Source organism: Saccostrea echinata, unplaced genomic scaffold, assembly GCF_033153115.1.
Source record: "Saccostrea echinata isolate AGI-Se365-2 ecotype Australia unplaced genomic scaffold, CSIRO_AGI_Sech_v1 ptg000030l, whole genome shotgun sequence".
Taxonomy (NCBI): domain Eukaryota; kingdom Metazoa; phylum Mollusca; class Bivalvia; order Ostreida; family Ostreidae; genus Saccostrea; species Saccostrea echinata.
In genome coordinates, this window is record NW_026889779.1 from 20,756,503 (window position 1) to 20,819,869 (window position 63,367).

Below are 63,367 nucleotides of genomic sequence, written 5' to 3' on the forward strand. Positions count from 1 at the left end.
TGTTGGGGGTATCAGTCCTATTTAGGCAGTTTTAGTTGTAAGGCACTTTATAAAATATAAATTATAATTTTTTTTTAATTATTAATTAAACCTTTGAAAATATGAATTTTGTATTTAATCTTTGTTTGCATTATTATACAGTTGTTTTTGAGATAAAGACATTTAAATTTTAAACCTGACTGTCCTTTTGCATATTTGATTCTTATTGTGTTGATGTACATGTATATATGTTTACTTGGTTAGGATTTCCTTTGTAAAAATTAAATAATTTCTTCTTCTTTTTCTTTTTTTTTTTTTGCTATTATACAAGTTGTACTGAATTTTTAATGTAGATTTTAATTAAAATGATAAGGACATAATCATACAATAATTACATTTTCACCAATTACCAGTAGGTCTACTGTTGAAGTCTCGGCTTATTCTCAAGATTTGTAAAAACAGCTCTTTGTAGTTCATTTTATAGGATATATCTTATCCATTCTGAGTACATGTATTACGATTTATAGGGTTAGTGTCTTACAAAAAGTATTGATGTTTCAGATATCTTATCCTTTTTGAGTACATGTATTACGATTTATAGGGTTAGTGTCTTACAAAAAGTGTTGATGTTTCAGAAGGCATGCTACATCTGTCCCTTGTGACATTTGGATTATATTTTATACTGAAAACTGAACTGTACTGTTGGAAGCTTTTTATTGTGATACCTAATGTGATCTTTCTGCAATGGAAGGATATTCTTTTAATATAGACTACAGTGATTATGACTATAGACCATGCCATTAGCTGTGATTCTGACTCTTAAGTTACTGTATGTGAGTTTGACACTCCCAGCAGTAATTGCCAGATATAATGTATTACAGAAATGAATATTTGGCACCTTATATAGAATGTGGAAACCACAAAGTTGGAGCTCTTCATTGACAGACTTGTAACTTTTGCTCAAATATTTTGAACATTTGTTTGCATGGATACGTGCCAGTTAATCTTGTAACTTGCTTGCTAGAAAAGTATGATAAAACTGGTCATATAATATAGTAATTATAGTTAAATTTCATCTTATTTGTATTGTGAACTTCTTTTTAAAACATGCTTCTTGAAAATAACCTTCGTAAATAACATACAATGCTTACAGTTTAATAATTACATTACACAGTAGGTTTTTGATTGTGAAACCTCGGATTTCTTGATTCAAATGAATTCCACCTACCATAGATCATGTAGATTTTTGTGATTATCAAGTAATTAATGATAACTGCAACTTTATTATGTACAAAATGTATAATTTACAGGTAAGTATGGAAAGGGGGGGGGGTCAATGGCCAGCCCGTAAAGGGAGGTAAACCTACCTCTTTCAGAAAAATATTGGAAAAAATGCTCTCAAAAATGATAGCACATGATATTACTACAATTGGAATTAAAAACTGAAGAAAAAAAAGAGATACCTTAATTTTTCAATAAGATTATTTGAGTCTGAGGTTCTGGTATTGCTATTATCTATCCAAAATCAACATCTTTATTGTCATTTAATATTAAACAATTTAAGGCAAATTTTTATGTATATAGTAAAAACCTGAAAAGCTTCTTTCTTTTTTCTTTCTCATTCACTTATACATAATCTTTCCCTTTTTCGTTTTTCGTCGGGAAAGGTTATCTATATTGAGTGATTATATTTTTTGAAGTGACCAACGTAAGATGCACATGCATATTATTATTGAATTTTCATGTGAACAGTACTGAAATTTTTCCATGCTGTTTACTTTTCATTTATTATTTATTGTCATTTGCAATTTTTAAATTCAGATTTAATTATACTGATTACTAAATATATGTTTTTGACCTATTACTTTACATGTATATACATGAAAGTAGTTTAGCAACAAATGAGTAATATATTTCAAATTATAATGCTAGTCTCAAATGTGTCAACATAATTTGATTTGTACCAGCTTGTCTAACATTTTTTTCTGAAAAAGCTGCATAGTGTTACCTGCAGATTATCCTAAGACTTACTTAAATTTCTTGTAAATGAATAAAGTTTTTTAACACAATCATAATTATGTGTTTTCCTTATTGACTAAAGGGAGTTAAATAACTGATTGTACTTCTTCATGCAAAATATATCTTATAGAGTCTTGAGGTCATGAAAGAAATTATTGTATATGCATGTCCAAAGCCTTAAAACTTCTAAGTATAAAGTACAGATTTTGTCACTGAAAATTATAATTCAAGCATCCCCATATTGTGTGGATTTAATTTACTTATATCAGGACACATTTGGTCTAAATTTCGATAAAGCCAGAATATTGGGTCATAATAATTCAGTTTTTTTAAAATTTGAAGAGCTGGGCCAAGATGACTCAGGTGAGCGATGTGGCCCATGGGCCTCTTGTTATAATTATCAGTCATATATGTTAAATGCAAACTTATATAGTATCATCAGCTCATTTATATTTTTTTTTCCTTACTTATTTTGTCTTCTTTTTGTATGTATATATATATATATATATATATATATATATATATATATATATATATATATATAAATCTCTTTAGAATATACACATGTATATATTTTTTCAATGTTATGTAATTAATATTTACTTGTAACATGTATGACTTGACCTGTATTGTGGAGAGGACTTATATAGGCAGTGCCTGCTGTCCAATCCAGTTATGTTTAATCATAATAAAATATTGTTTAAATTAATTACCGGTACTTTTTTCTTAAGTTACATGTATTTAATTTAAATAAATTTAACTTTGTATGAAAATTGTAAGTAGTCTTATAAAATTGCAAGTTCACTTTCTTGGTACTTGCAATTATTTGCGAGTTGTAATTTTAGGGAGTTTCTAAACCTGGAGTCAAATACAGTTAAAGTATATCATTGAGGGAGTCAGCAAGATTCCAGTTCCCCAAGAGCAAGTCTATTTCCTGAGGTGCAGCTGAGGGAAATAAGCTTGCTCGAGGGGAACTGGAATCTTGCTGACTCCCTCAATGATATACTTTAACTGTTTTATTATAAAGTATCTATCATATTTATGTAAAAATAAAGTACTTACGAATAAAAAAGTAATTTACATTATGCATATGTATTATATCAAGTAATTTTTACTTCCTGACATATATTGAAATTGTTTGCATTTTTATAATACATTATATATATCCTTAGTACCAAACTAAACAAGCATTCTGAGAGTATTGCATGAGCAATACTAGTCCCCTACCGGCAAGTGTAATCTGGTTCTGTTCCCGTTAAGAATTGAAAATGCCATAATTCCGTCAAAAATTAATGAAGCGGAACAAAATGCAAACTTGATCTATAACTAATCAAGGTAAAGCCACATACCAAAAATCAGCTCAATATCTGAAAGCGTTTAGAAGAAAATTGCGGAAAACCCGTAAAAATTGAAAAGGCCGTAATTCCGTCAAAAATCAATGAAGCGGAACGAAATGCAAACTTGATCTGTAACTCATCAAGATACACTCACATACCAAAAATCAGCTCAATATCTGCAAGCGTTTAGGAAAAAAGTGCGGAAAACCAAGTGGGACAGACTGACAGACAGACAGAGGGACAGACAGACAGACAGACGGACAGACAGACAGACAGACAGACAGACGGACGGACAGACGGACGGACAGACTCAGAGGAAACCTATAGTCCCCTCCGGTTTCACCGGTAGGGGACTAATAATTCCAATTGGCATGTATTTTAGGAGTTAAAACCTTTGAATAGGACTCTAATGTGAATTAAATTACTTTGTGTACTTGTTTTTTAATAAAGTGACATTAATTTGGGGACATTAAGTTACATGTATAATGTATGTAGCACTTTAATTGTCTGTCTGTTTGTTACAAACCTTGACTTTCGGAAATGTATGTAAGTATGAAGCGGAGATATATTATATACTCTTCCTATTTACAAAGATTGCTAAGGTCTCAATGGTCTGTCAGTGTTTCCTGGTTATTTTGAAGAATTCAAGGTTAGTTTTTATGTGAGTTAATTAAAACTATATGACAGAGAAAAAAAAACATTAGTAGTCCATTGTCAAAGAGAAGAGAATATGAAGTTTTTAGGTTTCGCTGAAAAGCTATGCTAGAGCAACATGAAGCTCGTGTATGTGACTTATTGATAGCTGAAAGTATGTGGAAATACTGGTGATACTCAAGTGACCATCTAGACATGGGCCTCATGTTTTGTTTGTTTGTTTGTTTTGTTTTTTAATACCTTTATTCTTGATGGATTTTAATGTATTGTTTTGTTTGGGTTTTTTTAAAAAATAATTTTTATTGATATATTTTTTAAAACTAATTTACGGTTGTATAGGTGTACATTTTAAAAATGTACTTATATGACTAAATTTGAAAATTAAAATTAATATTACCGTGCTACATGTACATGTACATGTATATGGAATTTACTTTTTTATGAACAATTTTTATTCTGAATCTTAATACAAGTATCTTTGAAAATTAATTTCTTAATGGTTTTTATTTACCCTGGCTATATCAAAATTTAAACTTGGTCCTGTTCGAGATAATGTGGTTTGGCTGTATTTTGAGAATTCATTATTTCTTTGAAAACTTTACTCTTACCTGATCATATAGCAGACAAACTACTTGAAAGGTTATTATAAGGTAAATTCTCTGCCTAAAGTTAAAATTTTGTATCCCCAGGATACAAAATGGGAAAGGGGGGGGGGTCATTTACTGAGAATGTATTGTATCTTTCAAAAACATTTTCCCAATTTGTTGAAAATAATCATATTTTGGTGAGATATTTTAAAGAAGTTGCAAAAATCTAAACAGGGGTCATTTTAGCACTCCTGGAAAATAGATTGCATTTGTTGGAGAAATTGGGATTGTAATTTATCTTGGTAATGAATATTTTTGAAAGGGAAAAATAATCTTCGCCTTGGTTTTAAGTCGAAGTTTTAGTTTGAAAATAGCGCCACAATTTAAAGTTTTATCAGAAGATAGCAAACCATCAATACATTCTTAGGTATCGTCACACAATGAAGAAGTATCATCATACATGCAATGACAAGGTATCCGTTTGTAATGTATCGGTTTTTACTGTCAAAGTATTAGCTTGTAACGTTAAAGTATCAGCCTGTTATGTAAAATTATTAGCTTGTAATGTCAAAGTATCGGTTTCTTTTGTCATCGGTTTGAAAATCAAAGTATCGGTTTGATATGTGGCTTGTTGTGTTAAAGAATCGGCGTGGAATATCAAAGTATATGACTCAACGTCTTGGTTTGTAATATCAAAGAATCAGCTTGTATATAATGGCAATGTATCAGCTAGTAATATAACAGTATCAGCATGTAATAAAAAAATATCAGCTTGTAATGTCAAAGTATCAGCTTGTAATGTCAAAGTATCGGCTTGTAAAGTCAAAGTATCGGATTGTAATTTAATATCAAAGTATCTGCTTGCAATGTCAAAGTATCGGCTTGTTATTTCAAAGTATCGGATTGAAATTTAATGTCGAAATATCGGCTTGTAATTTCATATCAAAATATCGGCTTGTTATGTCAAAGTATCGGCTTGTTATATCAAAGTATCGGCATGTAACACAGGCGCGGATCCAGGAATTTTTTTCCAGGGGGGGGGGGGGTGTCCATCCCAGTAAAAAAAAAATCTTACCCAAAAATTTCTTGACAAGCAAAAAAAAAAGGTAAAATCCACTTTCCAAACGTGAAAAACACCTATTTCGTGATGGTGGGGTCCACGTTTTCTAGGGGGGGGGGGGGGGGTCCAAAGTCATTTTCTATTTGCTTTAAAATTATCGGGTTGTTCTGTCAAAGTATCTTCTTGTAATGTCAAAGTATTGGTTTATAATATTAAAGTTCGTCTTGTTATTTCAAAGTTTCGGCTTGTTATGTCAAAGTCTCGGTTATAACTCATCCTTTCTGTTTGTAATGTCAGAGTAACAAAGTACTCGTATTAGGAAGAATATTAAATAAATTTATGGACAAATATTACAAATTTATTCCGATGAACACTATAAATTATTTCAATATTACTGTTAAAAGTCGACACAGTTCCCAAAAACTACAATTTAAAAAAATCGGTGAATTTTAAATTCAAAGAAAAATGTGTTCACTCCTCAAAATTTTGGGGATAGAAATAACAATTTCTTCATATGAGATATTTAACTGCCTTTCCTACAATTTTGTCGCATACGCTTTCGTTGATGGCGCACAGACTGGAGTGTGATCAAATTAATATTCTGAACTTGATTCACTTCCGGAGAAAAGTCACATATGTGTGGTACAGAAATTTTTACCTGTTTTTAGTAAATGACAGATTCTGAAGCAGATTTTCTTTTGTGTATTTGAAGAAACAAAATTAATAAAGAAAGAAGGCGGTCGAACTACTAGTAATTAAACAGACGAACGATCGAAGTGCCACTGTGCAACTTAATTCGGTAAGACTGAAAAAAGTTAAAAGAAATATACGAGATTTTTTAATTATTATTACTGAATTTCCTGATTATAACTGGATAAATGTAGTTGTACGTACATTGTACTTTGTGAATTAAAGAACTGATATTTCTTCCAAAAAGGACAGGTGACGTTTAACTTTGATTCTCCGGGTGATAGGAAACGGTAACAATACAAATATAATTGATGTTTCTTAAATTAACTAATATTGATTTCAATCTGGATTTAAGAAATGTGTGTTCAGGGGATAAATCAAGTAAACCTCAAAGTTAAAGCTTAAAAATTAGAATCTTGTGTGCAAATCCTAAAGAAAAGGGAATTATATGTACATGTGTACGTGTATTTATGAATTTTGTTTCAATTTATCTGTGATTTTATGTGTTTGTTTGTTTTTGTTTTCTTTTGTTTTTTAATTTTGTTATTATTTTATTTTTGTTTTGAGCTCATCTGGTCAAAGATCAGACAGCTTACGCATTCATAATTCTTGATTTTGGCTAATAGTGTGCTTACTTCAGTGAAATTCTTTTTTATTTTGTCAAGGAAATTTTTTCGATCCCCCCCCCAACTGTCTCTTTCTCTCTCATTGGATTCCTGGCCATAATTTTAGCTAGTACGAAATGTCCTCGAACGAGCTATTTTATATCTCATTAACCGGATGTAAACAGTATAATCCATCAAACTCTCGTTATTGCTGTTTTGCTAGTTGCTTATTAATTATTAACTTCCTTTGACGTTTCATTACGTGAAGTTTTACCAATGGCGCATTTGCGATTGGAATTAATAACACTTTACTCAGTCGTATGCGTGGTATTTGCAGTACCCCCAAAGTGTGAGTACAGCTCTGATCTGAGATCAGAATAACTGAAAGTCGGAAAAATATTGGGTGACACGAAACGCCGAAATGTCGGGTTTCTGCCGAAATGTAAGTAGAATGCGCCGAAATGACTAATGAAATACTGCAATGTCTGTGGATATCAATTGATACGGATACTAATACCCCAAAAACATAAACTTTTTGAGGTCAATCCTTACCCCTAGGGTTTTAGAGCCCATTTTATCGTAAATATTGGAGGAAGTCAGCCGCCATTGACGGGTTTCATAGTATACCGTATACCACGCCCGATTGTTTTTTTAAAATCCGCTTTGTAATATGTCAGTCTCGTATTACGTTTTTATTTAAATTTTGCACTATATATTATATACCTTATTTCTTTTTTAAAAAAAATAATAATTAACGAGGATGTTGGTCATCAGGATAATTTAAATATTAGAATATTAGCTAAGGAAAAAAACAACAACATATAATTAAGTATTAAAACTAATAATAATAGAAAAATTTATAACATAAGTTTCTTATTAAAAAATTTTGACTTAATATTAGAAAAAAAATTTACTTTTAGATTATCAAATACTTTTAGATTATCAAACATTGGGATAGTTAGCCGTTTTAAATAGACTTTAAAAAGAAAAGTCTGATTACGTTGCCCAGTTCTTGCCACGTGGAGGCCACCCCAAATAAGAGTCATAATTTTGAATTTGAAAAATAAATTTAAAAAAAAGAAAGAAAGAAAGAAAATGGAAAATTAACCTCTAAAGAAAAGCCAAACAAACATATTTTGGATATCATATGGGGGAAAATAAAAATATTGTTATTTTCCACTTAAACATTTAATCTTTTTAGAAATGAATGAGAAAAATAAAGAAAATTTGTTAAAATGAGTTGGAATAGATGGAATTAGAGCTTTAAAAAAATATGGAAGTTATAAAGAAATACATACACAAAGAACACCAAAACTTAGCAAAATGCATAAAGCTAGGTTATTTGGTCAATAGCATTTTAAAAAAGAATGAACTAAACAATAGCACATAATATGTACATTAAAACTTAATTAAAAGCAAAGAAAACCACAGGAATTACTAATAATACCAAGGATGAGATTGTATTTGGAGAACTGTTCTTAATTATTGTCTCAAACACAATACTTTTTTATTTTTATTTTTCCAAAATGTTTTAAATTATGGCTCTAGATAAAGGAGGCCTCCACGTGGCTAGAGCTGGACATATGGAAACTGTGAATAATTCATTGCCAAAAAATTCTTATTTTCCTTATGACTGACGTCCTTACTAAATTAGTATATAACTTTGTTTTATAATGCTATTATTCAGTATTTAATTCAAATTAAATGATTTTCATTTACTCAATTTGTATGCTTCTTTAATATTTAATTAAAACTGGGATAAATTTGATAAACATGCAATCTTCTTGTTGCATGTATAACATAACTGTAAAATAACTCAATTTATTTGTTTTGACATTCATATTTTATTCATTGTTTGTAAAATGAGGAAAGGATCTATTAAGTTGAAAGATTTACTTGTATCCAATCCTTTGAAGTGAATTTCAATAATTCATTGATGTTCAAATCAATTTATAATGATAATTCCAATTAATTTATTTTTAAATCACTTTCTTTTATTCTTGCATAATTGTGATATAAGGAAGTGAAAATAATTAATGAGAATTTAGGAATTAGTTTATTTACTAGATGTAGAAATACTGTAAGTTAAACAATGTAAGATCAGTGAATTGGAATTCAGATTCAAATTACTAGGTCAGGTGTATATCACATCTACATGATCTATACAAATTATACCATGTGTGAACCAAACAGGTGTTTAAACAATAGGTCTGGAGTTGATTATACCACCATGCCCAGGTGTCAGCAAGTGTATACACAAGATGCTTCCCTGTGTGTAATTGAAGATGCCTGCATGTGACTTGTATCAGGTTCACTAATGATGTTTAATGAAAGAGGCACAACATATACAATAAAGGCAAATGGCAGAAGATTTATAAGATTAAACTAAATTCAATATGTAAACATATGTATTTATATAGTTAAAAGCATTTTTAAGAAACCAAAACATGAATCAGATGACATTTACTATATTACAGTGTTTCCCTTTGTTTTGTTAAATTAATTAATTCACATCATTAATATATTATTATTATTTATTTATTGCTTAAGACATACATCTTATCGCATTTCAACATATAATACAAAATATTACAAAATGTTAAGTTCAATTGCTACCAGCATGAAACATGAATAACTTATTGCACAAATTGTGTCTAACAAATTAATGTACACACCATATGAGAGACAATTTTATTTTATTACTTAAGGTGATTGAAACTGTGATAAATTTCCAAATTCTCAAAAAATTCATTAAGTACTTGATCCATCTGCATGAAGTTGATAAACATGCAATCTTCTTGTTCAAATTAATATATATTGCTTGTATGATATAACTGTTATGACAATCATATTTTATACACTGCTTGTATAATGAGGAAAGGATCTTTTAAGTTTAAATAACTTGCATTCTATCCTTTTCAAGATTTATTTAATTAAATAAATACAATTAAATTATGATCTTTATAAAAGAAACATTATTGAGAGTCCTATAAATTAGTCATGTGGTACACCAGAAGACCCATATATCGATCATTTCTTCTTTGTATGTAATAAATATCAACATGCTAGAGAGGAACTATTTAGAAACCTACTGTGTCTTATTAAACCAAACACTAAATTGAATATTATTGATTGTCACCTACTTCTGTGGGGAGATGAGTCACAAAATGTTGAAATCAATAAATATATTTTTCAATCTGAACAAAAATTTTTAAGAGATTCTGGCAGATTTAATTAATTATTACAGCCTTACACTAAAACTCTAGTTAGTTATATATTTATCATGTAATTAATGTATATAGATCTTGACAGTTGTAGACATTTATGGTGAGAACCTCGTAAGTTGTTAGAACTTGTGTTCAAACCATTTGTATATTATTTATACAATAAAATATGTTCAAACCATTAATACAAAGAAAAAAATTAAATAAAAAACACAAACAAACAGAAAACAAAATCCCCAGTTTCCAAACATTGTTTACGATATAAATTTATCAATTGTACATCAATAATATTCCATTGATATTCACCCCTTATCAAAATGAAATCCATTTAATTACCATTTAAAAGACATTTCTTTTCTGACCATTTTAAAACCATTCGGGAGCCATTTTATATCATCAACAGTTTCAAGAATTCTCAACAGAAAGGATTATCATTTAAAAACCATTTTTCATTTTATTTCCATTCAAACCTCATTTAACATCCATTCAAACTCCATTTTTTTGGGCCTTATAACATGCAAATTAACCATTCCAAAACCATTTATGCAAATGAGAAGAAAAATGAAAAATAAATGGTTTTTGTTTTAACCATTTAATATCCATTTTAAAAACATTTTTACAATAATTGAAAAATGAAAAAAGCTGGGTTCTCAATATCCACAGAATAAGCGCTTTGAAAATCCATCTTCTTGGTAGTAGAGTCAGTCATGAAACAAAGGTCAAATGTTTTATTTTTTCACAAACTTTGTTTTGCATTCCTAGAAATTTTGATGGATTAATCTCCTAATTCGATTTGAATAATGGTAGTCTGCATCTTTGACAATTTACAGTTTCCATGTTCATTTTGGTGTTCCATATGCAAGCAGTACATATTCTAAAAATAAACAAAATGCATAATGAGAAAAGAACAGAAAACTGTTTTGTCAAATTTTTTTCACTACTGCAGCTGATCGTTACTCCTGTAGCATAAATCTAATAACTTTTACGAGGTCTGTATTCATGAACAATATAAGTATACATGTACAAGTACTGCCCTGCCTGTATATTCACTATTTCATCAGAAACAAATGATTTAATAGGTTGAACAGATTGCAGAAGAAATTTAACCATTTACCTGAGAAAAGTGAGCAAGAAAATAGTTAATAATTGAAGTTTATAAGAATTTACAATAGTGTCCCTCGATCAGTCTAAGTTTTAACTAGATTGGTTTATAAATTAATTATTGCATCAATATGATCAGTGGACACTCCTAATGTACATGTTTTCTTTAGAAAAAGCATTTTTGTGTTGTTGACATTAATAAAAATATGTGAATATATATACTTACTTCTCAAAAAGAATACCCTTTCAGTGATGGTAAATGTGTTGTTTTTCTTCTCCACCACTCCCCAAATATTAGAAACATTAAAACTGTCAGATAATCATTCTCCAAGAAGTTACGTTATCTTATAATTCTGCTTTGATCATCAATGTACAGTTTTTTCAGCATCAAAAATACTAAAAACCCCAATCTTCCTTGAAGAATAATTCAGCCATCTAAGCTCCATCACTACCAGCTAGGTCGAAGTGCTTTTGTCCAATGTTTAAAATAACTGAGAAAGGCGGTCACCACAGAGCTGGGGAGGAAATCTGATAGCCTCTGGCCCATTATACAAACTTGGCACCTGGCATCAATTAACTGCTGACAAATCTTAAGGGTTAAGAATATGCCTAAAACTAACCATTTCTTCATTTTTCCATTTCTCAGAAAATAAATGGAAGAAAAATGGCAAGCTCAAGCAAGTTAGATCACCAAACTGGCATTTCTTTACCATTTACTCAAGTAAATGGAGAAAAAATGGTGAAGGTTTACCATTTAAAAAGCATTTTCTAACAAAAATGGTTTTGAAATGGTTCTGAAAAAATGGTTTTGGAAAATTGAAAGATAGAGAAATGTAGGAAAAATGTTTTTAAAATGAAAAATGGCTAGAAAATGCTGAATGAATGGAGATAAAATGGAAAAATGCCATTTCTTTTTGCTATGGGACAATAATTTATAATTGATAATTATGTTTTTAAATCATTTATTCTTTTATTCTTGAAAAAATAAATGTTTTTCCTCATAAATAATGATAATTGTATAATGACTGAAACATTTATAACATATCTGTAATTTATAAGACAAAAAAAACAAAAAAACAAAAAAAAAAAAAAAAAAAAAAAAAAAAAATCGGGCGTGGTATACGGTATACTATGAAACCCGTCAATGGCGGCTGACTTCCTCCAATATTTACGATAAATGGGCTCTAAAACCTTAGGGGTAAGGATTGACCTCAAAAAGTTTATGTTTTTGGGGTATTAGTATCCGTATCAATTGATATCCACAGTCATTGCAGTATTTCATTAGTCATTTCGGCGCATTCTACTTACATTTCGGCAGAAACCCGACATTTCGGCGTTTCGATGCACCGCTGAAAGTCGTCATTTTTTCTCAATTTAAAAAAAAACGGGACTGGGAAATGTGGGAGGGTGATCTAAAACTTTTCTGTACATTTCATAATATATGCAGTGCATATATTTATTTTTTTTTTAAGATATGATATTAAGGTCAAGATCTAGTAAATGAAGAGTGCCTACAGATTTCTCAAATTTTAATCCGAGATTCCTCTGACTCTAACCCCTGCTTTTTTATTTTGACATGTGCAGATGTGCACATGTCAAAATAAAAAAGCAGGGGTTAGAGTCAGAGGAATCTCGGATTACTCAAATTTGAGAAACGAATTCCTTTAATAATCTTTTACAATCATAGCTTAATAAATTAAGGTGTATCGGAACATATTTTTTAGATAAACTCAATGGACAAACATATTTTAAACTGCCCTTTTCAATGAAAAATGAAGAAAATCGGGTGTAAAAATAAGAGTTTTCTCCATCTCAGACATAGGAAATATATCTATATTGCCTGCAGACTCTCAGATAACAATTATTCATATCTTCTTGACCTCTACTTTAAAATAATATTAAACTGAATATAGGTATCGGGGTTCCTTTTTACATGGTTTCAAATTGAATTCCATGAAATGCGTCATTTTCTACATAATCCTGTTATAGCTGTAAAGTACGGGAAAAAATTAAGTTTAAATCAATTATGACGTCATAATGGATATAGTACCAAAAACACAGTCAAACTCATTTACTAGATCTTGACCTTAAATAAAGCGCAGGGGTTCACAATTTTATCAATAAAGTCAATAGAAATCACTCGATTGACAGGCCTGTAGCAACGGTTTCAAAAGTTATCTGACAAGCAAAAACAATTGCTATTGACCAGGTCCAGTACAATCAGTACATTTAGCTATGTAGCTATAATTAACTACCATAGCTTTATTTACCTATCTCAGGAGCTTTATTTAGCTATTTCCATAGGCGCTTGGGTCAAGGATAATGTAAATGGATAATGTAATCCAACTGTATGCTAGAAAGAAACACAGTTGGGATATGTCATTCTTAAAACGTGCATAATATCAAATTTCTGTGACAGTCTAGAGTATATCAAGCAGAAAGATTTACAAAAAACTCAAAATTACCACTGTGCACTTAAAAAAATGTTACGAATATAGTTCGAATTTCCTCGACAATACATTATGTAGAAAATATACATTATCCTTGACCCAAGCGCCTATGGCTATTTCAAGGCAACTTTTCACAATTTTGCTTTTTAGGTCACCTGAGTCACTCAGGTGACCTATTGCTATCCGTTTTTGTCCGTCAGTGTGTGTTTTGCGTTGTGTGTTAACATTTGAACATTTTTAGCTTCTTCTCTGAAACCACTGAACCAGTTTCAATCAAATTTGGCACATAGCATCTATGGGTGAAGGGGAACAAAAATTATGAATTTCATGGTCCCTGCCCCCCTTGGGCCTGAGGGATGGGGCTAAAACCACCAAAATAATGCAATCTTTAAAAATCTTCTTCTTTACTCCTGGACATCAAGCAGTCAAACTGTTGGCATGATTGTAATAAGCATTGAGCCCTCTACCAAAATTTATGGCCCCAGGGTCAGGGGTTCTGGTGCTAAGGTGGGGCTATATAGATCATATGGTGAAAGTGCATTATTTCTTTGAAAATCTTCTTCTCTGCACCTGGGTATTAAATAAAGTAACTAAGTACATAGTTATGAAGAGCAAGAGTGCCCCTTCCAAAATTATGAAATTCATGGCCCCAGGATCAGGGGTTCTGGTGTTAGGGTGGGGCTCTATTGATTATATAGAGAAAATGCATGAATTCTTTGAAAATCTTTTTCTCTGCTCCTGGGTATTAAATAAAGTAACTAAGTACATAGTTATGATGAGCAAGAGCACCTCTTCCAAATTTGTGAATTTCATGGCCCCAGGGTCAGGGGTTCAGGTGTTAGTGCGGGGCTCTATTGATTATATAGTGAAAATGCATTAATTCTTTGAAAATCTTCTTCTCTGCTCCTGGATATTAGATAAACTTACTAAGTACATAGTTTATAATTATGATGAGCAAGAGTGCCTTATCCAAAATTGAGAATTTCATGGCCCAAGGGTCAGGGTTCAGGTGTTAGGGTGGGACTCTATTGACTATATAGTAAAAATGCATTAATTCTTTGAAAATCTTCTTCTCTGCTCCTGGATATTAGATAAACTTACTAAGTACATAGTTTAAATGATGAGCAAGAGTGTCTTCCAAAATTGAGAATTTCATGGCCCAAGGGTCAGGGTTCAGGTGTTAGGGTGGGGCTCTATTGACTATATAGTGAAAATGCATTAATTCTTTGAAAATCTTCTTCTCTGCTCCTGGATATTAGATAAACTTACTAAGTACAAAGTTATGATGAGCATGAGTGCCTCTTCCAAAATTGTGAATTTCATGGCCCCAGGGTCAGGGATTCAGGTGTTAGGGCGAGGCTCTATTGATTATATAGTGAAAATGCATTAATTCTTTGAAAATCTTCTTCTCTGTTCCTGGATATTAGATAAACTTACTAAGTACAAAGTTATGATGAGCAAGAGTGCCTTATCCAAAATTATGAATTTTATGGCCCCAGGGTTCAGGTGTTAGGGCGGGACTCTATTGATTATATAGTAAAATTGCATTAATTCTTCTTTGAAAATCTTCTTCTGTGCTCCTGGATATTAAATAAACTAAGTACATAGTGATGATGAGTTATGATGAGAATGGTTGCATCTTCCAAAATTGGGAATTTCATGGCCCCTGGGTCAAGAGTTCTGGTGCTAGGGCAGGGCTCTATTGAGTCTATGTATAGGGAAAATGCATAAATTCTTTCAAAATTTTCTTCTCTGCTCCTGGGCATTATTCAAACAAAGGAAGTGCATGGTTATGATAAGGAAGAATGCCTCTTCCAAAATTGTGAAATTCCTGGCCCCTGGGTCAGGGGTTCTGGTGAAGAAGAGAGGGGGGGGGGGGTGAAAATCTTCTTTGATTATATAGTGAAAATGTATAATTTCTTTCAAAATATTTTTTCTACTACTGGTTATAAAACAAAGAAACAAGTGTATAGTTATGATGAGCAAGGGCGTTTCTTTCAGAATTGTGAGTTCATGGCCCCTGGGTCAGATGTTCTGGTGTAAGGGTGGGGCTTTATTTATTTAATATTAAATATAGTGAAAATGCATTTCTTCGAAAATCTTCTATGCTTCTGGGCATATTTGATGCAAACAGAGTAGAAGTTTTAATATGCAAATGTATTTTTACCAGAATTTTGAACACCTGGACCATTTAGTCAAGTGTTCTGGTCCTGGCCAGGGCTCTATTAAATTGTATTCTGCTGAGCAAAGTTATTCCTCTTTGCCATTCACCTTTGATAATTAATCACTGTAAACAATGTATTTGAAAGGTTAATAGAATATATGAGTATTATGCAAGAATATTTATTGTATAATACAAAAAGTACTTTCATAGTTTTAATGATCAGGTAGACTTGGAAGTAATAGATGAATAAAAATGAGACAAAAATAACTTATCTTTTTAAGTTTCTTCAAAGGCCAAGAGAGGCCAATGTGAGAAGTAATAATATGGGGTTATAAAATAGACATTTTGTTAAGTAGTCTGCATGGTAGTAGTGATAAATGGGGGACAGATACTAGACCAATTATTTTGTTGATGCTAATCATACTATTTTTCTTGCTTTTGGGCAACAAAGCTACATTTACCAGTTTATGGATCCTCTTAGTTGTTGTATTGTACTCAGGTGACTGTTCAGGCGCTTAGGCCTTTTATTATTTTAAAAAGACAAAAAGTCGCAAGTAAATGTCTACTAAAGCAGAGATAGTTTAAACATTGCTGTGTTTGAACAATTTTGAGGAAAATATGTATTTCCATTGTTTGAGTAGCTAACCAGCTGTACACCACCTTGTATGCGATGAGGCATCGATAAGTATCACACTTGTGCTCATGTTAACCAAAACTGGTTTTCTTTGTTATTTTACTCAAGAAGTAACTGTTAGCAGGGACCTATATACTGTAAGTATATCTGCTGTTAGGTCACAAATTAACTGTTGTATATAATCCCCAAAACATTTAGAACTTTGATCGCAATTGCGCAGAAAAAGACATCTCCAAGAGGGATTTTTTCATGAATTGTTTTCAGTTGAGTTCAAAGTTGAAAATTATCACTGCATCAAAGTGCAATTTTCTGTACTATCTGGGAAAAATGCTAATTTAAGAAATAAGCTTGATTTAGTAGCTAAATAAAGCTAGTTTAGGTAGGTATAAATAAAGCTATTTAGGTAATTCAAGCTACATAGCTTAATCTAGTGATTGTACCAGACCTGCTGACTTATTGAGAAAATTGTGAACTCCTGTGAATAAAGTTAGAATATTAATATTTGGGAGGGAAAAATACAATAACAAGATCCAGTACTTACATTCACAACATTTAGCTATGTAGCTTGAATTACCTTCATAAATTTATTAACCTACTTGAAGTAGCTTTATAAAGCTATTAATTCATACTTATGTCTTAAATTAGCATTTTTCAGAAGAAGAAGAAAAATCACACTCTGATCGATGCAGTAATAATTTTCAAATTTGAACTGATCTGAACACAATTCATGGAAAAAATCATTCTTTCAGCACAATTTTAATAAAAATTCTAAAAGTGTTAGGGGTATAACAACATGCAGTTGGTTTTTGACTAATCAGTCACCTCTTGAATGAAGCACATATGTAAATAAGATGACCAGATAACTGAAACCTGATATAACTATAACTGAGACCTGTGATTGATTGGTGATATTTCAGCCCAAACCATTACTTACAGATAAACAATGGAAAGGCATCTTATGAAAGCAGCAATATATAGGTTTATGTGTGCTCTGGGTTGCATGTTGCTTTTTAAAACTTGATTGTACAAATATAAGTAGTGACATACTTAATTGTTATTTGTTGTCTATTTTGAATAATATGCAAACTTAAAAAAAATTGCATTGAAATAGCCTAATTAAGCTTCTTCAGGTATCTGAATAAAGCTACATAGGTAATTCAAGATATGTAGCTATATGTAGTGATTGTACGGGGCCTGAACAATTTCCAGTGGCTCAGTAGATCAAGATGGAGGTTTGTGTAAATCAATAAACATGTTCTTCAATTTATTTTCTATGGATCTTTCTGTAATAAAAATATTTTGATACTGATTTATTCAATTTCGATAAACCTTGATTAATAACTACCAAATTGGAGGGTATTTTATTTTATTAAATATGTATGTTTATCAGCCATTAGACATGCATGTATACTCAACAGTAAAGATAGTTAACATCAACATGGTACTATTCTCATTTCTTTTCCATATTAGTTAAGTTTCTGGAAGATACAAAAATGTCAATGCAAATGAAGTGCTTGTTATAAAGGTTAAAATTTGCAATGTATTTATATGACAGTCCAGTCTTGACTGATAGACGTACGTTTGATATGTAATCATGGCATGGTAATGTGAATAGCTGTCCAGACTGATAAAAGTGCAATGAAAATTTGTAAATACTACTAATATATAAGGATGGGTATCGCCAAAAATTTTAATTTTGTATCATGATATTATCATACATCACAATTTTTTCCCAAAAATATCACGATAATATCATGATATTTTTACATATAATTTTTACCATGATTTTAAATGAATTTCCATGTTTTTTCCTAACAAATATAGTCTGAAAACATAACTTCACTTTTTTCATTTTTATTTATATACAAATAAAGCATGTTTGTATGCTGGGATGCCGTTGTTTTACAACATTTTTTACAATTCTTGTAATTCAAGAGTGAGAACAAAAAAAATTATTATTTCTGGAATTTATAATTACATAATGAATACCTGTATTTCAGTCTCTGTATCACGATACATATCGTGGAATTAAAAATCATGATATACTGGTATACCAGGGACCTCATACTAATGGGATTGGCAACTCTCGCAAGTCTCGCGATATCTCGTAAGTTGCGGGATTTCGTAAGTCAATTTTAATTAAATATATCTCTTTTGCTACCAAATATTTCAGAATAAAATCTTAATTTATCTATCAAAAAATTATTCAAGATTTGTTATTAGCACTGTTTTTACTCCTTATCTTAGAAGTAATTACGTTTATTTAAAAATCAGCGTGTGCCCCTGATCGGCTGTATTTCCGAGAAATCAACGATTTTTGGGGCTGTTTACTTAATATCATACATGCTTTAAAATTTATTAAATATCCATACCGATACACAAAGAGAACAGATTGCATTAATCAGAAAATAAGCCTTTTACTGGGAAAAAACGTAGTTTGAAAAAACTTGCAGTGTTGTGTGTGCCGTTTTGGGTGAATAAACATGGTGCTGAAGGAGTTGCCTATCCCATTAGTATATAGGTCCCTGGGTATACTGATAAATTCGCACATCCCTACTAATATATGAAACAATAATTATGGAAGTGTGTATAGCAGTTTTCAAGATTTCTGTACTTTTTCTTACTGTAGCCAAGAAATGTTCATGTTTTGAATTATAATTGACACTTGCACTAAAGGGAGATGCAAATAATTAGCATTTTTGAAACTGGGTCACATGACATTGATATTCCAGTTGCATTTCCCCAAAATATAAAATGGCTGAACTTGAAAAACTGGTGTGGGAAAAACTGATAGTGAAACTGGACAAAAGAAACCAAGGTGGCACAAATTGACCCTACTCCACCTGCCCCTGCCAGGCTTTGCCAAACTAAAAAAAATGTTATGAAACTATGTTGAATGTTTTAAAAAATATGGTCTAAAAAGTTACCATTAACTGTTGATTATAAAAATGTGATGTCGGTCTTATCATTTTGACTCTTAAAAAAAAAATTTTAAGTGCATCATTGAAAAATGTATTATGTGTAATATACTATCATGTTAAATATTGTAAATTTAATTAGATTTAATCATTGGTCTTGCTTGATTACAAATTACTGAAAGCTTTGTTAACTTACAGATTACATGGATATAAGATGTGGGGATACACTTACAATCAGCGGCCTTCCATCCATTCGTCTAGATCTGACCCGGTACAGCAAGTATAAAAATAATATGGACTGTACCCTCACAGTGAAAGCTGCTCCCACCTCCAGGACAAACACTACCACCAATAAACGGCTCATGCTTGTATTCAGAAAGTTAGATATCAAGGGCTCAAACCTTTTTGGTTGCAGTGATCAATTGTACATATATGATGGACCCTCTACTTCTTCATCTAAAGTCCCAGGTATAAGTGATTTCTATATGTACAATGTATATGATTGTGTTTTGCATTTAATATTTTTCATTCTGTTTTTTTAGGTCACCTGAGTAACAAGGGCTGTGTATTGAGCAAAAAAATTTGATGCAATATTTTATAATGCGATATCCAATATATTGGATTCTTTAACAAGTCTTAAAGTCTTAAAAAAATGTCTTATAAATCATTTAATGCATGAATTTTATAAAAACTAATTGTTTTATGACCCATTCCAAAAGTCTTGTCTCGATCACTATCTCCTTAATGTCAATGATTATATCATTATTGATCAATTTTAATTCAAAACAGTGAAAATATAACCTTTGGTGATTGAAATTCCCAACTTTTTCACAGCATTTATGAGAAAATCTGCCCGTCCTTTATGTATTGGAAGTTTTTTTTTCAATACGATACATTCTTAAATATCGATAAGTATCAATTTATCGATATATTGATACAGCCCTATGAGTCACTCAAGTGACCTTTTGCTATCTGTTTTCGTCTGTCGTCGTTTGTCGTCAATCGGTCGTAAACTTTTGAACATTTTTAGCTTCTTCTCTGGAACCACAGAACCAATTTTAGCATATAGCATCTATGGATGAAGGGGAGAAAAATTATGAAATTCATTATATAGTGAAAATGCATTAATTCTTTGAAAATCTTCACTGCTTCTGGGTATTAAGCCAATGAACTAAGTACATAGTTATGATGAGGAAGAGTGCCTCTTCCAAATTTGTCAATTTCATGGCCCCTGGGTCAGGAGTTCTGGTGTTAGGACGGAGCTCTTATGATAACATAGTGAAAATGCATTAATTCTTTGAAAATCTTCTCCTCTGTCTTGGGTATTAAGCCAATGAACGAAGTACATAGTTATGAGTGCCTCTTCCAAAATTCTGAATTTCATGGCCCCTGAGTCAGGGGTTCTGTGGGGGAGGGGGACTTATTTATTATATACTGAAAACAAATTAATGCTTTGAAAATCTTCTCCCCTGTCCCTTGGTATTAAGCAAACAATCTAAATACATAGTTATGATGAGAAAGGGTGCCTCTTCCAAAGTTGTGAATTTCATAGCCCCTTGGTCAGGGGTTCTTGTGCTTGGGTTGGGCTCTATTGATTAATTAGCAAAAATGCATTAATGCTTTGAAAATCTTCTCCTCTGCCCCTGCGTATTAAGCAAACAAACAAACTAAATGCAATAATATAAATTATAAGTAAATCAGGGTTTGACACTAAGGCACATCCGACCGACCCAATCTAGTAAATGAGTGGTCCGGTTGTGTAAAATGTTCGTGAACTAGACCGACTGGTCATGTGTATGAAATAAATGATAACCTTCATTTCAGTCCTTCAAATAAATATTCTAAAAAGTCTTTTTATTTTTTTTTTTTTTTAAATTGTTATTTGTCTGATAGTAAACATCACCCATCGCTCTGTAAAAGAAAGCTTCCCCTCATGACACAATTGCTATTTTTAGCCCGGCTGTAATAGACAAGTTGCAATGGGAACTAGCTTCGTTCAGTATTTAAAATTAGTATGAATTTATTGAATAATGTATTTTTTAATTCACAATATATTTATACTTAGGGTAATTATTTTTATGCTACGTTCATTGATTGTTCCTTAATTAAGGCTTATAATATTTGTGTGTCACGCTTAACCCAACTTTATGGCTAGCTACCTATGGAAGAGTCTGTCAAAATATATCTTAACAGGTGCAAGAAACGGTATCTTTATTGAAGTATGGTTTCGAAACTTTTTGTCCATTATAATTAGCAGTTTATAAAAAGTGAATTTTCAAGTTTGGTCAGGGCTAGTGATTTTATGGTCAGGGCTTGTAAAAATTATTGGAAGTAGCCCAACTGGTCTAGTACTCATAAAAGTTCATGTCAAACCCTGTGAATGTGCTTTTTCTTTGCTCATTGGTATCTAGGAGGCAAACAGAGTACACAAGCAAATGAGAGTTACTCTCATAGTTACTCCCCTTTGTTAGATGATCCTTGTATATAATTTAATTAACAGGTTATTTGATTCAGTGAGAATACAAGAAAGAATGTAATATATATAGAAAATTTAGATAAAAATGAATGTTTGGTTTAAATGAGCAAAGCATGCTCAAAGTCAGATTCTTGCCTGGAAGGCAATATAAAAGGTTGACATAAAGATTATTTATATACTTAGCAAAAGTTTCATCTCTATACAGTATGTTTACACCATGGTGATCTTGTGTGATGAGTTCTTGTCACTGGTAGTCATGGTTGACAGTTGTTTTATACTTTATCGAAGTGAACAAAGAATTCACAGAGTGCCAGGGTGACTTATTGTAATGAGTGACAAATGGCAAATAGACAAGTTGTATACCCAAGTCTGTGTTTACTGAATTGTAGCACTAGGCAAGCGACAAAAACATATCTGTATATATTTAATGCCTTGCACAATAGGCAAGTGTCAATTGTATTTGTATATTTTGCATTCATTATCATCCCTGTAAGACATGGGAAAACCAAGTATGATCCCAAGGAGATCACTTGGCTCTAGCACGTTACAATAAGCAAGGGTATTTTTACCAGATTTTTGAAATTCTTGGGCAACATTGCTTCGTCTATCAGTTAATTTTGTTTTATACTTATATGGATCCTCTTCAATGTTGTATTATACTCAGGTGACCATTAAGGCCCTTGGGCCTCTTGTTTTATTTTATTTTGTTTTTAGTTTGAATTTTCATTTACTCTCATACTATTTTAAAATTCATCATCAATTAAGCCAAAATAAATTAATCAATAGTTTCTCGGGCACTGTCGCATCAGGTCAAACACTGCCGCATTGATCAATTTTATTAACATATTGAAAAGGGAAATAACTCAATTTTCTATTTTTCCAAGTTGAAAAAGAAAATTGAGTTATTCCTCTTTTCATAAATGCTAATAGATGTTTTTATTAGATAAACACACTGTTCACTGTACCTCAGTCGGTAGAGCGCTCGCTTTGTGATCGGGAGGTCGTGAGTTTGAATCTCGGCCGTGACTGACCTAAGTCGTTAAAAAATGGGTAGCAACTGTTCCTTCACCATGCGCCCGGCACTTTGAAGTGAAAGTTGCAGGTCCTTCTGAGGAGACCTTTAAAACTGAGGCCCCGTGTCACGGCAGGCGTTGGCACGATAAAGATCCCTCATCGCCCTGTGTGCCGAGTAAAGGTCAAAATTTGAAGCCCTTCACCGGTATATGGTGACTTCTCCATATGAGTGAAAAATTCTCGAATGGGACGTAAAACAACATTCAATCAATCAATCAATATTAGATAAACAATAGAATTCTTGTTAAATGTAAGAGAACCAAAAAAAACAAGAATCAGTTGATATCATTTTTTGAATGACTGACGTCTAAAAAAAGGTATAATACCTGCTTCCAAAAAAAAAAAAAAGAACCTGTCTGCCGCATTGAATTTTGAAATTTCTTGGGCCTTTATATGAAGATTTATTAGGTATTATTTACATGTATTTATTGGATGTCAATATTTTCCTCAAGAAAAGTACCTATGTGTTTTCCTTGCATAAGACTTAAAAGATTACGGTATTTAGAAACTTGATATGTTATAGAATTTATACCCTTTTACAGGCCTGGCTAGAAGCTACTGCGGGGAGAACGAGCCTAGAGGAGCGTACATGTCCAGTGGGGATTCACTGACATTCAGATTTGTATCTGACTTCTGGAATACTGATGATGGGTTCAAACTGCTTTTAACACCATTCCACACAGGTATATAATTGACATTTACAGCATACTTGTATGACCATTTTCACGTAGTACATGATTTCAAGTTCAAGGAAAAAAGTAAATAAAGCTATTTTAAATATTTGACTACATTCCAAATAGATTAGGAATGCATGGGTATTGCCAAAAATTTCCCATTGCAATATATCAAAAAATTTTTATCAATAAAATCATGATGATATATGATATTTTTTCTATTTTTATTAAAATTGAAACAAATCTTCATGTTAAGGTTTTCCTACAAATATAACGATATAGTAGATTTGATCACATATCAACTTAGGGCATCATTCAAGCATTGATCAGCTTCTGTTCAATGTGACGCGAATTTTGATTTTCTCTTATGGTGTTGCACTTGCATGGTGCTCAACTTCTGTATTGTCAAAATAAAACGTATACTTTAACCTTTTGACCCCCTGTCTGTGTTATGGTGTTTTGAATGCCGCAGCTTTCCACACACTTTCTAAGCGAAATACATGTGGAAATTGTAAATACATATATAATAGATTTGATCACATACCAACTTCATGTCATATCCCAAGACTAAAATTTAAAATATGTTTGTTTGCCCTTTTCTGACTCAGATTTTTAACAATTGGTAGGTAGGTAGGAAAAATATTTTATTTTTTCTTCTGAAAATTATACAAAGAAGCATAATGGCCAAAATGCTCATTTGAGCCACTTTCGATATTGCTGCTCTTCAAAAGGTTGTTTTTGAAAGAATTTTCTACATTCCCATGAAAAATTGTGGGTCCACCCTAGGCTTAAGGACTCATGACATAACCGAATTTAATCTAACCTAAATGAGGATTCTGAATATTAGTATCATTAATGTGGCCTTGATTTTATAAAGGAAAAATGTTCGACAATGATTTTTTCCCCCTACATGCATGATTGTACATGGGCAGAAAGGCACTTTATGCTGTGATAAGAAAAGGGAATAGACATGTTTTCTGTTACATGCTTAAAATTTATAAGGCCTTAAGATGGTTTATTTTCTTTTTGTCAGCTTGTATTAATTTGTGGAAAAAACAAAACAAAAAAAATTAAAAAAGGGGGGGGGGTTAGAAATTAGAAAAATTGTAAAGGACTTTTTTTATGGAAAATGATATATCAAGTGAAAACTCATCAAAAATTTTAAAAATTTATATTAGAAGAAACATTGAACCTGCGGGTATCAACTTTAAAGTTTGAACAACATCAGTTAAGGCCATCATTAAAAATATCTTTGTTTCCCCTAACTCGACCCTAAAGTCTCAAGATGGGTAGGTAGGTAGGCAAATAATTTTTTTTTTTGACAGCAGCTTTGAAAATACATTCTTAAAATTTAATGGAATGATATCTTTATAAATAAGTTAAGTACAAAAGAAAGTGATTTGTAAACAGCTAGAATACCATACAAATGCAGTTTAAACTCAACATTTAAGGTAAATTAATTCACAACTATTATATTCAATCGAATCATCTCATACCAGAGTAAATTTGTTAAAAATCGAATACATCTGTTGAAAAGATTCTCGGGTACGCAAAGACTGGACACCAGAGTATTTTTTTATACCTACTATCAGCTTCCATTGCTTTGTACTTTTTCAAGGGCTTCGAACTGTGCAGTGGTTCTAGAGCATTTTGTTTTAGAGTCTCGAAGTAAGAAGCTATTTCTAAGTTGCAGGTTCAAATCCCAATGCGGGACGTACGTTGAGACCAGTTCTTCGAATGGCACAGTAAAAACTTAGGTCCAGTTACGCATTAGATACTGGCACAGGAAAAACAATTCTCACTGCTCATGGCCTTAAGGTATGTCACTCGTGAAATTTGTTATATCAAGGATTTTTTGAGAAGTATATTTTGGATAAGTACTCATATAGTATGACTCAAAATCGCAGAGAAAATGGGGGGTCAGTGTGCATCTAACTGAACTACGGTACAATTAAGTTGACCTTTTTGCACTTAAATTGTAACTCTTTGGTTAATCACTTTAACCGTTATCATATTTTATAAGATGTAACCATGGCAATAAACATAATCTTATTTTACGTAAAATAGTTTGAATAATATTTATCATTGAACAAATCATGCAAATTAATGCGCGTAAATTATTGTGTGACCTTTTTGCACTAAAAAAGTCTCATATTTGGGGTATTAAAAATCTAAATAGGCAATAGAATATTTTCTTGTATCAAACTTTTTACGACTAAAGTGCTGATCGGTCAAAAGTATCGAGTAGTTTAAATTAATGAAAGAAAAAGTTGGGATCAGTGATGTAAATTTTGAAATATTGGTCAAAATATGCGATTTTCAGGCAAAAAAATGTGTAAATTTTATCTCAACTTCCTTAATATATCTTCATTTCTTGGCAAAGTTTGTTGAGAGGAGGTGTAAATTTTGTTATAAAAATATAAATTGAGACCTATATTTAATATTCCAGGCATATCATAACGGAAAATATTCTCTAAGTAAAAGTATGTGAGGCTTAAGTTCCAAGATATTAAATTTAATAAATGTGTAGATTTGCAGAATTTTCTGCTAAATATCCTTCCACCACAAGAAATAGTCCCTTATAAATCTTGCTTCTTTATGAATTTTTGAGCAGTTTTTAAATTGAATGTTGAACATTTTACATTGTTTAATTTAAATATGTTATAAAAATTGAATTGTAATAAATAGTTTTTAAGTAAGAGGTTCTGACTGAAATTTTCTGAAAGGCTGACGAGTGACATACCTTAAGTGCCGAGTACACGTCTAAATTTGGAGTGGAGTCCTTCACCAGACAAATGTTTAAATAAATGTTGTTTTCCCAACAATTAATTATCAAAGAGATTCAAATAAAGAAACAACCAATCTTCCAGGTCCTTATTAAATAAAAATACACGGACGTCTCAGGAAGCTTGTATCATAATTTCAAATCTTTTGGAAAAAGCATGTTAACAATATTTAATTGAGGCAAACAATATCTAAAAATGATAAGATGTCATACACAATGTCAAAGTTACGAAGTTTAATCCATGATTAAAAGGCAGGAATAAAGGACATATGAATTCTATTCATTAGGATGAAATATGCAGACATTTACAACTCCTATGGTCCCATATAGCAAAACATTGGAATATTGATGAACTGTGTATAAGATCAAAACTCAAATTAAATAAAATGCAACGAAACTGATTGGTGTTTTCACAAGGTGGGCCCCTTGTCTGCTCATGAGGGGTATCATGAGGAGGGCCTATGGGCCTAAGCATGCTCTCTACGTACCTTAATTTTAAGACAGGCTAGTAAATACAACCCAAACACTTTCAATTAGTCATTGGATATTATATTTTATAAACAAAGTGTTTCAAGAGTGCAGGATTCTAATATGCTAAAGGCATAAGGTTGATGCATTGCCTTTCTTTTAAAACATGCACTAACCCTCCGTGAACATATGTTGTAGGCGCTATTTTGTTTCCAATAAACGCTTGAAAATCAGAGAAGAAAATCATTCGATCTGATTAAAAACAGATTTGATGGAATTTTGTATTATAGAAGTTGATAAACATAAAAAAAAGTATTTGAATAATCTTAGGGAAAAAAACTTTCCAGTCGGCACGTTTTAATTGGGTCGGTCGCGTTAGGGGAAACAAAGGTATTTTTTATTTTGGCCTAATGTATTTGACTTTAGACTTGATACTCTGTGTTAATTTCAAGCCCATTTCTCATCCAACTTTTAGTACATTTATGTAAGTTGACTTAATGTATCTGAAGGTAAAATCAGCAGCCTTGTTTGCCACTTTTCCTCATCAACGATGTTTTTTTTTTCTACTTTCGGTTTTAAAAAGCACCTCCAATTCTGATAATGATTTGATTTATATTTATTTGATAATAATTTATGTTTGATATCTTTTACAAATTATACTCAAATTCTCACTCATTATTTTCTATCCCCTATTACTACTTTTGTTAGCTGTGTGTGTTCAATATCTAAGGCGATTGCTGCATGCACTGAATAAACAAAATAGCTATTCTACACTTAACACAGATTTTGCCAATTACATTTTATTTTTAATGCTACATGTACTAATCAAAGCATCTAGATGACTTTAAAGAAGTTTTTAACAAGGTTAAAACAAACTGGTTTGAAATTATTTAAATAAAAAAAAGGATGACTGCACTTAATGCCTGTTTTTGGGTCTTTTTCGGTTGCTTCTGTAACGTGTTTTGGGTCCGATGATTTGGACCTGTCTGGGAGGATGTATAAAAATGATCAAAATTACAAAAATTATGTACAAAAGCTAATATAAGAACGAGTCAATATATACATATACATATATCTAGGGTTATCTATCCCTTTAATATAAAAACTAATAACAGGTAATTTCTTAAGGACAGGGCTCTGTCCTGTGTATCTGTCCGTGGGACGTGTCTCTGGGATGTGTTCTGTAGGCTGTGTCCCAAGACGGCTGTGTCCTTTTGATCTTATACAGGCTGCAGCCAGGTACTAGATATATATCCACCGCTCGTATATACAGTTAAATGCCACTGTATTTTCCGTAACAAGCTAGAAAACACAATACAACACTGGGCAGTTGTATTTAACACTATAATTCTTTTTATTAACTCTAACCACCGTACCTGTTAGCAACCTTCTCCTTCGACAGCCAAACACAGAATGACAATTTTACCTCGGATGCGCTCTTATATATACACCAGCGACACCCGGACTAACCTCGGCTTCCATCATACCCCTAATGATAAAGCCCGTCTATAATTGAATCCCGAGCCCGATCGTCACATTACCCACGCCTCAATGTATCATGTGTCCCCACATGACAAAATAATAACATAAACAATTTTTTTTCTCTCTCTTTTTTTTTTTTTTCATCTAACAGATGAATGATCAAACATGAGATGTATGATGAGTGATGAGTATTTATCACCTTCCTGGTGATTATGTATCATTATCTAGCAAACATGAAATTATACAGAATGTCTACAAATGTTCTCTGATGACTATTCACCATTTACATATCAAAAAGTTCTTCACTTTCTCTAATACGCTTGATTCTCTGTCCGTTCTCATTGTACTTAGTTACAGTCACCTCTTTCACCCGTCGATGATATCCCTCTGTCTGAGTACCCTGATCTACAAGTTTGGTCTGCCTTATTACTGGGTCAGGCATGGTAGAAAGTGTCTGGACACCTACTTCTACACACTTCCTCTGTACCAATTCCTTCTCTTGATGGGTAACTTTTCTGGAAGTTTGGACTGGACTTGGAGCTGTTCTCTTGCGGACAATGCGACCTGTGATTAACTCCTCACTATGGACAGAAGATGGTCCAGCCCCCGTTTCCTTCTCTACGGTTTCGATCCTATCCTCCCCAATCTGTACTTCGGGATCCACATCCCAGTCACTAAACCTCGCTTTCTGCTACTTCCTTTGATGATTGGGAGGGAGCATCGGGATGTTTTGTCCGCATATGCTTCTGCAAGTACTCCTTTTTCTTAAAGGATACCTGGCATGCTTTACATACTAACATGCTGCTTGCACAACTAACCACGTGCTCTGTCCAAGCTTCTTTACTGTCCAATTCTAAAAAACATACTGGGCATATCTCCTTTGCCTTTCTAGGTGTTAGCTTGGTGTTTACCATCTTTCTTCTGTAAAATTAAATATTCTATTTTATAACAAGGTATATACATGTATAACTTTTCCAACAAATATATAAGACTCTGACATTAAACTACTACTATATAGAAACAACTACTATATAAAGCATTGGGTTTGGTGCCTATCAGTAAATCAAACAGTTATATACATATGATTTATTTTCACTGCTTTATTTAGCAAATTATTCTGGGACATAGTCCTTCATCCATGCTGGAGCACGTCTATCTCGCTTTGGCTTAACATTTTCAGCCAACTCCTCCGTGATCTCTATTTTTGACTGACTGTCATCGATAATCTCAGTCTCATATGGACCATCTGATGACAGTTCTGTACTGACTTCTGTATCAGGATCAGGACGAATCCGTTCGTCGTCCTCACCTCTCAAGACCTGCGATTTGCAAGCTTTGAGGCGATCACAATGTACAATTTGCTCTTTTCCGTTGCAACCACAGTCAGCTTTATACAGAACTTCTGATATTTTAGCCAATATCTTGAACGGTCCTCGCCAGTAAAATGTGAATTTTGGCGAGCATCCAGCTTTTCGTTGAGGGAAGTACACATAAACTAAATCCCCTTCTTTGAACTTTTCATATGACATTTTCATGTCATAGTAATGTTTCTGTCTAAACATTGCACCTTCTGCATAACGTCTGACCAAAGAATGTGCTCTCTCCATCCGGTCTTTCATGATCCATACCCATTCATTTCTAGGAACCTCTTTCCAAGATGCAGGCATCTCATACATAATATCTAGAGGTGTCGTCACCTCTCTACCTAGCATGAGCATGTTAGGGCTGTAGCCCGTGGATTCATGCTGAGATGATCTATATGCCATCATCACATAGGGAATGCTTTCATCCCAGTCCCGGTGGTTTTCATCCACATAGGCACTTAGCATTATGGCTAGCGTTTTGTTGAAACGTTCCACCATACCATCAGATTGCGGATGGTATGGTGTGGTTCTTGTCTTCCGGATCTGGAGAAGGCCACATACCTCGGTAAAAAGGAGACTCTCATACTGTCTTCCCTGGTCGGAATGTATGGTATTTGGGCATCCAAATCTACAGATTACTTCGTTGGTGATAATCTTAGCAACCGTTTTTGCTTCCATATTGTGCATTGGAAAGGCCTCGGTCCATTTGGTAAAGTAATCCGAGATGACTAAGATGTATCTGTTTCCGTTTTCTGTCTCGGGAAACTCACCTAGGATATCTGTAGCTATCCTTTCAAACGGAAATCCAACCTGTAAAGGTTGCATAGGGGCTCTTTTCGTTTTCTGAGGAGCTTTTCTTCTGGAACATATGTCGCAACCTGACACGTAGCTTCTCACATCACTCTGTAGACCTGGCCAATAATAATTTTGCCTTATTCTATTGAGTGTCTTCGTGACCCCTAAGTGAGCTGAAGTCTTTGCATCATGCATCTGCTCTAAAATAAGTCTTCTGTGGGATAGAGGAACCACTATCTGATATGTGGTCATATTACTGTCTTCAATCTCCCACATCCGACAAAGCAGATTATCTTTTACTGTGAGTCTACTCCACTGAGCCCAAAGTGACTTCACAAAATAGCTTTCCGAGGATATATCACTAAACTCTGGACGCTTCTCGTTTTGTAACCAAGACTTTACAAGTCTTATATCCTTGCAAACATTTTGCAAAGTAATCCAGTCAGATGATTCATTATTTGCTTGAGCCTCGTCCTCTATCACTCTTGTATGATCTGCAGACATATCCGTCTTGTCCCAGTCATCAAAGTATCCACACTGGCTACAAGGTGCTCTACTGAGTCCATCTGCATTTCCATGCAGTTTACCAGCCCGATGCTCTATCTCCATGTCATAAGTTGATATGACCTCGAGCCAACGAGCCAACTGTCCCTCTGGATCTTTAAATCTAAGCAACCACTTGAGCGAGCTGTGATCAGTCCTTACTAAGAACTTATGTCCATACAAGAATGGTCGAAAATGCTTAATGAAGGTAACAACAGCCAGAAGCTCTTTCCGAGTAACGCAATATTTCCTTTCTGACTTACTGAGTACTTTACTTGCGTATGCCACAACCCTCTCTTGACCATTTTGAATCTGTGACAGAGCAGCGCCCATGGCATACTGACTTGCGTCCGTGTCTAGTATAAAAGGATTAGTAAAGTCTGGGTGCGTAAGAATGGGGGCAGAAGTCAACCGACTTTTAAGGAGATCAAACGCAGTTTGGCACTCATCAGTCCATTTAAATGGAACACATGCCTCTGTGAGTTTATGTAACGGTTGGGCAATTTGAGCATAATTGGCTATAAACTTTCTATAGTAGCTAGAAAGACCAATAAAAGATCGAACTTGGGTCTTGTTCACTGGTACAGGCCACTGCTTTACAATCTCAATCTTTTCCGGATCTGTCTGGATCCCCTGTTCAGAGATTATATGTCCCAAGTACTTAACCTTTTGGGCAAACAAAGTACACTTCCTAGCCTTCAGCTTCAGTCCAGCTGCTAGAAGCTTTTCAAAGACCAATTCTAGATTCTTTAGCATTTCGTCAAATGTCTTTCCGTATACGATGACATCATCTAAGTATATAAGACAGATCTGCCATTGCAAGCCAGCTAGTACCGACTCCATCAAGCGTTCAAACGTAGCTGGGGCATTACAAAGCCCGAATGGCATGACATTAAACTCGTACAGACCTTGGCGAGTAACAAATGCTGTCTTAGCCTTATCCTGTGGCTCTAGCTCAACTTGCCAGTAACCAGCATTTAAGTCCAAAGTACTAAACCACTTGGCACCACGCAGCTGGTTTAGAGACTCGTCAATACGAGGTAGTGGGTAAGCGTCCTTTGTTGTAACACTATTTAAGCGCCTGTAGTCTACACAGAATCTTGTAGATCCGTCTTTCTTCTTTACTAGTACAATTGCAGAAGACCAAGGGCTTTGTGATGGTTCAATAATACCTCTACGTAGCATGTCAGAAACATGTTCTTGAACCTCTTCTTGCATGTGGAATGGGAGACGCTTTGGTGCCTGTTTAATAGGTGCATTGTTACCTGTTTCTATCTTGTGTCTGACTTTGGCAGTTCGTCCTACGTCCTCATCAATCTTGGAAAACAGTGATGCATATCTCAGTAAAAGATGTTTGGCTTTTTGTCTATCTCCCTCATCTAAATGACCAGTACTGCTTCTATAAAGCTCTCGCAAATGTAATGGAATATTACTGTTCTCATCAAGATGACAGTTTCTCCCCGGTATCAATGACACAACCTCATCAACTGAGGTTAATTTTCCTACAACAGTTCCAGGGTACATGGTTCTACTATCATCTGAAATATTCATGATACGGATGGGGACCATTTCCTGTCTCCGGACAAGTGCTTTAGCCAGCAAGCAAAAGTCTGACTTAAGAAGTTTCTCAGCTGGCTCTATCAAACCAACTTTAGTCGGAAGTGTTCCATCCGAACTTGCACATATTTGTCCCTCTACCATGACTTCTGATCTAGCTGGTACAGTGATCCTATGTACAATGGCTACCTTATATGAACTCGCCGACCCTTCCAGCTGAATAGGGTGCTCTATGCCTGAGATTGATATCTGATGCCTACGCATGTTAATTATTGCCTCATGCTTTACCAAGAAATCTAGACCTAGTATTCCGTCTACAGTTATGTCAGCTATAATCATCTCATGTTGCAGCTCAAGGTCATCCAGCTTAAAATCTACTGGAACTTTCCCCAACACCTTTAGTGTAGTTCCGCTAGCTGATAATACGTCTCTCGTTACCTCAGTCAATGCATAACTTCCTGTCCTTGCAATATTCTCATAACATATTGTAGAAAGCAAAGATACTGTAGCACCTGTATCAATCAACAAGTATGCATCCATTCCATGGATACGGGCAGTAACATAAACCCCTTTCCCGTTAATAGAGTTTACAGCCCTAGAGTACTCATCATTTACAGTATGATCTTTCTTTAAACCTGCTTCAGGTTTATTTTGCTCCTCCCTCTTACTATCAGTGTTGTCCCTAAACTTGTGTTCATGCTCTTTCTTAAGCTGTGGGCAATCTCTTCTCAGATGTTTATCAGATCCACACTTGTAGCATTTCCTAGCTCGAATTTTATCATCTGTGTGTGTCGCTGGACGAGGCATACGTCTCTGACTTTGTGACTGAAACTTCCACTGTTTCAATTCTCTCATATCACGCTGTAAGGAACGCATGTTCTTTTCAACTGTTTCTATGAAATGATCGAGTTTCGAGGCCTTAGACGAGTCCTCTGTATTCTCACTCATCACCCTGACTGCATCTATGCGACGGCTCTCTGCTCTGCTGTATGCTTCTAGTTCAACAGCTCTCTGTATTGCATCATTTAAGTTCATAGGTCTCGCCTGCTTAATCTTGAGACACATTTCTGAGTTGTGCAACCCATCTAAGAATTGTTCTGTCGCGAGTATTTCCCGGACGTCATCAGGAGCAGTTGGGTAGGCTAAATTTATGAGTCTTCTTATGTCTTGACCCATCTCCGGCAAACTTTCAGATGCCTTTTGTCTTCTGTCTCTGAGCTGTGCTCTGTATAGCTCTGTCTGGTTTAAAGGCGCAAACCTATCCTGTAGGGCTTTGACTAGTTTACCGTAGTTCTGTCGTCCCTCTCTAGGCTGATTTCCTAATACTCCTTGTGCTTGGCCTCTAAGGGATGCAGCCAAGTACAATCCCTTCTCAGTCTCTGTCCACTCATTTAAAAGACAGACTGATTCGAAATGCGACAGATAATCGTTCCACAAACCTGACCCATCATATGTAGCTGGCTTTATAAAATTTCTGGATCGGGCTTGTCCTGGGTTTGTATCCTTCCTTGGCTTGGGAGCACGCATGGGAGCTCGAACATTAGGTACAGAACTTTCATCATTATCAGTACATGCACAAACATCATCACTGACATATCCACTAACACTATCTCTCCGTCTCTCATGCGGAGTACTGGTACTCATGCCTGGTCTGTGTCTCAGGACGCCTGGAGTCCGTGTACCAGGGGAATTCCTACCCATGACAGAGTCATGTATCTCTCTATTTAAACGAATTATTTCCCTTTCCAAAAAATCAACATCAGCTTGTAAATCTGTCATTCTTATGAATGTAATAAAATGCTATCAATGAAATTAACTTAAAACAACGACCGATCCAAATCCCGACGCTGCCGCCAATTTTTGTAACGTGTTTTGGGTCCGATGATTTGGACCAGTCTGGGAGGATGTATAAAAATGATCAAAATTACAAAAATTATGTACAAAAGCTAATATAAGAACGAGTCAATATATACATATACATATATCTAGGGTTATCTATCCCTTTAATATAAAAACTAATAACAGGTAATTTCTTAAGGACAGGGCTCTGTCCTGTGTATCTGTCCGTGGGACGTGTCTCTGGGATGTGTTCTGTAGGCTGTGTCCCAAGACGGCTGTGTCCTTTTGATCTTATACAGGCTGCAGCCAGGTACTAGATATATATCCACCGCTCGTATATACAGCTAAATGCCACTGTATTTTCCGTAACAAGCTAGAAAACACAATACAACACTGGGCAGTTGTATTTAACACTATAATTCTTTTTATTAACTCTAACCACCGTACCTGTTAGCAACCTTCTCCTTCGACAGCCAAACACAGAATGACAATTTTACCTCGGATGCGCTCTTATATATACACCAGCGACACCCGGACTAACCTCGGCTTCCATCATACCCCTAATGATAAAGCCCGTCTATAATTGAATCCCGAGCCCGATCGTCACACTTCTATTGCTTTTATATCTAACCCTTATCTTACTTTTGTATGTTTATGGAACCAAATTTAAATCTTAAAATGATTTTAGACTGTGATACAATAAAATGATTCAATGTTTGTTGTCCTTACTGCTTTCCAAATATAGTGAATTTACACTTACCTGCCCTTGATTGAACATTAGATTTGCGTGAGAGGTGGAGCTAACATTGTAAGAATGGATCTAAAATTAGACTTGATAAATAAAAATGACATGTTTGGAAAAGCAAACGTTATCACTCTTTCCAATCGCCCTCTCCATTCTGTATGGCACAAATACACTTCTGACAAAGGTTTACAAAATGAAATTAACAATAGGAGCATGTCAATGTAATTAAAGCAGATTTTATATCAATGCCAGATGACTTAACGTGTTTAAACACAATGTCCTAGTTAGCACAAAACATGCTACCTTACAAGTCACCTGACGGAATTTAGTATTCACAAAGTTACCTGTGGTAAGAAATCACGTGGTGAATTTTAATATTCAACATGTCACAATCCTTGCATGGTTACAACACAGAAAGCGAATGTAAGAAGAAGCAGTTTTTTCTCTTTTTAATCATGAGTGCATGTTTGCAGTCTATTAATCTCCTTTTGACACATTATTATTTTTGCAAATATACAACTACTGTTAAACGTAGAACAATAGACAAACATGCGCTGACTATGTATAAAGTCAGTAAAATAGTGGGCGTCCTCATTATCGAACGGAGATTCAAGAAATTGTGATGACCCCTGCCTTTGAAAACAGATTCGAACTTCGTAAATACACACTTTTATTAAACATAATTACATAAAATTGTAGATTGGATGTTGACCATTCTTGCAATGAAAAGAAAAATGCTTAATTGTTTTGAAAGTTTATTTTGTCGCAAATTTCGCATGTCCTTAAGTGCAGTATCCTTTGTAAATGAAAAGAGCAATAAAATAATTTTTGAGTCGGGCTAATTTTTGTGGGTCGGTCGGATAAGGGCAAACAAACAATATTTTAATTTAGGCCCATGTATAATGAAACTCCAAAAAATAATAACTTTTATATTTCTATCAACTATGTTGATTTGTGTTTCAAAAGGGAAAAAAATGCACTATTAAACTCCATCATGGAAACACAACTAACAACATCATGTGATGTCACAGTCTATACCCTCCAAATGTCTCGTGGTTTGCTTTCCATACGCAAGAAAGCCTGATCACTTAACCAATTTCATGTCATCAAAATTAAATGTCAATTTCGTTAGCATTGTCATTAAGGGAAACACATTGGCAAATGTATATAAAAAACATGGTTACTACCTTGAAATACAAACAATATTTGGGAGAGGGTAAGAAAATTCTTAGAGGACCAGGCTCGCTGAGCCCTCTGTCACGTTTTCAACCCAAGCCCAAATATCATATATCAAGACAGTTACTGTAAACCAACTTTTATTTGCGTGTGAGAAATATCTGTGAGTTGCGTGACCTACCATAACTCACGAATATTTATCGCTGCGAACCGTTTATTTTGCTTTGTATATGTAGAGAATGTTTCCTCAATCACAAAAATTAATTGTTGCGTATTGATTTCAAACTGATGAATCATGAATAAAAGATGACACGAATAATAGTTGGTTTACAGTTTCATGTGTTTTAGATTATAGACATTTTTAGCATATTTTCAGCATTCATACAGCATTTATATTTTATTCACAGTGTGCTTTAGCATTTTTTCACTCATGATCCATTTAGCTTCATATGACGTAGTAGAAAATTTCAAGAACTACAGGCTTTTGAATTTAATATTAAAAAAAACTGGTAAGTAATTAAGGTACTGCTATCTTTTTAAAAAAAAAAATAGCATACTGAACATTAAAAGTACATGTATCTCTTTGTACAGGCACTTGCACTGCCTCAGAGTATCGATGTGACCGAGGACAGTGTATAGCCGGGGGTAACAAATGTGATGGTTACAAACAGTGTGGTGAATATACAGATGAGTGTGAGGTCACCAAGACGATGACCTGGATAGCTGGTGTCGTTATTGGCGTCATCGCTGTTGTGGTTGTGATTGGTGTCACAGTCTTCTGTCTCAGAAAGCACTTCCTAAATCGACAAAATTCTGGAGGTGCTGTCAAGGTTAGTAACAACAGTTTTAAAAATTCGTGTGTGCTCATATTGCCCTCTGGAATGATATGTTCAAATTTGCATTTGCCCGTCAAGCTTATGCCTTTTAAAAACTGCATTTTTCATTACCAAGATTAAAGAAATTGTGCATTATAAAAATGTTTGTAGGAGGGTGTCCAAGAATATAGATTATATACGTGTACATGTACTTTGGAAAATAATTTACTTGAACATATATTTCAAGTATATCATAATAAGCATTAACGATTATCCACTACCAAGCATTTTATCATGGTTCATGTACATGTATGTTTAAATGCAAGAATATAACTTTACGTTTTGTAAAATGAATTTTTCTAATATTTATTTGCAACTATGGCTAATCTAGTGATTTTTTTTTTTTTAGTACACAGCACCCCCACAACAAACCTCAACACCTTACTACCAACAGCCAGGGACAGCTCCTGGATACTACCCACAGGGGACAGCCCCTCCTCCACAGGGCTACCCCCCTCAAAATGTAGCTTACCCACCTCAGAACCCGACCTATCCACCCCTCTACCCTGAGCAGCAGCAGGGCTACCCACCACCGACTAATCCATACCCCTATGGAGCTCCAACCAATCAGTAAAGACATGATTTTAACTATGGTCTTCTTAGAGAACTTCAAGTTTTTGTTTCAAAAATACTTTTTTTTAAATTCTTTCTGTTGAAGTTTAGATACCCAAGCATTCCAGTGTAGTTTTATTGATGAGGACTGTATCTTTTGACCAGTGCTGAATTTTTATATTGGTTTGGTGTTGTAAATTTTTTGTTGTCATTTTTTGGGACAGGATTTTTTTTTCTTACAGATGGTAAGATATTTACTAGTGTCTTTTGAAAATTCTGAATTCAAATTATTGAAAATGACAATTTTTCAATTTTTTTTCAAACAAATTACAAATCTTAGAATTTAGTTATTAGAAGTTTGTTATGTCTATGCAGATTACGAGTAGATGCCTAAGTTCAGATACATGTATTATTATTGTTTTTATTCTTACTGGAGTTTAAAATCAAGATTTAAGTTTGTAGGTATATATTGTTCTTGTTATTGATTTATACTGTTTTCAGCTTTCTTATCTTAAATATATTTCTACCAGTGCTCCCTGAACAAATACATGTATGTACTATATAATGAATGTGTATTAAAAAAATGGAAGAAAATTAAGGGGAAAAGCCACCATTCTAAATTTTAATCTAATTTGTGTCTTTCCGTTTATGATAACATCCCCAGGGTCAGTTTGTGTTAACATTTAACATTTAATTACTAATTGTAGTAAATTCCGCTCTTTTAATAATGATCCAACCACTGGGTGTGACATTATTCATGGTATTATATTACTCGGTATCTACAGTAAAACATGTTTATTATCGGCCACCGCAGCAGCTGATCTATTTGTGGTTGTGTTAGAAAGTGCACGTGTGGAAATGATGCATTATTTTTTGTTGTTTCAGTAGAATAATTCCTTTATTGATAGTTTTAAAACATATTGTAAAGTTAATGGATATAACGAATTATGTATATAACAGAGCAAAGTTGTTTGTTGCTGGCACTTGGCTATAAGCAGCCATACATGTGAGAAGTCAAAGACCACAAAACTGTACAGGAGCCATAAAAAAACTGGAATTTGGGTGAAAAAACTGTACACTGCTTATCAAAAAACGGTACAAAAAAATGGTATAAAATATCGCTTAAATTCTTCTGAAATTCCATCGTAATCATTGTAATAAACATCGTATATTTTATACCTACGAAGATCTGGGTCAGATTCACGTATATTAAGACTAAAGTCATGTATATCAACTTTCGAAGTTGGCTTAATTTTTTTCAATCAAGTTACGTATGCGAAACATTAACAGTAATTAAGTACCCCTTAAAAAATAAAGCTACCTAAAGGGATATTTGATACGGATTTATAGCAAGATAATTATCCCAATTGGCAGTTCACACCTTCGCACGCGATGGTTTGTGTACACTACACAATTATCAGGTCAAGTGTCAAACACAGGTGACGTTTTTCAGTGTCTCGCGAGCAAGAATGAGAGGAAAATGGCGGGCATTTAGCGAGAAATTCAAAATACTGTACAAATTTTCATATTCCGTGAATTTTGGTGTCCCGCCGGTACACAATAAATGGGCTCAAAAAACTGTACATTTTGCGTACAGCCTGTACATATCACATGTATGTAAGCATGTTTTACTGTATAATGTGTTACTATAGTACATGTACATGTATACAATAGTAAAAGTAGTGCCAAGGGCTTTTGTTGTTCTGTACTTTGTATATATTTAACTTATACGTAAATTTCCATGTTGACAATATTGATGTAAAGCTTTCAACCATTTTGTCCATTCAGTGTATGTTGATGTGAAACTTTCAGCCATTTTGTCCATTCAATGTATGTTGATGTTTTGGTCCTGAGGAAATTCTAATGATGATGTACTTGAATGTGTTCATTACATATAGGTTGTAACTGGGTGTCTTTCATTTTTTTTTTCACAATAATATCAAAAGCGCAGGATGCACCATTGTGATCCATTGATTTGCTAGGGAAGAAACACATTTATTTACAAAGAGTCTTGATTGGAGATCTTTATTTTAGTATTTTAATTGTTTGTTTACATAATACGATATTCCGTTATTTTGCTCACAAGAATCATCATTTGCAGTTTTAATTGCTGTTGGTTGTCAGTTTAACTTTTTGAATTGTTAATTTCATTGTTTGATAATCTTACTACATGTAGTAATTTACATTTGCAAAAAAAAAGTCTTGCTACAAATTGTTGTACGTTATGAATGTCATACATGTATATGAATATTCCAAATCTATCTAATATACTTCATTAATTATGTGATGTAATGTTGTCACTTCCCAGTTTTATACTTTGATATTAATATTGTACGTGATGCACACTTATATTGCAGCCTTCTTTCAATAAATAGAAAGTTATTAGCATTAAAATTAATAGTGTTTTGTACTGTTTTCCACAAGCTTTCATAATTTACTACTTGTAGTTACAAAATACAGAATTTTAATATAATGAGAATGTAATATTTACAAAATTGTGTTCTCAAGAAATTAATTGGAAAGATTATTTCAAAATTATAATTTTTAGATAGTGGTTCAAAACTTTTTGAACAATTTATTCTGTCTGTAAATTATTCTCTGTAAATGTCTAATGAAAATATGTCTCCTATCACAAAATGTAAGTGTCAATACATTAAAACACATTCCTTTTGATTCAAACAATCTGTTTGCCAATGCTTTTATAGTTTGTCCTTTTTGCGACCATGGTATTATACATTCTTGTAAGAAGTTTTTATATAAAATGTTGTTGCTACAAAAGTTGAAACCAAATGCAAGTGATGCCTTTTGAGGTCACCTGAGTCACTTCGGTAACATATAGCTATACACTTTTGTTCTCATGATGGTCTGATTTCAATATAACTTGCACTCAAGTGGACTACACTGAGATACATATAATTCTCTTTTTTTCAGTTTTTGATTATGATGAATGGTGTTGCCATGGTTACAAAAAATAGAAATTTCTTTGAAATGCTTTCAACACGCTGGTTCTCCCACAGTTTTGGGCTAATTTTAATATAACTTGGCATGCAAATAGCCTACACTGAGATACATACATGTAATTCTATGTATCCCCTTTTTGATTTTGATGAACCTGGTTACTAAAAATTGAAATTTCTGTAAAATTCTTTCAAAAGGCTACTCCTCCTACAGTTTTAGTCTGATTTCAACATTTCTTGCCACAAAATGACTTAAGGATATCCGATCCTCAGCCAGGAAGGATAACTCTTAAATTTGTTATTTTATTTAAAAAGTCTAAAAATGAAGCTTGAAATTGAGATCTTTTCGTGCAACAATTTTCATTTTATGCATCTTAATATGATTCAAGGTTCTTTGAAGTCTTAGAAACGGTCTTGTAAAAAGTTGACATTTGTACCCCATAAACGAACAAAATTAATTCATTTTTGGAGAAATAGAATTTCCTTTAGTCTAGCATTAGATACCAATGCTTATTAGCATGATATGAAATTAGACATGATATGTGAAGTCTAGCAATGATAGCACAAGCTGTTTACACGATGTATTATATGATGATTAACGTAAAAAAGAACTAAAATACTGTATAAGAATAAAAAAAAAATGCAATTTTTCTCCAAATGCCTGGATACCTATATTTTTCTATCCTGAATTATATTTGTTGATCAATTTTCAATTAGAAAATGCATAGCTGATGTTTTTATTCGCATTTCCTAAAAATATATTTGAGATTTGATAATTTTCCCTATATAATATGATTAACTATAATGATGAACTTTGAAGAAATTCCATGGATAAATTCACGTTACTATGTGAAATCAGAGACATTTTTGTGAGCATTTTCAATTACTTAAAAGCTAATTTTCAGAACCTGGGGATCGGAGTACATGTACCTTAACCAATGATCATTATTCTAGTTATTGCTGTTGCAGTTTCAAGTCCAAGTGCTACTTTTCCTTTTATACATACAAACCAGTAGAGCTACAGTCTTGTCAGAGACTTTTTTTGGATACCTTTATTCTTAATATGTTGTTTTGTTAATGTATTGTTGTAATTGTTATTGATCTATTTTTTTTAATATGTACACTTTAGAAATTCAAACTCATACAATTGTACCTATTGAAAACTTTAAAAATTAAAATTAATATTACCGTTCCTTTAATATATATATTTATTTGAACAATGTTTATTCTGAGTCTTCTTTGAAACCATGAAATTCACCAACCCTGGGTCAGGATTTAAGCCCAAGGATGGGGCTAAGTTGGTCATATATTGAAAATTCATTATTCTGTGTTTTTGGAGACTGATATTCAAATAAATTCCACTTTTAAAAGAAAGAAAGAATGCTTTGGTATTAAAATTACGGAAGCGTATTAGTCCCACGTATTTTTAGCTTACCTCGACGAAGTCGAGATGAGCTTATGCTATACCCCCAGCGTCGGCTTCCCAGTTAAAGTTTTAGGAGCAAGTCCCATTCCCAAGTAACTATAAGCCCTATCTGGACCAAACTAGCATGGATGATGCATCTAGGGATGAACACTACCACACTTGCTTCGGATGCTGGATCTGACCTAGGTTTTCCAGATGAGTGACCAGGTTAAAGTTTTTGAAGCAGGTCCATTCCCAAGTAACTGTAAGCCCTACCTGGACCAAACTTGCATGGATGATGAATCTAGGGATGAACTACCACACTTGCTTCGGATGCTGGATCTGACCTAGATTTTCCAGATGAGTGACCAGGTTAAAGTTTTTGGAGCAGGTCCATTCCCAAGTAACTATAAGCCCTACCTGGACTACACTTGCAGTTGCATAAGTTAGGGATGAACACTACCAAACTTGCTTCGGATGCTGGATCTGACCTAGATTTTCCAGATGAGTGACCAGGTGAAAGTTTTTGGAGCAGGTCCATTCCCAAGTAACTATAAGTCCTACCTGGACCAAACTTGCATGGATGATGCATCTAGGGATGAACACTACCACACTTGCTTCGGATGCTGGATCTGACCTAGGTTTTCCAGATGAGTGACCAGGTTAAAGTTTTTGAAGCAGGTCCATTCCCAAGTAACTGTAAGCCCTACCTGGACCAGACTTGTATGGATGATGCATCTAGGGATGGACACTACCACACCTGCTTCGGATGCTGGATCTGACCTAGATTTTTCAGATGAGTGACCAGGTTAAAGTTTTTGAAGCAGGTCCATTCCCAAGTAACTGTAAGCCCTACCTGGACTACACTTGCACTTGCATAAATTAGAACACAATTCCACTTGAAATTAGAAATTTACAGTCAATGTCAAATTTCAAATCCAAAATTAAAACTAACAAGATGTGTTTGTGAAACACTGATGCCCCCGTATGGCAGCTTATGTCGAAGGTTAAAGTTTCTCAAATGCAAGTCAAAATCCAGGCCAAAAGATAAAAAATGTTGATACCCAAAGAAAGATCTTGTCTCGAGGAAAACACCTGTGAAATTTGAAAGACCTAGATACAACTGTTCAAAAGTTATGGTGAAGGTTAAAGTTTTTTAAATAAAAGTCAAACGTCAAGGTCAAGGTCAAAGTGGTTGGTATCCAAAGGAAAATCTTGTCACAAGGATTACATATGTGAAGTATGAAAGCCCTAGCACCAACCATTCAAAAGTTATGGCCAAGGTTAAAGTTTTTCAAAAGTAGGTCAAACTCCTAGGTCAAGGTCAAAGGGTCAAAGTGGTTGGTATCCAAATGAAAGGTCTTGTCACAAGGATTACATATGTGAAGTATGAAAGCCCTAGCATCAACCATTCAAAAGTTATGGCCAAGGTTAAAGTTTTTCAAAAGAAGGTCAAACTCCTAGGTCAAGGTCAAAAGGTCAAAGTCGTTGGTATTCAAAGGAAGGTCTTGTCACAAGGATTACATATGTGAAGTATGAAAGCCCTAGCTCCAACCATTCAAAAGTTATGGCCAAGGTTAAAGTTTTTCAAAAGTAGGTCAAACTCCTAGGTCAAGGTCAAAAGGGTCAAAGTGGTTGATATCCAGAGGAAGGTCTTGTCACAAGGAATACACATGTGAAGTTTGAAACCCTAAGCACCAACTGTTCAAAAGTTATGGCCAAGGTTAAAGATTTTCAAAAATAGGTCAAAGTCCAAGGTCAAAAGGTCAAAGTGGTTGGTATCCAAAAGAAGGCCTTGTCACAAAGAATACACATGTGAAGTTTGAAACCCCAAGCTCCAACTGTTCAAAAGTTATGGCCAAGGTTAAAGTCTCATAAAATTTTGCAAAAGTGGGTCAAACTCAAAGGTCAAAAGGTCAAATATGATGGTACCCAAAGAAAGGTCTTGTCACAAGGAATACACATGTGAAATATGAAAGTCATAGCTCCAACCAATCAAAAGTTATGGGCAAGGTTAAAGTTGACAACAGACAGACAGACAAACGGACAAACAGACAGACAGGACAAAAACAATATACCCCCGGGATCTTTCGATCCGGGGGCATAAAAATCTGCTCCACCATCATACTTTGAATACGGTAACAGACGACTAAATGTTCTTCAAACCAGCTGACAACGGCATAATTGTGTATTGAATAACGACCTTTACAGATGTAATTTTAATATCAAGTCCTTTATGGTCGTGTGGTAAAGTAGAGGATACATATCATTATTTTTTTGTATGTCCAAAGTATGAGAAAGCCAGAAAAGAATTTTTAAATAAATTTTTACAATTTGACAAAATCCACATTCTAGATACACGTGTCTTATTATGGGGGGGGGGGGGGGGGTAGATTCATTGAGTGCTGCAGAGAACTTTTAATTGTTCAAACTTTTATTAAACATTCTCAGACTGGTAGATTTCCTTGTTAGCATTAATTAATGTATCAGTATATGTATATGTACATATGTACAAAATTACATGTATCTATACATATCTGCAAAATGCATCGATTCGTAATTTGCAATTATTGTATAATTTAAAGCTTTGTCAGTGACAATATTTCAATTTGTAATTTATATGTAGGTAGAAGGCGTAATAAGTTTTCATAACTTATGTTCAATTCCTTTGTTATTATAAATTAGGCCTACAATAAAATATGTTCAAATCAGTCATTTAGTGTAAAGTACATTGCACTCTCCTTTTAGAATGCAGTTCAAAACACTCATGTAAAAATCAGTGGCGGATCCAGGAATCTTGAAAAGGGGGGGGCAGTTTGGGGTGGGGTAGGGGCCCACGGCCACATAAAAAAAAATGATTTATTGAATCTTATGTATCGTATATTTTGGACACAAAAGGGGGGGGGGGGCGGGCCCCCTGTTTCGGTCCCTCTGTATCCGCCAGTGAAAATCCTGGCATAAACTACATTGAGTGACAGGATTCTACATCTACATCTACATAATACAGCGTTCCATCAAACTTGATGATTATACGCTGGCCCTGCGCAAACGGACCTCTAAATTATAATTTAAAAAGTATAAATAAACTAAGTGCCATAGAAAGTATAAATGAACTAAATGTTATGGAAAACAATTTACATTGTGCATGAAAAAGGTGTATATCTATATATATATTTACATTGTGCTCTAATTAGCTCTATAAATATAAGAGCTATGGAGCATAGCTTTGGACCAGAGTTCTGAACTGGTCCAAAGAGGCTGCTGCCACGACTGAGTGTGGAAGAGAATTCCACAAAGTCACAGTATGGGGAAAGAAGCTAAATTTATAATAATCTGTACGTGTACTGTAGGTCTGAAAATGAAGAGGACTGGTATTACGTGTGATGGTTGTTGTCTGAGGTACTAGATACAGGTTTTGATCTATAGCCACTAATTTGTGTGTAATCTTATATAACATTATCAGTCTACATATTTTCCTTCTATGATCTAATGCTGGCCAATGTAGATGGTGTAACATGTTGGAGACACTACTTGTATTATGGTATTTATGTGTGACATATCGTGCAGCTCGTCTTTGTACATTTTCTAGTTTATCTTTGAGTTTTTTTGTATGTGGTGCCCAGACTGAAGAACAGTATTCAAGGTTAGACCTGACCATTGATTTATATGCCAAAGATTTTGTTTCTTCATTTTTTTATCTGCAAATTTCTTTTTAAGAAACCCAATATCTTATTCGCCTTAGAAGTTATATTATTGATATGTGGTTCCCAGGACATGTTGTAGGATAATGTTATGCCTAAATATTTTGCTGTCTTTATAGATTCTAGTGTGTGTCCTTTTAAATTATAATTATATTTTACTGGTGTGCGAGATCTGGTGATACTAAGTGAACTACATTTTTGAGGATGAAATTGCATTCCCCAGACATGTTCCCAATTAGATAAGGAGTCGAGATCTTTTTGAAGGATTACACAGTCATTTTGATTATGAATGGGTCGATAAAGGATGCAGTCATCGGCAAAGAGCCTTGTTTTAGATGTAACAGATGATGGTAAATCATTTATAAAAATTAAGAATAGGAGGGGCCCAAGGACTGACCCTTGAGGAACCCCACTGACCACAGGCATTGGACTGGATACCTCACCATCAAGGACAACCTGTTGTACTCTGTTGCTGAGAAAAGCAGAGACCCACCTCCAGGTGTTACCACGAATCTACGGAAGCGTATTAGGGCCGCAGCAGTATCTTTTATTAATTTGTTTTAACAAATTACTAATTTGTTATAACAGATTACTAATTTGTTATAACAGATTACTAATTTGTTATAACAGATTACTAATTTGTTATAACAAATTACTAATTTGTTATAACAAATTATCAATTTGTTAAAACAAATTACTAATTTGTTAAAACAAATTACTAATTTGTTAAAACAGATTACTAATTTGTTATAACAGATTACTAATTTGTTAAAACAGATTACTAATTTGTTATAACAGATTACTAATTTGTTATAACAGATTACTAATTTGTTATAACAAATTACTAATTTGTTATAACAAATTACTAATTTGTTATAACAAATTATCAATTTGTTAAAACAAATTACTAATTTGTTAAAACAAATTACTAATTTGTTATAACAGATTACTAATTTGTTATAACAGATTACTAATTTGATATAACAAATTATCAATTTGATATAACAAATTAATAATTTGTTATAACAAATTAATAATTTGTTATAACAAATTAATAATTTGTTATAACAAATTAATAATTTGTTATAACAAATTATTAATTTGTTATAACAAATTATTAATTTGTTATAACAAATTGGTAATTTGTTATAACAAATTAATAATTTTGATAAAGTGAAAGTGCATACAGATCTATGGAAGCCAGATGAGATCAGAAATCTTTTTATAAGTTGGATTTGTGAAAATAATAAATGTACAAGCTCTGCAGCTACAGCTTTTGACCAATATGTTAATCTGGATTTACATCTTTTAGCATTTAGAGTTTTCACTGTCAAACATTATTGTTATAAAGATACAATGCATTAAATTCTTTGGTTACTTATTCTTAGGAGCTCTATTTGAATTTTGTCCTCCTCCCCCACCAGGGCTCCGTCCTTGACTCCCATTTACCAGGTCATTGCATCCCCGTTCGTATGCTAGGAAAAAATATCTTATCAAAGACATGTTATTTGGAGAGGGAATTTTTCCCACCCTGAATCAACATGTTCATTATAATATTTTTTTTTTCAATATGTCTTTTATTTTATTTCATTTTACCCCCCCCCCCTCCCTCTCTCTCTCGATTCATTCTATACATGTACCAAATGATTTATGCCTACTGTTCAATCCAGTTTATGTATCATGAATAAAATATATTTTAAACTAAACCGCCGTTCCTAATGCAAAAACCTGAATCTGCTCCTCTGGATCCAGGGATTATGTAGAAGAAATACAGAATGTTGGATCCTTCGAGAAAAATTCGAAGTTCCGGACAATTAAATATGATTTCAACGTCGTCCATTCAAATCAACACTTTTTTCAATGTCAACACAGGGGTCAAAATGGGAGAAGACCTATTTTTTCCTTCTTTACACATGTGTAATATTTTGTGTGTATTGTTATAACAAATTATATTGCTTAACGATTTCTTGTAAAATATATGAGTAGTCCTATATGAGACAACCAGGATACAAATTACAAATGAATTTGAAGAAACAACTGTCAAAGTTTTCAGCCAATAATAAGTTATGAAGGCTTTAGTGGGACTTTGAGGGCTTTTCCAAAAGGCACGTATTTTGATTATAAAAATACATACATACATGAAAAAATTTCACAAGGTATCTAAATTCAAATTTTACGAAGTACTACCCACTCAAGAATATTGTTTATTTTCGTTTTCAGAAAAGGTTATTACAGAGTGTTTATCAATTTTTCTATGATAATTTATCTACAAATTCATTTTTTATCAATGTTGCCTTTATTGCCCCCAGCATAAATTGGGGCCAAGGAGGATAACCAGAGGAGCAGATTCAGGTTTTTGCATTAGGAACGGCGGTTTAGTTTAAAATATATTTTATTCATGATACATAAACTGGATTGAACAGTAGGCATAAATCATTTGGTACATGTATAGAATGAACCGAGAGAGAGAGGGAGGGGGGGGGGTAAAATGAAATAAAATAAAAGACATATTGAAAAAAAAATATTATAATGAACATGTTGATTCAGGGTGGGAAAAATTCCCTCTCCAAATAACATGTCTTTGATAAGATATTTTTTCCTAGCATACGAACGGGGATGCAATGACCTGGTAAATGGGAGTCAAGGACGGAGCCCTGGTGGGGGAGGAGGACAAAATTCAAATAGAGCTCCTAAGAATAAGTAACCAAAGAATTTAATGCATTGTATCTTTATAACAATAATGTTTGACAGTGAAAACTCTAAATGCTAAAAGATGTAAATCCAGATTAACATATTGGTCAAAAGCTGTAGCTGCAGAGCTTGCACATTTACTATTTTCACAAATCCAACTTATAAAAAGATTTCTGATCTCATCTGGCTTCCATAGATCTGTATACACTTTCACTTTATCAAAATTATTAATTTGTTATAACAAATTACCAATTTGTTATAACAAATTATTAATTTGTTATATCAAATTGATAATTTGTTATATCAAATTAGTAATCTGTTATAACAAATTAGTAATCTGTTATAACAAATTAGTAATCTGTTATAACAAATTAGTAATCTGTTTTAACAAATTGATAATTTGTTATAACAAATTAGTAATCTGTTATAACAAATTAGTAATCTGTTATAACAAATTAATAATTTGTTATAACAAATTAGTAATCTGTTATAACAAATTAATAATTTGTTATAACAAATTGATAATTTGTTATAACAATTTAGTAATTTGTTTTAACAAATTAGTAATTTGTTATAACAAATTGATAATTTGTTATAACAAATTAGTAATTTGTTATAACAAATTAGTAATCTGTTATAACAAATTAGTAATTTGTTTTAACAAATTAGTAATTTGTTTTAACAAATTGATAATTTGTTATAACAAATTAGTAATTTGTTATAACAAATTAGTAATCTGTTATAACAAATTAGTAATCTGTTATAACAAATTAGTAATTTGTTTTAACAAATTAGTAATTTGTTTTAACAAATTGATAATTTGTTATAACAAATTAGTAATCTGTTATAACAAATTAGTAATCTGTTATAACAAATTAGTAATTTGTTAAAACAAATTAATAAAAGATACTGCTGCGGCCCTAATACGCTTCCGTACGAATCCCATAATTATCCAACTTCCTCAGCAACTTCTGGTGAGGCACCTTATCAAATGCCTTTGAGAAATCCAGATTGTGCGCTCTCGAAAGACATCTGATGATCCTTTTTCTTTTTGTATTATTAAGAGTTTCTGTTAGTTCCCCCTCCTACTGTAATTGCTTCCTATGGGTGCGCCAAAAAAAAAAAAAAAAAAAAAAAAAAAAAAAAAAAAAGACGACATAAACGTGAATGAATTAATAATATCTTAATTATACCTATTTTGCCCGCAGAGTGGCGCTGGTGTGTTTACCAAACATCATGTGCTCTGTCACCTGTGGTAGTCTGTAGTGCATGAAACAGGTGGTTGAACGAAACTGAAACTGAAAGGTGCGTATTTTATTGCTCAGATCATGCTTTGCATGTATCCTAGATTTAGAATTTCTTATTCTGCATACAGTTTTAGAGTGATACTTGTTAATTGAAAATCTCGAAAGACGGAAATAGGCTAAACAGAAAAATAAAGCAACTGAAAGTATAGATGTAATATTGCAAAAGATTAAATTTACTGAGAGCTGGTGTAGAACATAACATAACGCAATTGATATTCTGTCATTTCTGGTCAATGATCTACGAATAGTTCATTGACATCTATAACTATATTTGTATCTATGAATATTCTAGATCATTGTGACTGCATAAATATTTATTATAGAGGTTAACATACATTAGGCATTTTTTTTGGTACATATTTGAATTCATGTAACAATTCTACTAAATTTACTTGGCCTATTGGCGTTAGACATTCTTTTGACATGTAATTATTTTGGAAAGTTACTGGTAATTTAATAATTGCTAATATCAGCAAGGCCGGTATACATGTATATAGTAATACTATAAATCTTGGGACAGGCCATTGCCACACTATTATGACTTATTTTTCTCAATAGAAAGTATAGAAAGTACACAGGAATATTATACAGAGCCATATCGACCCACAAACGTAGCTCGATTCTCTTTACCACAGTGACACAAAAACCTAGCTTGGGCAGGCATATACTAGTATTTCCTGATATTCCATCAATAACCTATTATTAACAAAGCTTCAGTAAATAATTATGCCCATTTATTGATGTCAATAATGGAATGGGAAAGTAACTTATTATCTGCTAGACATTTTACTTATCACCAGTCTTACACCATAGACTGTAGGATGCATATATATGGATTATATAGTCAAGTAAATCTGTTCTGACTCTTCTCTTGGAATGTTTTTTTTAATACTTGCCAGCACTCAGTGTTGCAGGGGAAATTTTTATTAATATTGCATTGTTTTTCATAATATTTACTAAAAAATTCATGAAAATTGAATAAATACAACTGTGAAATATTAAAAAAAATGTTTTACTGAGCATTTTCTTATCTCATAATTAAAAGTGAAGGTAAACTTCCTCAATATTTGTCTTACATCATTTCCTGTTGCACTGTTTAGAAAAGGCAATAATCTGCTTATAGAACTGTGTCTTATTTTTTAACAGTTAATGTTGTATGGTGTTTACAAATATTAAGGTATTTTATTAAAAAAAATATTGCATGCAAATTACTTATTACAGTTGATTGATAAGATTAGATGTTTACCTAATCTGCAGGTGTGAAGTAAATGTGTGCTTTATTTACTAAAGTCTGATTAAATTATGTTATTAATATGCCTGAAATACATGTACATTGAATTTTTTTTTTTTTTGAAAATAGATCGGTCTCAGTTTTGCAAATTTACAAGTAGAGATCAATTATAAAGTTTTGAATTAAAATAAACTGCTGTACATAATAGGAATTGCTATAATCATAGATGTATACATCAGTATAAAGACTTAATTACTATTTATCCAATCACTATGAAATACATTTTAAAAAAGAATATTCGAGCAAATTCATTTCTGATTCTAGGAATTATGGGAAGGTGTCCTATTCTCCTGATGTGAAAAAAAATGGCACAATGGAGGAAGATGAAATAAGGGAGAGAGTGCAGAACTGCATTATCCCTGGAAACTGTGACCCAGCAGAGGTCGAAAGGTTAAGTTTCCATGAAAATGAGATTAACAGGGTAGATGACAAGTTCAAGAGCTTACATGACAATGATGATAGTGGTCTCACAGAGACACCAAGGTAATTCACTATGCATGGGCTGCACATTGAAACAGGAAGTGCTTGCCAAACAAGTATCAGTTACTCTCTGTAAGAAATAAATAAAATAATTAAAATCAAATATATATTTACAAGTAAAAAAAGGGGGAAAACTGGGGGGGGGGGTTAACTAGTAAATTTTTGGGGCTAGGGCAAGATTAGTAACAGTATTGTTCTACATATATTACTATAAACATCATTATTCATATTTTTCATTTTTAATTCTTAAATGATTTTCAATACGGTAAGTTTAGTTCTAAATAATCTTTAGAGTTTTTAACCCAGTAACTTTATTTTAATACCATGCACAGCCGAACGTCAAGCATATCAATCAGTACCATTGACCGGTTAGATTCGGACCTTGATTCCATTTCTTCAGCCTCACAGCTTGCTTCTAAGAGAAAGAATGATAGGTCTAGTCCACAGAAAAGCAGTGTCAGGTTCCAGACAGATTTAGAGGACAGTCTCACTTGCTCATCAGAGACACTGAATCCTGAGAATATAAAAGTTCCCATTCTTGGCCATGAAACTATGGAGGAAAGATCCAAATTCACTGTAAGTACAATCGAGTGTATTCAATCATATATAAAAGTTTGGATATCTATTGAAATTGTACATTCTGTTTACCTGCACACAGTATTTGTATGTGTAGACTTATTTAGAGAAATAATTTAAGTTGTGTATATTTAAGATCCAGAAAATAATAAATTAATATTTTTCATGTGACATTCTAGTTGAAAATAGGATATCATACACAAGAAATTTTATGATATGCCAAAGCTGACGATAAAAAAGTAGAGTCAGTATTAATGAAGAGGACTATTGTTTTTCTTTAGGTTTTTAGTTTGCGAGTCCAGAAATCAGAACATGATGTCTGGCATATATTTAGACGTTATACAGATTTTGTACAGCTGAATGATAGGGTAAGATTTTTTTCAAGATTTCTTCAACTCTATTTTGTCTAATGTATTCAAAAAATAGCAAGAAAACATCAAAGTCTTCAGATACATGTAATGTATTTCGCATCATATCCATGTTGCAGTATTAAATCAGACAGATTGGCTTAAAATAACTGTGAATATGTTTCATAGTTGAGGAAGTGTTTTCCAAACATCCGATTATCTTTGCCACCAAAAAGATGGTTCAGGGACAACTTTGACAAGAATTTCATTGAGGACAGGCAGCTAGGTTTACAAGCCTTCATTGATAACTGTATTGGACATAAGGATATTTGTAATAGGTAGGTTGAATTGACAGTTACATATAGAAGAATTTGTTGTGAATATAAAAAAAAGTACAAAAGTGTGAAAGTGCATTTGATATTTACATCTATTTATGGTTTTCAATGTACTCTAAATAAAGTAAAATAGTGACACAATTGAGATTCTTGAATTGGTTCCATTTAACATGATTAGAGGTTTTGACATTTTATGCATGGACAAACTTCATTATTTTTTTCTCCATTGTGTGAAATTAACTAAATTAAACACCTTCTACACAACATACATTCAAACACTTGACAGTTTTACCTTCTTTATCAGGTGAGAATTTTCTTACTTTAATACCTGGTATTTGATGTATGTGTTCTTCACACATTCAGTAAAGATTATATCTTTCTGCTTTGCAGTAAGCCAGTGCGAGAATTCTTCTGTTTCGATGACCCCCCAGGGCCACATGATAGCATTGAAGAGAGCAGGGTAACGTTATATAACATTTGATATACACACTAGTAAAAGCAGCTTCCATTTTACTCAAGTACATTTTTACAAGTATGTGTAATAGAAGTACATGTAGTCACCTACACATAGACTGATAGAAATACTAAGTACATGAACCTGTGTGTAATGTGCATACATGTAATAGGAGTACATGGCATATGTGATGTATATGTACATTTTTAACAGATTATGTATAGTTATAATTATGGGGCATCAACACTCATACGTAGTATCAATGCATTTTGTTACTTTCCATCTGTCAGTTACAAAATTGAATGAAAAATTATACACATGCAATCTTTATTAAATACTTCTTTATGTATTAAGGAGAGAAAAGATGGTTACATTAATAATCTGCTTTTAAACATCCTGTAAATTAGCCAAATCATACTTGATGAAATGATTGTTTGAAGATTTGTCTATTTTCTCCATAAATCTAAAGAATTCAATTTTTCATAGCTAAAAAGTGAACCAATTTGATCTAAAAATTAATACACATTTGACCTCAGCATGATAGAATGTTAATCTTGGTCAAGAGTTCTTTCCAATATTTGATTTTAAAAAAAATCAAAAGGAAAGAGATATCCCCTCTTGCAAACAAGTTGATAATTTTTAAACATGTCTCATTTTGAAATTTTGCTGTAGATCAGAAGATGCTTGCATGTATTACAATTAAAAAATTGAATTTGCAGTCTCTCTGTGAATCTTTGGAAGACTCCGTTTATAAGCTGAAAAAAGAGTTAGCAGAGAAGAATTCTGAGATTGATCTTCTGCATGATGAACTCGCACTGTACAAAAGACAAGTAGAGATGCTTACGACAGCCCTCAGGTCTGATATGATAGTGTTAAACAAATTAAGTCCATGCCCAGGTGTAAGTGTTTGTTTAATTATACATGTACAAGGCTGTGTTCAAGAATTGAAAGTAATTTTCAGAAATCATTGTCTTCTCTTTGCAGAAAAAACAATGAGGCTAAATCATCCTCAGAGTCTCCTGTATCTTCCACATCATTGGCTGAGTGTGACCTAATGACCTGTACAGAGGCTGACCAATCACAGCTTCCCACTAACTCCACTGCAGTGGATGCAAAAAATGTCTCTGAGAACTCTACTAGGCAAGTATACATGGGACAATGAATTTCAAATTGTGGTCCAACATATCTGTGAATTATTTTAATGGCAGCTTGGGGTCAAATTACCGGTAAATGTAGTTATCTTAAAAATACTTGATTTTCTGAGTTGAAATTTTACATACTGCATGTTTTAATTTTAAAAGTGATAAAAATTTTCATAGAGATAAGGAGGAGAAACCTTCAGTGAAAAGTGCTGCATTAGAGGATGGAACTCTTGCTCAGTCGGAAGGTCTTCCCTTGGATAACTCATGCTCAAGTCAGGGGGACAAAACCACAAAAAAGAAGAAAAGATCCTCTATATTTAAGTTTAGAAATAAATCTCCAGTAGTTGAAAGCAGATAGCAGAGACAATGTTGAAATAAGATTCTTAATTGAACAATGTTCACATTATTTACTTTTGCCTGTTGTCAGTGAAATTCTTGTCAAAGCTGTGCCTGAGTGACATTATTATTTTCTGTTTCTAAGATTACCTATTGATCATCTTACCTTTGCATTCCTATAATCATGCATGTACATCTCAAGCAATAGAATTGCATCATTTACTTGTATGGATACATGTGCACATGTATCTTTTAGTTATTCATTATTTATACAACTACATTTAGCTATTATACATGTATATAAAATTACATGATATATATAAGTTGATAGAAGTCTGTTTAACAGTAATACTTGTGATGTGGTTGTGTATAATGATGGTCTTTCAGCATTATTTTGCCTTTTTTATTTATTTTCCAATATTTTGGATTGTTTTTTTTTTTTTCTCATGTACACTTGTCAAATGATATATGTGTTTGATTTTGTTTTCAGCATTATTAAGTATATTCTTTTCAAATGCATTTGCTTAAATTAAGATGGCATTTGAGACACACAACTTAAATTTCAATAACAGTGTATTAATTGATAAAAATTAATAAATGCTTTACGAGGAGTGACATTTGGTTACATATACATATGTACTATAAATTACTTTTGTTTTGTTTTACCTGAGAAATTTATTTTTGTCTAATGATATGGATTACAGTGTATTATGTAAAATTATTATGTGAGACCATCAGTTCACAAAAGTTTCTTCACACGTATATGTGTATTTTTAAGGATATACAACAATAATCAAAATATGTAAAAATTATTGTTAGGCCATTTGTGAAAAATTTTCCTGCTTATTCCACTAACTCCCGAGCGAAAATAAAGTGTCACAAAAATTTGATGAACTACAGTATATGTTTGGTTACACATGGTTAAGTAAAGTATATGTTTACAAATTCAAGGGGGTGAGGACTTGCATTTGTTATGTCTATTTGCTTATTCACCTGTCGATCCATATCGATCATAGATTTTTGAACAGCATATTTATAAGATTGAGACTTCATATATGGTGAAAAATTTATAGCATCAAATACATGTACATGTATATGTAGATATCAAAGGCAAGTCAAATAAAAAATTGACACTTGAATGAATTGTGTGCAACTCAAAAATTGTTTATATGCATAGAATTTTTTTGTTGTTGCTTGATGAGTAAGAATTTCCGAAACAAAATACATGTGCACCATTTCTTTGTAATGAACAAAATAAAATGGCTAGGACAGCTTCTTTTTTTGTGGTGAACAAACCTACACCAAAAAATGGTAGAATTAATAGATACAATGTACATGTATGATATGTGCACTTTGTCTACTGGAATTAAACATTAAGCCAGTAGCTGGTATACTAATTGTGATTAAATTAAGGTTCAAGACACTAAAAAAAATATTATTATAAGCTTTTTCTTTCTTTTCTTTTTTTTTTTGCTTTAGCATACACATAGTAAATCCAGGTGGTGGTTTTGTGTGTCTCTAGTCGTCGTAGTTGGTGCTTGTTTTTTTGTTTTCTTTAAGAGGATGAGATTTTTTGACTTCAGTTTTTAATTCAATGTGTGATTCTAAGCAATTTGTGTACACCAAACACCAATGTAGATAATTATACACATGTACATCAACTTCAAATCTGGTGATTTAGTATCATTGCTTTCTTTCCTGTAATAAATTTGTCATTCATGTTGAGAATTAACTGGTATATTGTCAGTATAAGGATTCCAAGTGCAATTTTTATGCGCCCGGATCGATAGATCGGGGGCGCATATTGTTTTTGTCCTGTCTGTCTGTTGTCAACTTTAACCTTCGCCATAACTTTTGAACCATGAGAGATAGAGACTTCATATTTGGTATGCATACTCCACTAATTAAGCTCTTTCAAATGACACTAAGGTCAATGACCTTGTGACCTTGACTGTGACCTATATGCTAAAAATAGCTTTTTCGAACTTTGTTGCTGCCGGGTGCATAGTGTTTCACAAACACATCTTGTTTCACACTGATCTCGTCATTATTTGTATTGATAGAAAAAAGTAGTGGTTGCTGTGGTTTTCTTCGATTAATATTGAATTACGTTTTATTTGCAATGAATTATATACAGTCATGTATATTACAGACCCACACCAGTTGCAGATGTACCTCTGCCCATTTTGAAATATGACCTGTGTATGATGTTTATATTTATACTTGGTTTAAACCTTTAATAACAAGAAACATACATGACATTTTAACAAGAATGTGCCATTGGATATTTAACTTCAGATTTTAATAAAAAAAAAAAAAAAAAAAAAAAAAAAACACATGTTATCTTTCTGTTGTTCACAGGTACCACAGTTTAACAGGTAGTATATTGTATATTGAGTTTTGATATCAAGTACAAACATACATGTATGTCTTTCCTACCTTAAGGTATGTCAAAATATTGAATCAAGGTCATATCTCAAAGTCAAGGTCAGTGGACAAAGTGAAATTATATTAAGTTCACATACATGTATCTAGAGCCGTTTGGTAGCAGATTACCTACATGTGTGGCTTGGTTGTCATCCAATATCAATGTTAACTGCGTCCAGATCATACTTTTGGAACAAGTGATTTAAATTAATTTACACCAGAGTATTTTGATGATGACTCAAATAAGTGTCATGACTTTGACTCAAAGCAAAATATCAAAAGTGCAGATTACACAGTATTGATCAGGGCTGGGAGGAGGGAGGTGTCTTGTTTCATCAACAAAAGAAATCTTGGTTCACTTTTAGATTGGATTCTGAATTTTTTCTTCATGAAAATGTAAAAGATAAAATATTCAAGGGTGTATGCATATCAACAAATTTTAATACACAAACATTTTGATGTTAATGTACTAATTAACAAACTTAACATACAGTAAAAACAACCCCTATGCATATAGCAATAATGAAATAAAGTTACATAACATATATACAATAATCTCTATTATAGTACATGTATGTGCAACATTTCTTGAAGTTTTGGATCACAACAAATACATGTACAGTGCGAGTGTAACTAGTATAGATAAATGTAAATATGGTACTCTGTGTTCCAAAACACTCAAAAACTTGCTTTTGAAAACCCTGATAAAGAAAACACATAAAAACTAGTAAACTAATTGTTCACAGAACAATTAGAGGTCTTTCCACCTTTTTAAGTGTTTCCGTGTCATTTGGGCTGAAAAAAATGAAGAAAAATGAAAAAAATGAAAAAAAAAAAAAAAAAAAAAAAAAAAAAAAAAAAATGCTCCTCCAGCTGGGCTCGAACTCAAAACCCTTGGATTGAAAAAGGCAGGTGCGCTAACCATTCGGCCACGCACTCCGATAACATTCATAAGTTAATTGTTTAAGACTATAGAAGAAATGCAAGCGTATTTTTAGAATCGGTAGGGAAGAAAGAAGTTCCGTAAAAGGAAATAGTTCCTGAACTTGCAAGCAGTATATAAAATAACAAGGGACGGGCTGCGTGAGAAAACGTTAACACTGTTCCCTAATGAAAATGTATTAATGGACTGTAAGCCCGATTCATCGATATTGTGAGCATGCTGAATTTTTTGTAAATAGCTTCGTTGTAAGCTTAAAAGATCGGGTTCGGATTTGAACATTTCTGACTGAATATCCTGAAATAAATATGAAACATTTAAATAAGCATTTCTTAGGGTTTAATTAAATATGTGTAGCCCAAATTAAACTCCCAACATGCATTTTTAGAAGGGAAACATGACAATGAAAGCGAGAATTGTTTTTAATATACCGAAAATCGCTATTTCTGGAAACTGATTAATTCTAAATAAAAATCAAATAAATTCCAAATGTAAAAGAAAGAGAGAATGCTTGGTATTAAAATGTCGTATCATATCAGGAGAATTGAATGCTACTAACGACATCTGAAGAAATAGCCCATAAAAGGTTTAGATCATTTCTTCGTTCACCTGCACTTAAATTTCAAACACAACAGAACTTGTAGTTTTTGCCGTGAAACTTCAGGACTTCTATAAACTTATAAGACTCACCGTAAAACTCTCCAGAAAGTTTTTTTAAGGTCTATACTACATTTGTACCAAATATGGTGTCGATGCGAGGTCTGGTTTGAATTCTAGAGTAATATTCTACGTTGTTGTAGATGTGATTTTTTTTTTTAAGAAGGTGGGGGGGGGGGGGGTGAATTATTTATTTTATGCCTCTTTCAAACTAAGAATTGTAACTACTTCCACATCCTTAAGCCTTATTGTAACCTTTGGGTCAAGGTCAAAGGTCAAGGTCAAAGGTCATTACAAAAAAAAAAAAAAAAAAATCTTTACTTTCTAAGTTTTTACCTGATACTGGAGCTGAATGTATGTTCTTACTTTTCCATTTGACCCAAAGTCAAGGTCAAAGTTCAAGGTCATTTGGTGAATTGCTATATTTTAACACATATATAAGGGATTTCTTATGTTTTTAAATGACCTTGACCTTTGACCTTGACCTATATTTCAAGGTCAAAGATCAAATATGCCGATGCAGTTGGTCCCATGTCTCTAGGATACACCGTTTTAAAAATAAGTTCATTAAATGTAAGTAGCGTAAACTTTCAGGGGCAGTAACTCATACAAGAGACCAAAGAATGCTTTCGCAATGATAGAACGAAGAGAGTACTAAATGAGTCGAAGACACTGATGAAGGTTTGGAATCTCTGCGGTTTACGGTTTCGGAGGAGTAGCGATAACAAGGTTTTGTTGCAAAAGGGGTGACAACTTTTGAATGGGTCAAGCTCGGGGGACAAGAATGAAATCTTTGAAATAGTTTTAGAAGGACATATTATAGATGCAAAGATATTCAGTATATGTTGAAAGACAAAAGAGATATTAAAACAGCTAATTTTCTCATATTTTGAATGACCTTGACCTTTGACCTCTATATAAATTTCAAGGTCAAAGGTCACACATGCCAATGCCATTGGTCCCATGTCTCTACAATTAATCGTTTAAAAAAAAAATAATTATTCGTAACCATCAAAAACTTTCAGGGGCAATAACTAATTAAAGGGGTTTTTGCAACCTTTCGCACTGAATAGATTGAGTAGTCTACTAAATTAGTCAAAGACATTAGTGAAGGTTTCGTATCTCTACGGTGTAAGGTTTCGAAGGAGTAGCGATAACAAGCTTTTATTGCGAAAGGGGTTGTAACTCCTTGAGGGGTCAAAGTTCATATACGCAGGGTCAACTATAAAAATCTTTTACGAAGTGCATTCTTATGGACCATAAATCTTTTTGATAACTTTTGAAACAAAAAACCATTCGGCGGAAAAATAATAAAAATAATAATAATAATAATAAACAGAACAATTTCAATAGGTCTTTCCACAGAAAGGTGGAAAGACCTAACAAGGAAGTGCACAATAACAACTGCTGTCTCCTCAATTACAACAATATTTAAATGTAGAATCAGATCTATCATTATTTTTAAACAATTAAATCTGTAAAAGTAACTATAAATGTACATGTAATAACAATAACATCTTACAATGTAAACACTTGTGACCTATCTACAAAAAGAATGTGTTGTTACTTAATAAGTAATGCCGTGTCCACCATTGACAATTAAGATGACTATAAATATAAAAACAAAACAATAAAAATAACCCTCCAGAAATCAAATCAACAAATAAAATTAATAAGTAAACGTGGCAAAATGGGAATATTTCATCAATTTTAAATATGTTGTGAAAACACATATCTCATCCCATTTCATCCCATTTAAAAATTGCATTTAGTGATTCTACCTCTGGTACTCAAAACTTACCAGTATATATTTAAATAAAAGCGTGCTTTGCATTTTATGTGTAAAAACATTTCAATGAAAAATGAGAAAAAAAGATCATTTGAGTACTAGTCAATCAGAATTTGGCAAAAATGCATGTATGCCCTTGAATTATCACTTTAGTTTCATAGTATATGGACACTATTATAACAAAAGGTCTACTTTTTGAATCTTGGACTGAAAAATAAAAAAAAAATTCAGCCATTTAAAACCTCAATCAGATTTCCGTTCAATGCATGTGTGTTTTTAAAGCTTTTCATAAACTTCTCCTTGCAGTCTTTAGCAATATTTACCTCCAATAATATTTCAAATTTCAAAGTATTTTGTCAAAAAAGCTTGAAATTTATAAGGATTTTTGTCAGCCAATTAGAACCATGAAAAATTGATTATGCTTTCATGCTTCATGTAGCACTAGCTCAAGAAAATCATCTTATTTAAACACTTCATGTACATGTCTGCATATACCTGTATATTCTACATTTCACAACTTTTCATTAAAAAGTATGAAAATTGTCGGTATTTGAATTATTAAAAGTTTTTGTCTTTTACATGCAGGTGCCAGCACAATTACATTTGTTCGCACAATGACACACCATGCTTGTATTCTTCTTCAAAAATTTCATCTCAGTTTCTAAGAACATTTGAGGTAAATAAAAAAAACCAAAAGGCCCGTGGGTCACAATGCTCCCCTGAGTCAATATGGCCGTGTTCTTCTTCATCAGCAGATTTTTTCCTTATATATTCCTATGTAAAATTTTGATCCCCCATTGAGGCCCCACCTTACCCCTGGGGGTCATGATTTGAACAAACTTGAATCTATACTACCTGAGAATGCTTCCATATCAATATGATTAATCATGGCTTTGCTTTTCTTTAGAAGATTTTAAAAGAATTTTTCCTATATATTCCTATGTAAAACTTTGATCTCCCATTGTGGCCCCACCCTACCCCTGGGGGTCATGATTTGAACAAACTTGAATCTACATGTACACTATGTAATGAAGGTTTCATGTAAGTTTCAACTTCTTTGGCCAAATGGTTTTTGAGAAGAAGATTTTTAAAAGATGCCACCAAATTTTCTTTAATTCTTAAATATCTCCCCTTAAAAGAGGACGTGGCTCTACATTTGAACTAACTTGAATCCAATTCACCCAAGGATCCTTTGTGGCAAGTTTGGTTGAAATTGGCTGATTGGTTTTGGAGAAGAAGTCAAAAATGTGAAAAGTTTACAGATGGAGAGACAGACAGACAGATAGACAACAGACAAAATGTGACGAGAAAAGCTTGCTCGAGTTTTCAGCTCAGGTGAGCTAAAAAAAAAAACCCACCAACAACAACAACAACAGGAGACGATAAAATAATATACAGTATATTTCCAAACTACATTTTGGGAACATATATGTAACAAGAATAAAAAGTTGTGTAACAACATTAAACACTTCTGCAAAACAGAATACCGGTAAATGAGAACAAGTGAAATGGAGATCAAAGGGTGTTTTTTCACAACCAAACACATGTACATGTATAATAAATTTGAATTAGATATAATGGCATTAAGTATGTTTGATATTTTATGTGCTAAATAAATTCTTATACATGTTTATTAAGTACATGTATATACATATACCTGTATATTCAGCTGTCCATACATTTAGTCATTTGTCTGATTGTCTCTTTTTTTAATACAAGGGCTGTTCAATAAATTATGTCCTGAACTCTATAATGTTCAACATAGAAAATATTTTAGTACATTAACCTTGGCTTTCTCTCATGATTGAATCTTTAATAAATTGATAACCATTTATGTGACCACGTTTTATCATATAGTTTCATTGTGAGAAGCTGGAAAACAAAGGTTATTCGAGACACTGCATTAAAAATGAACGGTAAAGAATCGGTTAACAAGATTGAAATTATGGGCTTCATGTAAAACTTCTGTAAAACTTGTTAAGAATGCAAAAATAATACATGTATTAACTGAATATGTAATGTTTACAGCAACCAATGTTTGTTTTATAGACACTTGAGCAGGTGGATTTCAATGATCAAAAATGATAAAATGGGCATACAAAATGGGTACCGTCCTTGGTGACAAGGACTTACAAAACCAATGTAATGTTTGCCAATATTCAACAAATAATCATTGATGATGTTTAAATTGACTTTAAGATGCATAGCAAATTTGGTAGGCATAATTTTGGGGGTAGTTCACACTGTTTTAAAGAAACAATTGACAGTAAAAAAGCTTTGTACTCAATGGTCACCCTATGTTTTGACAAATGAGTGAAAACGAAAGCATGTAACAATATCGAAATAATTTTTTTTTAAATCAGAAATTGTAGTTATCCAAGTTTGTCTGAAATTCTAACAGATATAATGAAACCTGAATCCATTATTTTGAACCCCAAAGGAAAATTTACAACAAGATGCACATGACCAAAACAGCAAGGGTCTGAGAAGAGCAAAGAATTGCAAGAGCACAAAGAAAGTTTTATATGCCATTTTCTTCAATAGTAGTGGCCTTGGTGTTCAGATTCTTATTTGGGGAGGCCGTTTAATTTCTGGACGAGTCAAGAAAGCAAAATTTTTGCAAAAAAAATCCAAAGGTTTATGAGAAGAAGGAACCAGAATCTGGAATCTACTACATTAATTTTCTTCATGACAGCGTCCAAATC

The 63,367-nt window shown here is 33.0% G+C and overlaps 2 protein-coding genes across 2 annotated transcripts; both read left to right on the forward strand.

Moving 5' to 3' along the window:
* Positions 1–7,149: 7,149 nt before the first annotated feature.
* On the forward strand, positions 7,150–38,843 carry LOC133197506 (enteropeptidase-like). The gene is made up of 5 exons (XM_061333581.1): positions 7,150–7,280; positions 19,621–19,890; positions 23,515–23,655; positions 36,992–37,230; positions 37,625–38,843. The coding sequence occupies exons 1-5, from the start codon at positions 7,208–7,210 to the stop codon at positions 37,847–37,849; spliced, it is 948 nt and encodes a 315-aa protein (XP_061189565.1). The 5' UTR covers positions 7,150–7,207; the 3' UTR covers positions 37,850–38,843.
* A 10,957-nt stretch (positions 38,844–49,800) lies between these two features.
* On the forward strand, positions 49,801–56,265 carry LOC133197503 (sorting nexin-16-like). The gene is made up of 9 exons (XM_061333579.1): positions 49,801–49,886; positions 51,444–51,662; positions 51,992–52,235; positions 52,517–52,603; positions 52,772–52,920; positions 53,308–53,377; positions 54,091–54,227; positions 54,356–54,511; positions 54,691–56,265. The coding sequence occupies exons 2-9, from the start codon at positions 51,493–51,495 to the stop codon at positions 54,869–54,871; spliced, it is 1,194 nt and encodes a 397-aa protein (XP_061189563.1). The 5' UTR covers positions 49,801–49,886; positions 51,444–51,492; the 3' UTR covers positions 54,872–56,265.
* Positions 56,266–63,367: the final 7,102 nt, after the last annotated feature.

Coding starts and splice junctions, on each gene's coding strand:
- LOC133197506 (XM_061333581.1), top strand. CDS start 7,208: ATGGCGCATTTGCGATTGGAATTAATAACACTTTACTCAGTCGTATGC. Junction 23,656..36,991: donor TTTAACACCATTCCACACAG/GTATATAATTGA, acceptor CTCTTTGTACAG/GCACTTGCACTGCCTCAGAG. Junction 37,231..37,624: donor ATTCTGGAGGTGCTGTCAAG/GTTAGTAACAAC, acceptor TTTTTTTTTTAG/TACACAGCACCCCCACAACA.
- LOC133197503 (XM_061333579.1), top strand. CDS start 51,493: ATGGAGGAAGATGAAATAAGGGAGAGAGTGCAGAACTGCATTATCCCT. Junction 52,604..52,771: donor TTGTACAGCTGAATGATAGG/GTAAGATTTTTT, acceptor TATGTTTCATAG/TTGAGGAAGTGTTTTCCAAA. Junction 54,228..54,355: donor ATGCTTACGACAGCCCTCAG/GTCTGATATGAT, acceptor TTCTCTTTGCAG/AAAAAACAATGAGGCTAAAT.